General features: G+C 32.8%; 1 protein-coding gene and 1 long non-coding RNA gene across 3 annotated transcripts; one reads left to right on the forward strand and one right to left on the reverse strand.

Moving 5' to 3' along the window:
• Positions 1-30,973: 30,973 nt before the first annotated feature.
• Positions 30,974-39,451, reverse strand: LOC127732351 (uncharacterized). The gene is made up of 4 exons (XR_007996207.1): positions 39,323-39,451; positions 37,999-38,165; positions 31,757-31,870; positions 30,974-31,092 (listed from the first exon to the last, which is right to left on the reverse strand). It is a non-coding gene; the product is annotated as an uncharacterized LOC127732351 (long non-coding RNA).
• A 2,620-nt stretch (positions 39,452-42,071) lies between these two features.
• Positions 42,072-47,143, forward strand: LOC127732348 (uncharacterized). 2 transcript variants are annotated; one of them, XM_052241390.1, is made up of 3 exons: positions 42,072-42,961; positions 45,000-45,152; positions 46,973-47,143. In XM_052241390.1, the coding sequence occupies exons 1-3, from the start codon at positions 42,151-42,153 to the stop codon at positions 46,987-46,989; spliced, it is 981 nt and encodes a 326-aa protein (XP_052097350.1). In that variant the 5' UTR covers positions 42,072-42,150; the 3' UTR covers positions 46,990-47,143. The 2 variants fall into 2 exon arrangements, 1 of the variants encoding a protein (XP_052097350.1); XR_007996205.1 differs by lacking the exon at positions 42,072-42,961 and having other exon boundaries at positions 43,021-45,152.
• The last annotated feature ends 24,946 nt before the right edge of the window (positions 47,144-72,089 follow it).

The following is a 72,089-nucleotide window of genomic DNA, read 5'->3' on the forward strand; positions in this document are numbered from 1 at the left end:
CGATTTTCGTTGGCAGGTTTAATAACAGATCAATTAATTGTATTATGTAAAGCAACATAGTAAATTAATAAATCAAGATAGAATATATTATTTCCCTTTCCCTTTCAATATTATTTTATTTAATTCAAGAGTTAAATTTTGTCACAGTTTAAAATTTACTATATTTGTAAAACAAATGTTTTTAATCTATTTTTCAATGGGTTAATTTGAAGAAAAAAAATACATTCGGTTAAATGCGAGATATTAAGTATCACACTTTTGATAAATTTACTTTATAGATAGGTTGAATTGAAAAGTTATGGTTTGTTAATTTTTTTTTTTTTTGTTTGTTAACAATGGCAATAAATCTATTATTAAGATGGGTTTAATTGAACAGTTATATTTGTTTACATTATAGATTTATAAGTGTATTAAACATACAATAAATCTACCTTTATGAAAGATTTAATTTAAAAAATAATATTGTATAAATTGTATAAATTGTTTATTTATTTTTGTATTGAATAGGCAATAAATTTACTTTTACGATTGGTTTAATTAAACATATATATTTGGTTAAATTTTAGATTTATTTAGTTATTAAACATGTAATAAATCTAGTTTTACCAGTGGTTTAATCATACATTTATATTTGTTTAAATTTTTAATTTATTTTGTATTATACATATGATAAATCTACTTATATGAGTGGTTTAATTGAACAATTATATTTTCTTAAATTTTAGATTTATTTTTTTATTAAACATATCATAAATCTACTTTTACGAGAAGTTTAATTAAACAATTATACTTTCTTAAATTTTAGATTTATTTTGTATTAAACATATACTAAATCTACTTTTACGAAACGTTTAACTGAAAACCTAAAATTGATTAAATCATTCATAAAATATCGATTAAATTTAACTTAAATTTAAGACTGTAAGTTTAATCAAATTTAATCAATTATTAGACTTGGTTAAATGCATCATTTCATGCAGTGCAACATCCTTAAACTGGCCATCGCTGACAAAACTTTTACATTTACAGTATACTTGAAATCCTACTTACGTATTACATCCTAATTGTATGATATAAGCAATATATCATGCATTTGAAAATAGACTATGCTCCATCGTTAAATTCGATTTCGTTTGATATAAATTCAGTATTAAGGCCGCACCAAATTAATTTCTAGTTCTTCGGACACTTTCCGTAAAAAAGGGTAGCGAGAGAGCGAATTTTTTTTATTTGGTTTTTTTTTCGAAGTTTCATTTTTGGCAGGCGAAAGTATTTTTTACTAGCGAGCGATATTATTTTTGAAATATTAAAAAAAATAAAATCTATGAAAAGCATTTTATGCAAGCGAGCGATCAGAAATTTACACAGTTTTGGTGCTTCATGTTTTCATATATCTCATATCATACTTCTTATATTACCATACTTTGCTTCTTAATATGTTCTCAGACACCCTGTTGAATTTTTAACAACATTTCTAGTACAAAAATGGTTAACTAGTAGCAAAGCGTAGACAACTTCGTGCAGACTGCTCAAATAAAGATTCAGCTGAACATGAAATAATACAACAGCTTGAACAGGTACACATCCAAGTTTGATGACACTTATAATTGATGCATTATAAAATAAGGTGGTGTTGTATGATTGCCAATGCAACTATCCACCAAGTTCAAATGAAACTGATATTTACAATTATAGGTCACCAAACAGCCTTCAACAATGAGAAAACCCATACCGTATAGTCGGCTATAATAGGCCCTGACATGAAAAATATGAAACAATTCATTTGAGAAAAATAACGGCCTTAATCATAACAAAACAATTTACGAAAAAACAAATTTGACATACATGAACCAACAAACAGTGAACTACAGGCTCCTGACTTGGGACAGGCACATGTAGAATTGTATGTTGTTTCAAATAAACGTATGTAAAGCATATTTGCATGTATAAAGCTTTTATATACAACTATACGTATTTGTGTATACAACAAGATGAACATTTATGAAGGACTGTCCCTCAAAAACTTCATCAATTTATACTACTACGTATTCAAATGCATCACACCAGATGCTAAATATACTAATTAAACAAAAGAAACATTTTTTGATTGTTGGTTGCTTGACTTCAAATGGAAAATATTTCATGCATGTTCAGGACAAGAACAAATTAACAATAAACACAATGGGTACGGGTCCTGCAACAGAGGCGGACTGGGACGAAGGTCAGTGAAATTTGGAAAGTGAGGGTACACTGTACATTGGACGGGGACAGAAATTCAGCAGGTCCCCTCAGAGAGTCGTAGCAAGGGTTTTTAATGCGCAAAGAGTGTGGCTCTCTCCTTACACGAGGCATCATATTTAACATCCCAATTCTTACCGGACGTGGCTGTGCACTTATACATCCCACACAGCCATGCGAATGACCCACTCTAGCGAGAGTTTTACTTCCAGTCGGAGGAAGACATATGGTGACCATATTTGTATTCCCCAGTCACTCTAGGGGGGGAGAAGAATTTAGTATCAATCAGATCTTTATGTATATAGGGATATTGTTCTGTTTTGAAGGCCATACTGTGAACTGTGAACTGGTTACAACCCTCAACAAATTTGGTCTCTGGTGGAAGTTTGTCTCATTGACAATCATACAAATTCTTATTTTTAGAAGATTAAATTACCACACTTGTCAAATTCCATGCTTTATAACTTTGTAATGATACAAACAAACATAAATAAAAATGTCAAGGGAAAAAACTTTTATTATAAAAGATAAAACAAAGTAAAAAATATAATGGTATCATCGCGGTGCCATTTCAATGCATGTACCTCCATCTTCGGGATTCTCTCTTCATGCATTTTATATTATCATCATTCAAATCTTCCAATTAGGAGGCATTGGTGCTTTGGCCTTTTTGCCAAATTGTCACGTCTTGCACGGAGCACTTTAAAAATATTGGTAAAAGAATTGTCCATAATCAAATAATTTTCATTGCTGTGTTTGGTAGTAAGGCGTGCGTTACCACCATAACTACACATATTCCACTCGTGTTTTACGTTTAGAATATATCATATTACATTTGTCCATAATACAAAAGAAAACGTTGTGAATGTTAGATCTAGATCGTTTTTGATGTCAATTTCTGTGTCTGTATGACGTTATTTTAAAACGCACAACTGATTAAAATTTTGGTTATATACATTTAGAGACGAACGTGCGCGGCTCCGTACTGGACGCGGGTTTTTAAAAAATGTACTTTTTTCCCGTAGACCCTTCACAACACGCGGGAAATCCAACGAACGAGGTATTAATTTGGCGTGGCCTAAGCCTCTTGTTAAAATTGTAACATACATTTTGGCATATTACACTATGCACTAAAAATTCCAATTGCTTTATTTTGTTTTGTTATTGTTTGCCATAATCCTTTTTATAGTGTTTTTTTTTTTTTTTTTGTTACAATATAGAGTTCAATTAAAATTGAAGATGTAGTTTAATGTTCATCATCGGTGATGTAAATTTTTGCAGGAAATGGCATATCGGAGGAAATACGTATCTTTTTTTCATATAGAAATGATAAACTAAATTTTACCAGTGAATTCAATGATGAAATATACGGTAATATACAAGAAGGAAACAATACAATATGAGTGGTTACAATATATTTTTAAAAACTATTTCGGTGGACGGACAATAACGGAATGTGAAAGTATAATTAGAAAATATCTTAAAAATAGACAGACAATGATTGACATGCAATCTTTGTAAAAATAAAAATAAAGTTTTTCGTAGAAAAGGATATATCATTCACCGATATTAGTGCTTTAAAAACTTTTCCTACTTGAATTTTTAGTGAATTTACAGAATACTTCACAGGGTTATAAATTAATGTTAAAAAATGATAAGTTCAAAATAGGTGCAAATCGATATTGGAATTCAAACAATATTATATTGATAGTTTAATTGAATGTCTGATAACGCTCACATAGTATAATTGTCTAAAAGGAAGTATTAGTACATGTATGATGTGCTTAATCAGAAGTTGGATTATTTGTGTGTTTTGTTTTGGACTCATGTTATATTCAGGTTTGTAGATATGTACAAGTTATTTGTGATAGGGTTAGGGTGTCTATATAAATAATTCAAATTATGTAAAGTTATATATAAAACAATGTAACAATGTTTCTGTTAAAGTTGGTTTATGCATGACGTATTCAATTCTGTAAGTAAAAAAAGGCTGAGTAGGTACAGTTTACTGCTTATTTATTTATCTAAAAAAATTGGTTTGTAACGTAAATCAGTCCCCAAAATAGGAGGATAGCGTTTTTGACAGACAGCACATAAGTAAGTCAGAATTTAAATAATTTAAATATTGTTTTTTACCGGCAACTATTGAACAAGTATTTCGTTGAATAATTACCTGTTTTGTGACTATCATTCGCCGACATCCTATTGACCAAGCATTTCATTAAGTAGTTATCTGTTTTGTGACTATTATTCGCCAACATCCTATTGACCAAGCATTTCATTAAGTAGTTACCTTTTTTTGTGACTATCATTCGCCAACAACCTATTGACCAAGCATTTCATTAAGTAGTTACCTGTTTTGTGACTATCATTCGCCGACATCCTATTGACCAAGCATTTCATTAAGTAGTTACTTGTTTTGGGACTATCATTCGCCAACAACCTATTGACCAAGCATTTCATTAAGTAGTTACCTGTTTTGTGACTATCATTCGCCAACAACCTATTGACCAAGCATTTCATTAAGTAGTTACCTGTTTTGTGACTATCATTCGCCATCAACCTATTGACCATGCGTTTCATTAAGTAGTTACCTGTTTTGTGACTATCATTCGCCAAAAACCTATTGACCAAGCATTTCATTAGATCATACTCACCCCTTCTCGTCCAATGAAAAGTCAGTTTTTTCCCTTCTAATTTTCATAGTACATGGCTTTCCATGCACTATAAAATGCTGTACATGAATGACTTTTCATTGTAGATTAATACACGAAAGTGAACTTTTAATAACTTCACTAACGAAGTGTACAATCCCCTGAGGCATTTTCTTTGGGAAAATAGCCTACTGATTAAAGATGAAAGAGAAAAGAATTATAAAAAACATTTTGAACATTGTAAATCTTCATATTAATATTACATATATATAACAAACAAAACATAAAATGGGGGCAAAGATGTAAGCAAAATGATCTTTTATACATTTTTTTATTTTTTATACCAGACATTCAATTCGATTATTTTTTTTTTCAAGAAAACAATGTCAGACTGCTGATATATAAAGCAAAGGATTTTTTTGAGAAAAAAAAAACACAATACATGTACATTCATCATTAAAAAGTAAGCATCTGTGTTGATAGTCGTAATTCAAATATTTATAGAGTAAGTTTTATAATTATCAAAAAATATTCAAATTTCAGAAAGCGGATTGATATAAAATTGTGTGCTAATTAAAATAAAAAATTTTAAGGTATATAAGTATTAAATTTTTACCTGAAGAAGAAGAAAAACTCAAATGTTTGAATAATTTATCCTTTTTGTCCTCACAAATTATGTCAATGCTAATTCATTCCATCCATTATAATGGTCATTGCTTATGTTATATACTCACTTCATTATAAAAAGTGAATTCATATTTAGTTTTGAATATTACATTTTGTAAGGTCACTCGAAAGTGTGAATATGTTCTAAATTGGTCAGACAATACTTGGTCATGCTTTCTAAAACATGACCAAGTATTGTCTAACCTATAATTAAATAATTACCTGTTTTGTGACAAACATTCGCTGACAACCTCTTGACGAAGCATTTCATTAAGAAATTACCTGTTTTGTGACTATCATTTGCCGACAACCTATTGTCCAAGCATTTCATTAAGTAATTACCTGTTTTTATACTAACATTCACCGACAACCTATTGACCAAGCATTCCATTTAGTAATTACCTGTTTTGTGACTAACATTCGCTGACAACCTATTGACAAAGCATTCCATTTAGTAATTACCTGTTTTGTGACTAACATTCGCTGACAACCTATTGACAAAGCATTTCATTTAGTATTTACCTGTTTTGTGACTAACATTCGCTGACAACCTATTGACAAAGCATTTCATTAAGTAATTACCTGTTTTGTGACTAACATTCGCTGACAACCTATTGACAAAGCATTCCATTAAGTAATTACCTGTTTTGTGACTAACATTCGCTGACAACCTATTGACAAAAGCAATTCATTAAGTAATTACCTGTTTTATGACTAACATTCGCTGACAACCTATTGACAAAGCATTCCATTAAGTAGTTACCTGTTTTGTGACTATCATTCGCAGACATCCTATTGACCAAGCATTTCATTAAGTAGTTACTTGTTTTGGGACTATCATTCGCCAACAACCTATTGACCAAGCGTTTTATTAAGTAGTTACCTGTTTTGTGACTATCATTCGCCAACAACCTATTTACCAAGCATTTCATTAAGTAGTTACCTGTTTTGTGACTATCATTCGCCATCAACCTATTGACCATGCGTTTCATTAAGTAGTTACCTGTTTTGTGACTATCATTCGCCAACAACCTATTGACCAAGCATTTCATTAGATCATACTCACCCCTTCTCGTCCAATGAAAAGTCAGTTTTTTCCCTTCTAATTTTCATAGTACATGGCTTTCCATGCACTATAAAATGCTGTACATGAATGACTTTTCATTGTAGATTAATACACGAAAGTGAACTTTTAATAACTTTACTAACGAAGTGTACAATCCCCTGAGGCATTTTCTATGGGAAAATAGCCTACTGATTAAAGATGAAAGAGAAAAGAATTATAAAAAAACATTTTGAACATTGTAAATCTTCATATTAATGTTACATATATATAACAAACAAAACATAAAATGGGGGCAAAGATGTAAGCAAAATTATCTTTTATACATTTTTTTTATTTTTTATACCAGACAAGCAATTGAATTATTTTCTTTTTCAAGAAAACAATGTCAGACTGCTGATATATAAAGCAAAGGATTTTTTTGAGAAAAAAAACCACAATACATGTACATTCATCATTAATAAGTAAGCATCTGTGTTGATAGTCGTAATTCAAATATTTATAGAGTAAGTTTTATAATTATCAACAAATATTCAAATTTCAGAAAGCGGATTGACATAAAATTGTGTGCTAATTAAAATAAAAAAAATTAAGGTATATAAGTATTAAATTTTTACCTGAAGAAGAAGAAAAACTCAAATGTTTGAATAATTTATCCTTTTTGTCCTCACAAACTATGTCAATGCTATTTCATTCCATCCATTATAATGGTCATTACTTATGTTATATACTCACTTCATTATAAAAAGTGAATTCTTATTTAGTTTTGAATATTACATTTTGTAAGGTCACTCGAAAGTGTGAATATGTTCTAAATTGGTCAGACAATACTTGGTCATGCTTTATAAAACATGACCAAGTATTGTCTAACCTATAATTAAGTAATTACCTGTTTTGTGACAAACATTCGCTGACAACCTCTTGACGAAGCATTTCATTAAGAAATTACCTGTTTTGTGACTATCATTTGCCGACAACCTATTGTCCAAGCATTTCATTAAGTAATTACCTGTTTTTATACTAACATTCACCGACAAACTATTGACCAAGCATTCCAGTAAGAAATTACCTGTTTTGTGACTATCATTTGCCGACAACCTATTGTCCAAGCATTTCATTAAGAAATTACCTATTTTTATACTAACATTCACCGACAACCTATTGACCAAGCATTCCATTTAGTATAAAGCATTTCATTTAGTAATTACCTGTTTTGTGACTAACATTCGCTGACAACCTATTGACAAAGCATTTCATTAAGTAATTACCTGTTTTGTGACTAACATTCGCTGACAATCTATTGACAAAGCATTCCATTAAGTAATTACCTGTTTTGTGACTAACATTCGCTGACAACCTATTGACAAAAGCAATTCATTAAGTAATTACCTGTTTTATGACTAACATTCGCTGACAACCTATTGACAAAGCATTCCATTAAGTAATTACCTGTTTTGTGACTAACATTCGCTGACAACCTATTGACAAAGCATTCAATTAGGTAATTACCTGTTTTGTGACTAACAATCGCTGACAACCTATTGACAAAGCATTTCATTAAGTAATTGCTACTAGCGTTAAGCAAACATCAATCAATCAAAATCAATTACGTCATTTACTTTACTCATTTGTAAACAAACTATGATTCGCTACAAACAATCATCTCGCTCAACAAACAAATAGCATTGTAAACAAACACAATTCATTGTAAAAAATCTCAATTCCCAGCTTTCCAAGAAAAATACCTTCAAAACTTGAACAACAAAATAAATCGCTCCTTACAAACAAAAATCATTGTACTCAAAATAAAATCGTCTTAACAATTACAAAACACATTTGACAACAACTGATGAAAATCAACAACAATTATTGTTTACGAACGTTCTAAAATTTGTGGTATCCATTCAAGCGAAAATCCCTATAAACAAAACAGAAAATGCCTGTAATTAAAATGTGTTGTTGTTAAAAAAAACTTATTTTCAACCCTGAAATTCAAACATAGTACATAAATTGATCTTGGAAACATAATGAAATTGAGAAACTTAAATCATTTGTAAATATAGACAAAACAAGTGCCATTTTGAATCACGTTCATGGAAAAAATTAAGCAGCGATAGCCAATAAATAGTTCAGCCTCATCATAGTCTGTGTAGTTGTTAAATTAAGATATCTTATTGAAAATATATGTTAAATACGGTATTAGTTTCGCATTAAAACAGGAAGTTTGAAACATTAACTCAAAATAAGATAGTCAGAATTCAAAAAGACGTAAATACTGACACTGACATCGGTAAGCATCAGAAGGATATCATTTGATTAGTGAATTATACTTTTTGATTTTCAAAATTTCATACCTTCTCCTTTATTTAAACCCCTCCTGTTATCCATTTTACCGGAATTGTATATTTGACAAAAAAATTTGAAAATAATGACGGTTGTTATCACTATTTTGCGTAATATTCTATTCCTTTGATCTTTTTTGAGATCTTTTTTTTTCTTCAAATCATACTACTCGCTTCAGATTTATAGATTATCGATGGTTTTTTTTCAAACGAGAGGGTGTTTCTCAGATACAATCTCAACGAAAGGTTCATCAACATTTTTTTGTGTTACTTTTCGGAGTAACAAACACAAATTGCTAGCTGTAAAGAATTCACTAGTCAAAGATGATACCAAGCGAGTAACATGATATGAAAAATTAGCACAAAAAAAAGACCAAAAGAAAGATACACAATATAGCAATTAAGAAAATTGTCGTAACAAACTAAAAGCGCACGTGCTGATGTCTAATTAACATCCTCAAAATAGTGATCAATAGATTATCAATGGTCTTTCAAACTCGAAGATGTCTGTCGCCTTTCAATGAGATTGTAGCTAAGAAACTCATTTCGTTGGAAAAACCCATCAAATATCGAGCTAATAATATCTCAGTAAGTTGGTTCAACTCAGTCAGATATTTATTTTCCTGTTCCAGGTATGACACATCGTTAATGGTCGTTTTTTTTTTTTTTACACATGAGGCCAAGTGGTATACATTGATCACTAGCCTGGTAACACTTATAAGCTGTTAGTTTAATCCCCGTTCGTGACAGGTGCTTTTGACTCAGGTCACAAATGACCAGGACTGCAAGTTTTATTGCCGAAGGTCAGTGGTTCTCTTCGTGTACTCCCGCTTCTCCCACCAATAAAAAATGTCCGCCATGATAAATATAAAATAGGAAGATGTAGTATGATTTTCAGGGATACAACTATTTACCGAAGTTCAATTGAAGTGGCTGTTATCAACTATAGGCAACCGTACGGACTTCAACAATGAGAAAAAAATACCGTTTAGTCGGATTGAAAGGGCTTCGACATAAAAAAATAGGCACAATTTTAACAAGAAAATAACCTGCCTAGTTTATAACAAAGCAAAGCTAAGTGTGCTGAATGTTAAAATTAAAAGTAAAATTTAAATAATTCTTTGTATATGCAGATGCGTTATGGTGTTACTAATGCGGTGATAGTTCGATCGGAGGACCGTGTGTAACAGACACAGCCGGCATGGAAGCCGAGTATTACAGACGGAATGCTTCTCTAAAAAAGCCGGATCTGGATAAAGACAAAGTACCACATAAATATTTAAAGAATTGTTCAAACACCAGTGAAATCTGTATTATAGAAAGAATTGTTCAAACACCAGTGAAATCTGTATTATAGAAAGAATTGTTTAAACACCAGTGAAATCTATATTATAGAAAGAATTGTTCAAACACCAGTGAAATCTGTATCACAGAAAGAATTGTTCAAACACCAGTGAAATCTGTATCATAGAAAGAATTGTTTAAACACCAGTGAAATCTGTATCATAGAAAGAATTGTTCAAACACCAGTGAAATCTGTATCACAGAAAGAATTGTTCAAACACCAGTGAAATCTGTATCATAGAAAGAATTGTTTAAACACCAGTGAAATCTGTATCATAGAAAGAATTGTTCAAACACCAGTGAAATCTGTATCACAGAAAGAATTGTTCAAACACCAGTGAAATCTGTATCATAGAAAGAATTGTTTAAACACTAGTGAAATCTGTATCATAGAAAGAATTGTTCAAACACCAGTGAAATCTGTATTATAGAAAGAATTGTTTAAACACCAGTGAAATCTGTATCATAGAAAGAATTGAAGAACAGGGTTAGATATATCATGGTAGACTGTCTAACGTTAGAAAAAAGTATAACAAAAATTCCGAACTCCAAGGTAAATTCAAAAAGGGGAAGTCCAGAAAATCAGACCAACGAAACGAATAGAAGTCAACTGTCACATTCCAGACTTAGTACGAGCATTTGTAGAAGACAAAAGTGGGTTAAACTTGGTTTTATAATAAGCTATACTTCCCACTTGTATGACAGTTGTTTATTATTTCTGTTATTTTGACAACAATGATGAGCAACCTAAGCAGACATAAAAGGTTCGTGGGACAATAATTGGGATCCAGCGGCCAAAACTGTGTAAACATACATCACTGACTAAAATATCTCAAACAAACATATATACAAATAAATCTAACAAAACCATAAGAAGATAGATAGGTGGAGTTTTAATACCGGCGTGTGTCCAAAATGGATATGCACGATGATAATTTAAAAAGATTACAGAAGATAGTAAATAATACTGGACAGTACTACAGACTTCACCAACTCTTTCGTAACAAAAACCAGACATACAAAACAATGACATAACAACAACACATAGTGTTAATAACTCGACTTGTTAATGCACAAAATCAGTTTTTCGTACGGAAAAACCTTTCCCTTTACCTAGACTGTATGTCGTAATCTTAAATACGCATAATACAGAACAGTTCAGCTGCCAACATGGTGACCACTTTATTAATCAATGAAATAAGAAAGAACACCAATTTGGAAAGCATTGCTTCTACATGAAATTGACTTGGGTATATACGGGAGTTTGTTGCATATTGCCCCTCAAGAAAAATACTCCTAACATGTTTAATGTAGTCTCATCATACGATATAATTGAATTCGATAAGACTTGTTAGGGGTCAGAAAGTATTTAAAATCATCAAAAAATTCTACACAATTAATGAGTGTATCATGCCTGTACATGTTTGAAGTCACTGAACAGGTTTGAATATCTTCCCCAAATGCACGTCTTGGTTTTTTAACGAGTTTGATTCTCCTCCGCCCCCCGATTTAACGTTAAATTGAAATAATTTGAGAATTAGGTATTTGAAACATGGTTTCTTATCTAAATGACAGTTCGATCTCAGACGTCTTAAAATATGTAGTGTGGTTCATACTGGCCAGTCTTTAGTCTTTTATGTTTTATTTATAGACTTTTCGTCGTTCCAGTGTTTTGGACTTTTTGTCTCTGAATATCTTTGCATATCCCTTCGTAATCTTCTGCCTCTCAAGTAATTGTTTCTTCCTCTTCGACCAAATAATACGTTATAATTATGTGGTATATTTTCATTATTATAATATTACAGGACAAACGCATGCATATCTACGAGACTGTCACAATACCGATAGGAGCTACTCGATTCAAGATCGGAGATTTGATGACCTTGAACCTAGTCTCAATCACACCACGTGCATCTATGAAAAGGGATCTAGTAAGAGATTGGTGTGTGTAACAATCTGTGATACAGAATTATGTAATGGATCTCAGATTGATGGAGTATCAACATTACAGATAAAAACATGGTTGAACGTGTTATGTGCTGTCGTAGTGATTTTCAGACAAATATCGTGAATTTTTTTCCGCTTTTTTTCAAATTGAAATCTCAATGTCTTTAAATCAGAGAACGCAACATTTGATGTCGAAGCTCAATTATTTTCATGCATTGTCTACCTATAACCATTTGCCTTCTTTATTGTGTTGTTTCTCCCTCCCCAAACATAAGCACTACTACAAAATGTAAAATAGTTCAACAGGAAAAAAAACCAACGGTTTGATTTAAAAATTAAAAATTAAAAATAAAAAACAAATTTATTTTTCATATTTGAATTCTTAAACAGTTTGTTGTGTTGGGCCTTTTATCTTACAGAGGGAGGACTTTCAGTGGGCACTGACACTCCGATGTGTCTTATATGACAAGAAAACTAACGAAGATAGAAAATCCATTCCAACCCGGTCTTCCTGTTGAATTTTGTAAAGGACTAGAACATACGTCAGGTCTCATCTAGAATTTGATTATTAAAAAAAGACTCTTGAACTTACATTGAAATAAGAGTTTCTGTTCTATGTTTCGGCTTTTTTGAAATATCAGCAATAAAAGCAATGTTCATTTACTTTTGGTTTAAAGTTTGTGCAATGAATTCATATGTTATAAAATTGTTTTTATATTCTTTGTCATACGCATTGCATATGTTACAACAATTTTACACTTGTCCATAAAATAAAAATGTTATCGGACCTTAACATTGTTGATACAGACAGTTTAATACATTGTTATACAGTTTTATTTATACTTGTACTACAATCATACTAGTACTTTATCTTTATTTTATTATTTTTAATTATATCCCGGTATAACCATTACTAAAATTTAAACATTTGTTCTCAAAATACAATAATGTCTTACTTTTCTATAAAGGAATTGTACATTTGTAGTTTATGTTCTTTTCAATTTAGTAGCATCATTCATTGTTAGTTTAACCCCAATGTTAACTGGGGAATGAAGATATGGTCACATAGGTCTTCTTCCCACAGGCGGTAAAACCCTTGCCGAAATGGATCATCTTTTTGGCTGTTCGGGATGTACAAGTACGCCTCCAAGTCAGTCAAAATAGGGACGTTAAATCGGATGCCTCGATTACGGAGAGTGCCATGCTCTTTGCACGTTAAGAACCCTTGCAACAATGTGTTTAGGAGTTCGTCGGTAGCCTGTTGCAAGGCAAAATTTCTGTCTCTATCATCATTTTCCATTTTCAGTCCAAATTTCCCTGACCTCCCCTATTACAGGATTGTATTTATAGATAACTTGTTTTCGTCATAAATACGCATGAAATATTCGCCACTGAACATTTAACAAACATCATTCAACCAATGATAGTTTTATATGGCGTGAGTGTATTTTACGTTTACCTTTCAAGTCGCAGATTTGGCGTGTATGGAGATTACTTGTGTCTTTTATGTAGCTGATTTGGTCTTTCCTATTATGTATAACTGTTTATGGCTTAACCTTACAATGAACTGTTTACAAAGATGATGTCTTGAGACTGTAAGAATCAACAACTGTAAATTATTTAGAATGGGGTTTGACATTAATTTCAAATACTTCTAAAGTTTATCATATCATCAATATCTTCATGAAAGATAGTTATACTTCACATGTTTATCTTAGCGAAATCAAAGGGAAATGAGGGCCTGAATGAGGATCTTCATTTCTATAAAATTATTTTAAGGGCCTTTTTTCGCCTTTCTTTATATGTTTCCCAATTACTCTCTATTCTTTATTTTTGTTTTGCTTAGTTTTCTCTTTTTTTATTATATTATTTTCTATTCTGTAAAAAGTAAAATCACAAAAAAAGTAAAACCCATCTAAACCTCGAATAAATCTAGACATTTATGAAAGTTTGTGAAATGCCGTATGCATATCTATTTATACTTTCTAAAATGTATTGCAATGTCGGGTAGCTGTCTAATTGACGTATACTATCTACCTTTTGTAGTCTTCGTCAGTCAAATAACATTAACATTATAACAAGTAAGAAGATGTAGTATATGTACGAACACCAATGGGATACACTCTCCACCAGAGACTAAATGATGTAGACGTAAGCAACTATATATCGTCGAACGGCCTTCAACAATCACCGTACGGCCTTCATCAATGAGCAATACCCATACCGCATAACAAGCTATAAGTACCAAATATAATGCATTAGATATGAATTTTGAGAATTGGCTATTTTACGAATGCTCGAATATCCAAACCTAATAAAAAGTTGAAAAACTGATCAAACCAAAAGAGGACCAATATGAAGAAAAAAATTAATTAACCAAAATGTGTATGTTTTCCTGTTAATGTTTTAGTTTTGAAAATGGTTAGTAATTGATCAACCGATTTCACACGTAAAATAAAGGTCTGGATGGGAGTCCCTACTTTTTTTATTTTTTTTTATTTTTCAGATAATGTTTCTCTATGCATTATTTACTTTGCCCATTATTCTCTATTTTGTATATTTAAGCACCAATTTATTTTCTTTTTCATTTTGTCTTGCCTATTATTTTTTTCTATTCTTTTTTTGGTAACCAATAATTTACTATGTTTTGCCCATTATTCTCAATTCTGTTATCCCCATCCAGACCCTCTAAAATAGTGTTTGATGACAAGATGTATTTGACAAACACGATCAAAAGAATCTGATAACAACGGACGGGAAATAAGAGATTTGAAGATTCAGGTCTTGATGCAGAGAGCGTACATGTATGCCCCCTTTTTTATTTGAAAAAAAGAAATAGTTTGTTTATATTAAATCGTCAAAAATATTAGCTTCTTTACCACAGCTAAAAAATTAAGCCACTCAAATGACAAACAATGAAGACTGAGAAATTTTATTATTTATGTTATTGATGGATCAACATCTTTTATTACAATATAACTCTATGTGAAACATCACAAATATGATTGTTTACGGAAACTGAAAAAATATGACCAGAAATTAGTATTTTGAGGTTAAAACTAAGATTATTATCTTAAAATCTCAGAAAATAGGAAACCGGACCAAATGTAACACTGATTTAAAGATAACAAACATGATTGTTTACGGAAACTGACAAAATTTCAAGACCAACAATTACTATTTTGGGTCAAAAACTATAAATTGTATCAATAAAATCTCCAAAAAAAGAAAACATCCACTTCATTTGAACTTCTTATTGTTTTATATTGATATTGATATAAATGATGTTAAAGGCCTTTATATAACTGTTCGAACGCGTCTCTTTAAAATAATTTTTAAAAAAATAAGGAGAAATCATACAAAGAAATTAAAACCCTCTTAACAAACTTAAAATGTACATATTTGGGGAAATTGTAAATAATGTATAAACAAATAAATCATTTACATGTACACACATCTTAATAGATAACATGATAATATTATACATGTACATGTACTGCTAGGTACTTCAAATCACAAGTTCGTCATAATGTCTTATAAAGAATGACGATGAATGAGAAGAGACACATTTATCTTATCAAACATTTATTAAAAGATTTAACCACTCGAAAATTCAATATATACATCTTATAAACTTGCAAGTGCAATAAAAGGTAAACAGTCGATATCTTTTTTTAAATAATCATATCTCTGTGATTTATTATTGTTTGAATCGATCTATCATACCTTAATCAAGAAGGAAGGAAAACAATGGTGTGTAGGTTGTGGATTTTTTCTCTTATGTTCATAGGATTCGTATATCATTCAGGTTTGTTTTACAGAAACATATAGTCTGCTTTTTTGAGAGTGAGTAACGATTTAGTTTACTCACGACAGTTACATTTTAGAGTCTTGACGTCTGACCTTCGAAAAGCAGGTTAAAACTTAAAATATTCAAATTGATGTGGGGGAAATCAGAAGAAAACAGATGGATACTCTGTTCAGTATTGTTTTATGTAAAACTCTATGAAGAATAAGGCCAACACAATGGCGCTGTTGTCAAAGAAGCTACATACATGTATAACCTGATATCATTTAATTGATAGAAATACCGGGCGTCCGTCAGTCCGATCTGGTTAGCGCTCTCAAATGTGCAATTTTTATCATAGGCTTATATCAGCAATGTCTTGATCGAGTTGAAAATCAGTGCGAATGAACTATTTTTTAAAGAGTTATGCCTCTTGCAAACATTAATGATATGGAAAGTTGCATCATTAGCGCTCTCATGTGTACAATTCTTGCCAGATTTTTATGAAAATTATATCATAGGGATTAAGATGATAACAAATGTTGACTGCTGTGCCCAATCTTTGACATTTTTACCTATTATGTCTGTTTGTTTTGTTCACACATCGTTGTCAATATAATGGAATTTTATGCGACTGTCATACAAGTGAGAGATTTAGCTAGCTTTAAAACCAGGGTTAATCCACAATTTTCTACATAAGAAAATGCCTGTACCAAGTCAGGAATATGACAGTTGTTGTCTATTCGTTTGATGTGTTTGAGATTTTGATTTTGCTATTTGATTAGGGACTTTCCGTTTTTGAATTTTCCTCGGAGTTCAATATTTTTGTGATTTTACTTTTTATATCAGCAATGTCTAATATGAGTTCGAAAATCCGTGCGGATGAACTATTATTAAAACATGGTTGACCTTTCATTTTGTTGAATTGTTGGCTTGCAGTGTCATAATGAATATCCATATCCATCTCCCTTTATTAGTTTAGAATTTTATATCTGGGAAGTTCACTGAAAGAATTTGAGTAACAAAACGTGGTAAAGGATGCTATAGGTAACAACAATCAACTAATAAATCTGTTACAGTAGTATAACTTAGTGTTAGGCAAATTAACACTATTAACATTATTATGATGAAATATTATTTTAAAAAACTGCTTTTGTTATGTCTTTCCACTTTTCGATGGAAAGACCTATTGTATTTGTTATGATTATTATTAGGTCTTTCCACTTAAGACCTTTTGTTTTTCTTTTGATTATTTTTTTTTCTTCTGCCTTCTGAGATGCTTTTTTGTTTTACAACATATCAAAAGGATTTTTTGGCCAATGATGTTGTACAGTAATGGGGATTTTAAATCTCACCATACAAGTGGTTTATTCAAAAGAAACCGTAAAGGTTAATGATATGATGTGTTTGCCATGTAATTGTTTACGATAGGGCGCAACTTTAACCCGTTTAAGTCGAAGTGTTTTGGTCAACCCTTATTGGAGTTTTCTGCCCTTATGTATTTGAAATCAGCATAACACCTAAACCATACAAGTGAATGACCTGGGATCTTTCGATTTGAGAACACTGACTTATGATTTTTTTTCAATTTACCCTGTGTAACCAAAACAATATTCAATTCTACGAGATCAAGACTTTTTTATTTTTATTTTTCAATCTGAAGTTACATGCAGTACAAACGCCATTGTTTATACTGTGTATTTGATTATTAAAAGTCAAACTTCGCCATCATCCTCACAAACAAGCCTTATAATATCAAAGGACAAACATGGATTCATCGTATCATAAAAACATAAATTTATGACTTGGATGGACTCATCACATTGACACACATACCACATCTTATATCTATGTGTATGGTACTATCAACTTAAACTACCGGTTAATCGGTCAAACGATTATCTGAGTAACCGGTTAGGCAAAAGTGTACGATTTGACAACACTAATTATAAGTCATAGAAGCCTAAAGTCTTTTGACTCAAGGTCAAAGGTTAAGGTTATGTTCTAAATTTTGAGTTTTGCTTGTTATCTTTATTCAAAAGAAACAATTCAAATTAATGATATGACGTTTTTGACAAATAATTATTTACAACATTGCGTACTTTAACCCATTGAAGTTGAAGTGTTTCCATCCCCCTTTTATTGGAGTTTTTCTCCCCTTATGTATTTGAAATCAGTATTCCGCCTCAACCATACAAGTGATTCAATGACCTGCGATCTTTCGATTTGCGATCACTGACTTATGACCTTGAAATTGAGATGAAAGTCACCCTGTGTAACTGAACACTTATTCTTATAGGAGTTATCTCCCCACGTCCTGTTTTTCTTGTTATCTTTATAGCTCTAAAACTGGAAAAGATTTTAACAAACTGTTTTCACCAAATTGTTCGTCTGCTCTTAAGAATGGTTTGGTTCACTTTAACTGATGTGATTGGAAGACATCTTATGGGAGTTATTTCCCTTTGAAAATTTTACATAGGTGATATGTTGGATAAATTCATACATTATAAGTCACAGAAGCCTAAACTCTTTTGATATGAAGTCCTTTGTCCATTTGGAGGAAATTAAGGTCAAGGTCAAAGGTCAAGGTCATGTTATAAATTTTAAAATTTGCTTGTTATCTTTATTCAAAAGAAACCGTAAAGGTTAATGATATGATGTGTTTGCCATGTAATTGTTTACGATAGGGCGCAACTTTAACCCGTTTAAGTCGAAGTGTTTTGGTCAACCCTTATTGGAGTTTTCTGCCCTTATGTATTTGAAATCAGCATAACACCTAAACCATACAAGTGAATGACCTGGGATCTTTCGATTTGAGAACACTGACTTATGACCTTGTAATTGAGATCAAGGTCAAAGGTCAAGGTCGTGTTCTAAATTTTGATTTTGGCTTGTTATCACTTATTTTCAGAAATCTTGTAAATATCGACAAAATTTTTTTAAAGAATTGTTAGTTGCGACATGTCGTAACACATAAATTTTAGTTGAAAGGGTACGTAGATATTTAATGGGAATTTACGCCCCTTTTATTTCTAATATTAGTAGTATGGTAATATAACTCATTAACAATATATAGTAGAGGCCTAGAGTCTTGATTTGAGACCCTTGTTTCATGACCTTGAAATTAGGGTCAAGGTCAAAGTTTGATTTGACGTTCTAGATTTTGACCTTCGCTTTAACTTTTGATATATACATAATAAACTTATGGGACTTTGTGCATTAAAAGCTGCAAGTCATATGACCTTGAAGAAATCAACTGGAAATGACCTTTTGTAAACCGGAAATAGCAATTTTTTGTACTCATTTAATGTGAAAGTACATAGAACCATATATTTTTGGAATCAGTGTCAAGTAAACTATCAGATGAGACCGAGTTTGACATTTTTCAAACCGGAAGTAACAACTTATCTCCCTTATTTCAAACAAAAATGTGTAGAAACCATGTATTTATAAATTCAACGTACAATAAGGTATCATTTGGCACTGAAAATTACATTTCTAACCGAGTTTTATTATTTTTAATATCAAAATATATTGTATCGGGTGGAAAGACCTTCAATTGTTCTCTGAACAATTGGTTTTTAATTAATAAGGTCTTATTAGACTTACTGTATTTGTTCTGATTATTAGGTTTTTCCACTTTTCGTGGAAAGACCTTTTGTTTTTCTTCTGATTTTTTTTTTTTTCTGCCGTCTGAGATGCTTTTTTGTTTTACAACATATCGAATAGATTTTTGGCCAATGATGTTGTACAGTAATGGGGGTTGCAAAACTCACCCTGTGTGACCGAACACTTATTCGTATAGGAGTTATCTCCCCGCGTCCCCTTTTTCTTGTTATTGCTATATCTCTATAACTGTCAAAGATTTTAACAAACTGTTTTCACCAAATTGTTAGTCTACTCTTAATAATGATTTGGTTAATTTTGACTTGAGTGATCGGAAGACATCTTATGGGAGTTATTTCCCTTTAAAAATTTAAGATAGGCGATATGTTGGATAAATTCATATATTATAAGTCGTAGAGGCCTACAGTCTTTTGATATGAAGTCCTCGGTCCATTTGAAGGAAATTGAGGTCAAGGTCAAAGGTCAAGGTTATGTTATAAATTTTGAATTTTGCTTGTTATCGTTATTCAAAAGAAACTGTTACAGTTAATGATATGATGTGTTTGCCAAATAACTGTTTACAATAAGGCGCAACTTCAACCTATTTAAATCGAAGTGTTTTGGTTAACCCTTATAGGAGTTTTCTCCCCTTATGTATTTGAAATCAGTATTTCTCCACAACCATACAAGTTATTGACCTCAGGTCTTCCGATTTGGGTTCACTGACCTATGACCTTGAAATTGAGGTCAAGGTCAAAGGTCAAGGTCATATTCTAAATTTTGAATTTTGCTTGTAATCTATATTCCAAAGATACTGTAACAGTTAATGATATGATGTGTTTGCCAAATTACTGTTTACGATAGGGCGCAACTTCAACCTATTTAAGTCGAAGTGTTTTGGTCAACCCTTATAGCAGTTTTTTCCCCTTATGCATTTGAAATCATTATTACTCCACAACCATACAAGTGATTGATCTCCGGTCTTTTGATTTGAGATCAGTGACCTATGACCTTGAAATTGAGGTCAAGGTCAAAGGTCAAGGTCATGCTTCAAATTTTGAATTTTGTTTGTTATCTTTATTCAAAAGAAACAGTAAAAGTTAATGATATGATTTGTTTACCATATAAAGGTTTACAATATGGCGAAACTTCAACCCATTTAAGTAGAAGCGTTTCCGTCACCCTATATTTGAGTTTTCTCTCCTCATGTATTTGAAATAAGTATTGCTCCTCAACCATGCAAGTGAATGACCTGGGATCTTTCGATTTGAGATCACAAACTTATGACCTTGAAATTGAGGTCAAGGTCAAAGGTCAATTTGGAGTACTATACTTTCACCTATACTAAAATTTATACTGCTTCATTACAAAATCAAATGTCTTTTGCATATTGTCGGAAGACATTTGACCCTTTAAAATGTTAACTGCAAGTGACATTAATAACCTGAAGTAGAGGTGACATCTTCAAACACCGTCTTTAAAATTTTATTCTTTATTATCGAAGTTTAGGTGGAACAACCTGCAATTGTTTTCTGAAAACAGTTTTTTCTTCTGTCGCCTAAAATGGTTTTTTTTTCATTTAAGGGCAAATCGAAAGGATTTTTGGCCAATGATGTTGTACAATAATGATTTTTTTCCATTTACCCTGTGTAACCAAAACAATATTCAATTCTACGAGATCAAGACTTTTTTATTTTTATTTTTCAATCTGAAGTTACATGCAGTACAAACGCCATTGTTTATACTGTGTATTTGATTATTAAAAGTCAAACTTCGCCATCATCCTCACAAACTAGCCTTATAATATCAAAGGACAAACATGGATTCATCGTATCATAAAAACATAAATTTATGACTTGGATGGACTCATCACATTGACACACATACCACATCTTATATCTATGTGTATGGTACTATCAACTTAAACTACCGGTTAATCGGTCAAACGATTATCTGAGTAACCGGTTAGGCAAAAGTGTACGATTTGACAACACTAATTATAAGTCATAGAAGCCTAAAGTCTTTTGACTCAAGGTCAAAGGTTAAGGTTATGTTCTAAATTTTGAGTTTTGCTTGTTATCTTTATTCAAAAGAAACAATTCAAATTAATGATATGACGTTTTTGACAAATAATTATTTACAACATTGCGTACTTTAACCCATTGAAGTTGAAGTGTTTCCATCCCCCTTTTATTGGAGTTTTTCTCCCCTTATGTATTTGAAATCAGTATTCCGCCTCAACCATACAAGTGATTCAATGACCTGCGATCTTTCGATTTGCGATCACTGACTTATGACCTTGAAATTGAGATAAAGTCAAAGGTCAATAATCTAATGTTCTAGATTTGACCTTTCCTAATAATTTGTACTGGTTCAATATAAATTGATAAGTTATTTTGCATTTGGTTGGTAGACATTTGAGCTTTTAAAAGGTAAACCAAAGATGACATTATTAATTTTAATACTAATTGAATGATATCATACATCTATAACTGTTTCACAATTGACACTATGTAACCAAAGACTTATTGCTATTGTTCTCCCTTCCTTGTTTTTTTCTTTGTAACCTGTAAAAGATATTGACAAAAGTTTTGTTCCAAATTGTTCATTTAATCTTTAGGATGCATTGGTCATTTTTACCAAACGGAATATAATCACCAAACTTTAACATGCAAATTATGTAAAACATTCAAAGTCAAAACAATCTATGGGAGTAGGTCATAAAAGTCTCAAAGGACATGAGATGTAACAGTTTTAATCAAGCTACCTCTAAAAGTCCATCTTACACTGACCTTTGAAACAAACACTAATGTCATATCTGTGATGTCTTTATTTTTTGCTGATTAATTATTATCAACTGTTTCACCTCATGGCATTTGCTACTTTATATATAAAACAATGCACAAGAGCTAAAACAATTGAGTTTCAAATCTGTCTTCTCATTTAGGATATTTTCTTGGAAATGTTGATTTTCGTTCTGAAAACAAAAATGACTTGAAATACCTTATTCAATATAAAATTCATTGGCAAGTGTCCGTCTGAAAATGGAATGCTGATGTTTCTAGTAAACAAATTTTTGAATTGTGAAAATTCATCAGAACTTGTAAACGTAAATATAATATATAGCATAATAACATTAGCATTAATATAAGAAATAAACTAAACGAATATATTTTATTTGTGTCAGTTTTAAACACGTTGATTGTTGTTTTCTTAACATCCATTGGCATATTCAGAAAGATCAAACAACTTAATCACTAGTACAGTGATCATTTATAGTGCTTGTTGCCAGGGCCCTGTTTGTTATCAGCACTTAATCATGTTATAGTGCTGATATCCGCCTCCTACGACAGGGACGAAGGGTTGGACTTTAGGAGGCATAATTTTTCAATTTTGTTAGGTTTAAAATCAAAATAGGCATTTCTATTTGTTTAATACTTTCATAATTATAGCTTTGATAGTTTTACAATTTGCTTTCATAACTCGTTTTCTCACGAGGAATTACTATTTGCAGTGCCTCATGATAGCTATAGTATGTGGGAATAATTGCAACATCTGTATCAGGACATCCTTTTGCATACACATGATCAATAAGTGTACCACCCTCAGAAGTAGGACCACTGACAAGTTGTCTGAAACCTTTTGATGACAGAAAATTGAATACTGTACAACTTCCTTTTAAAATATCTTCATTAAAATCACCAATTACAACAATTTTTTCAGATAATTCTTCCAACTTACAGATTAATGTCTTCAAATTCTCCATAAATTTTCCTATATTATACTTTTGAGTTCTGTAAACAGTAGCAACTAAAACGTTTTTACTTGTTATATTGAACACTATACATTCTAAGTTGGAGGTCAAGTTGCATATTTCAGTTTCTGAAGAAAGTTTGTAAAAAACACATACACCACCATGTTGCATTTCATTTAAAGAGGAATAATATGAATTGTCATTTTCAAAAGCTAGAGATCTTGGCAAATGAAAACCTTCATATCCAATCAACTGAAAGCAGTTGAATTACTTGTTAGTCCAGGTTTCAGTAAGACAAATGTAATCAGCATCCCTGAAATCTGGATTTTGTTTAATGTCTTCTGCATGAGTTTGTAAACCTTGAATATTGTGATACATTATCTTGAAAGTGTTAGTTTGTTCCTCTCTTTCATTTTCAACTTCAAGCAAAAATCTTGTCATTTTTGTAACACCCTTTACAATATCAGGATCACAGAAAATTTTCTTGTCAATTTTTTGTCTCTATGTATTTAAGACAGACCAGATTTTGAGGTAACTCGACTTAGGGCAACGTACACTGGCAAAAATGCCACACATGTGTACATGTGTGACACATGCGTTTCACATGTGTGTCACACGCATGTGAAAGAGACGTTTCATGCCACGCATGTGACACATGTGTGAAAAACACATGTGATACGCATGATAAACACATGTGAATTACATGCGTAAGGAAATACACCTGTGATACATGCGTGATTACTGCATGTAAAAGGCATGATGCCTGTATTAAATATTTTTCAAAATGTCCTATTTTTTCAATACCATGATTGTTGACATGTATCTTAGTTCTCATGTGAATGACATGTGTTTTTTAACACATGCGTTATACATGTGTTTTCTAAATATATACACAGGCAAATTTTGTTCACGTAAATTTCTTGTGAGATTCACCTCAAACAAGCTTATACATGAAACTCATGTGCAATTAATGTGAATTGAGCTTTAACGTGAAATGCATGTTAAATTTTTCATGTGAAACTAACGTGAATCAAGCTTTCATGTTAATTTTTCTAAAATGAAATTAAGGTGACTATTGAGCATCAATCACACAAATTCACAGTATTTGAGCATATTTTAGATAAGTTAATGCTAATCTAGTACACATTCTATTTTGATATATATAAATATTCTTCTTGGTCTTGACTATGTGTTCATACTTCCATTATATTTTACTTTCTTGATCCTAAACAATACAAAAAATATTTATCTATCAACTCCCAACTCACAATATCTCCAATGCAAGAGATAGGACGCAATAAAACAAAGAAGGCAAGCACATATCCAGGTCACCTTAGTTCACTCCTAGAATTTTTTCGGTTATGGTCAAGTCTCAATACTTTTTTTAAAAGTGATGTAAGGATTGGTGATTCATTTATAGAATATGTATGCACTGATGTGTATTTCATTTTTAATATGTTTGTACAAGTCATGTTGTGGTTATCAGTCATGAGACAATGCAATCACATTGTGGAAATTGTCTTACTTGCAAAAGATGCCAATTTTTCTTTTGAAAGTTTTGAGGAAAAAAGTAGTTCACCCTGCCACATATTCATGTGCCTGTTTCAAGCCAGGAACCTTTTCAGTGGTTGTCTAAAGTCTCATCCTAATAAAAATAAAAAAATTTAAAGAATTTGGTGTTGATGGAAGCTCTTTGATTGGTATAGACTCTGGTTAATTAAGTAGATCATGACATATACCATATTGAAAGTCTTGCTGTTATTTACAACCATTTCCTTCTTATTTCATATATGTATTTCAGTTTTTTTCATTTCAACACCAATCTTAATAAGGTTAAGGCAAAAAGAAAACAAATGTTGACAAACAACAGGCATATACCATTAGAAGATCTCAAAGTTTGGCTGCACAATAAACTAAAAATTCTTGTTATTTCAAATATTTATATAAAATTCAGTTTAAAACATGCATTTTCCATTTTTAGACTATAATTGTCATGTTGACACAATAATTTGAATTTGAATTGTATTATATTCTGAGAGTACTTGTGGTTGAAATAATATACACAATATTTAATTTCATGTGTTTAGATTTCTTAAATACACCACTCCCATATAATGACTACATGTCTGTTAGTAATGTTTAAGAGTACTGCATGTAGTTGCTGTAATTGCTATTTGTACCCAAGGCTTCCTTCATACATTTGCACTTATCCTTCTAAGATCTTGCTTGAATGATAAAATCCTGTAATACATTATCAGCCATCAGACTCTTGGAATACAGTTGCTGTAATAAAAAAAATAAACTGTAATCACAGAGATATGTCTCGCTTTTTAGTAATTTCGATAATGCAAATGTTGAAATTAAAATAGCAACACTTTAACATGTAAGATTTGCAAATATTCAAAGTCAATGAACCATGACTAAAGGTACATGGCTAAACAATCTCCATGGAAATTAGATGTTCCAATGCTAATACAACGCATACCAAATACCATTGACTTATCATAAGTAGTTCCCTTTAAAAAACCTAAACACAAACTAATACATATAAACTAAGAAAATTTTAAAGTCAATAAACGATAACTGTGGGGGCGGGGTCAAATAATCTCCATGGTAATGGGATGTGCCAATGCTAATACGACTGAATACCAAATATCATTGACTTACCACTAGTGGTTTCCCATAAGCCGACCTAATCACAAACTAATACATGAAAACTAAGCAAAAGTTTCAAAGTCAATAGACCATGACTGAGGAAGCAGGGCCAAATAATCTTTATGGAAATGAGATATGCCAATGCGTATTCAACTGCATACCAATTATCATGAACTTACCACTAGTGGTTCCCCATAAACTGACCTAGTCACAAACTAATACATGAAAACTAAGCAAAAATTCAAGTCAATAGACCATGACTGAGAGGGCGGGGCCAAATAATCTCCATGGAAATGAGATATGCCAATGCTTATACAATTGCATACCAATCATAATTAACTTACCACTAGTAGTTCTCCATAAACTGACCTAATCACAAACTAATACATGAAGACTAAGCAAGAATTTCAAATTCAGTCAATAAACCATAACTGAGGGGGCGGGGCCAAATAATCTCCATGGTAATGAGATGTGCCAATACAAATACAACTGCATACCAAATACCTTCGACTTACCACTTGTGGTTCACTATAAACTAGACCTAATCACAAACTAATACATTGTTGACGCCGCTGTCGTCACCAACGCCAGAAACAGCATACATATGCCTTGCTTTTTGACTCCGTCAAGCGAGACAAAAACAGCATATATTTTTTGTAAAACATACATCAAATATTGGCTTACCAATCAGGCAAAAAATGATAACATCAATTTAATCTCCAATGATTTACCAAACTTACATATATATATATATATATATATATCGTGTGAACAACTGGAGTGGAATATAATAGTTGTTGTTTATCATATTTATTTTTCGTTTAATGTCTTTTACGTAAATTGGAATTGTTTTACATCTGTCATTTCAGGACCTTTTATAGCTTGCTAGATGCAGTATCAGTTTTGCTCATTGTTGAAAGCTGTTCATACAGTGATCTATATTTGCTAACATTCAGTCATTTGGACTCTGGTGGATAGTTGTCTCATTGGCAATAATACTACATATTCTCATTTTTATCAACATAAATTACCGTAATAATGAAAACTAACTCTATTCATGCATGTGTACTACACATTACCTGTATATATAATATATACTAGAATACTCCCGGGACATCATGGGGTCGTGACTGAAGCAAAGTACCTTAGCCTTATTTTTAGCCTGGATTTTAAGATTTTTCGTTTTGTCATCTAATAATGTCATGCTGGTCATTAGGTGCACAGTTTTCTCTGCTTTCAAAATCTTTCTTTTTGAACCCTTCGACCCAGAACTTGTTAATTACGACGCCGACGGAATGTAGGATCGCTATGTCTCGCTTTTTAGACAAAAGTCAAAGGCTCGACAATAAAACTAGAGGCTCTCAAGAGCCTGTGTCGCTCACCTGATTCTACTTTGGTTTTGGAAATCATGTAAAAATAGATTAAAATCATAACAGATACCCTCATAATGAGTGAGGCCAAATTTGGTTTGATATTGGTCCTGTAATTTAATAAAAAATCCTGGTGGCCATCTTGAACAGTAAATCGGCAACAAAGTAGCAACACTTAATCAGCACATCATAAGAAACATTTATGCCATGTTTTGGTTTCATTCCATTCAGTGCACCTCTAGAAGAAGCATTTGTATGTATTTCCAATAGGTTCTTATGTTAAAGGAAGTCCCCCCCATTGGCGGCCATCATGGATGAAGGATCAGCTTCAAAGTAACAAAACTTAATCAGCACCTCATAAGGAACATTCATGCCATGTTTGGTTTCAATCCATTCAGTATGTGGTTCTCTAAAAGAAGACATTTGTATGTATTGTCCATAGGATCCCATGTTAAACATTGTCCCCATCTGGCAGCCATCATGGATGAAGGATCAGCTTCAAAGTAACAACACTTGGTCAGCACCTCAAAAGGAACATGCATGCCATGTTTGGTTTCATTCCATTCAATGGTTCTCTAAAAGAAAACATTTGTACGTATTTCTCATAGGGTCCTATGTTAAACTAAGTCCTCCGCTGGCGGCCATCTTAGATTATGGATTAGCTTCATAGTAACAACACTTGGTCAGCACCCCATAAGGAACATTCATGCCATGTTTGGTTTCATTGCATTCAGTGGTTCTCTAAAAGAAGACATTTGTATGTATTTCCCATCGGGTCCTATGTTAAACTAAGTCCCCCGCTGGCTGCCATCTTGGATGATGGATCAGCTTCAAAGTATCAACACTTGGTCAGCACCTCATAAGGAACATTCTTACCATGTTTGGTTTCATTCCATTCAGTGGTTCTCTAAAAGAAGATATTTGTATGCATTTCCCATAGGGTCCTATGTTAAACTAAGTCCCCTGCTGGCAGCCATCTTGGATTATGGATCAGCTTCATAGTAACAACACTTGGTCAGCACCTCATAAGGAACATTCATGCCATGTTTGCTTTTATTCCATTCAGTGGTTCTCTAAAAGAAGACATTTGTATGTATTTCCCATAGGGTCCCATGTTAAACTAAGTCCCCCGCTGGCGGCAATCTTGGATTACGGATCGGCTTCAAAGTAACAACACTCGGTCGGCACCTCATAAGGAACATTCATACCATGTTTGGTTTCATTCCATTCAGTGGTTCTCTAAAAGAAAATATTTGTATGTATTTCCCATAGGGTCCTATGTTAAACTAAGTCCCCCGCTGGCAGCCATCTTGGATTATGGATCGGCTTCAAAGTAACAACAATCGGTCAGCACCTCATAAGAAACATTCATGCCATGTTTGGTTTCATTCCTTTCAGAGGTTCTCTAAAAGAAGACATTTGTATGCATTTCCCATAGGGTGCTATGTTAAACTAAGTCCCCCGCTGGCGGCCATCTTGGATGATGGATCCGCTACAAAGTAACAACACTCGGTCAGCACCTCATAAGAAACATTCATGCCATGTTTGGTTTCATTCCATTCAGTGGTTCTCTAAAAGAAGACGTTTGTATGTATTTCCCATAGGGTCCCATGTTAAACTAAGTCCCCCGCTGGCGGCAATCTTGGATTATGGATCGGCTTCAAAGTAACAACACTCGGTCAGCACCTCATAAGGAACATTCATACCATGTTTGGTTTCATTCCATTCAGTGGTTCTCTAAAAGAAGACATTTGTATGCATTTTTCATAGGGTCCTATGTTAAACTAAGTCCCCCGCTGGCGGCCATCTTGGATGATGGATCCGCTACAAAGTAACAACACTTGGTCAGCACCTCATAAGAAACATTCATGCCATGTTTGGTGTCATTCCATTCAGAGGTTCTCTAAAAGAAAACATTTGTATGCATTTCCCATAGGGTCCTATGTTAAACTAAGTCCCCCGCTGGCGGCCATCTTGGATGATGGATCCGCTACAAAGTAACAACACTTGGTCAGCACCTCATAAGGAACATTCATGCCATGTTTGGTTTCATTCCATTCAGTGGTTCTCTAGGAGAAGTTCAAAATGTAAAAAGTTAACGCCGACGACGGACGACGCTGGACGACGACGGACGACGACGGACGACGGACGCCAAGTGATGAGAAAAGCTCACTTGGCCCTTCGGGCCAGGTGAGCTAAAAAGCACTTTTTTGATGTTAAAATCCAGCAGCTACAACCATTGACTTCCCTTTCTTGCTTAAACTATCCTGGATTTCTACCTAACTTGGACAGAAGCTTGTTTATGATCATAAGAAAGTATCTAGAAGTAAATTTTGTAAAAAAAAAAATCCTGTTTTTCCGTGTTTTACTTATAAATGGACTTAGTTTTTATGCCAGGAAACATTACATTCACTCTGTGGTTAAAGTTTTTAAAATTTTAATAACTTTCTTAAACTATCCTGGATGTTTACCAAACTTGGACAAAAGCTTATTTATGATCAAAAGCTAGTATCTAGAAGGAAATTTTGTTAAAATTGTGTACCTGTTCATCCGTACTTTACTTATAAATGGACTTAGTCTTTCTTCCAGTTAACATTACATACAGTCTGCAGTTAAAGATTTAAAACATTTATTTGATTCATAAACCATCCTGGATTTTTACCAAACTTGGACAGAAGCTTCTTACAATCAAAAGATAGTATCGAAAGGAATATTTTTATTAAATTTTTTTCTCATTTTTGTTGAGCCTGCAATTAACAGCAAAAGTAGGCGAGACACTGGGTTCTGTGGAACCCTTAGGATTTTTCTGAAATTGCCTTGGAATTCAGTATTTTTAGCTCACCTGGCCCAAAGGGCCAAGTGAGCTTTTCTCATCACTTGGCGTCCGTCGTCGTCGTTAACTTTTTACATTTTGAACTTCTTCTAGAGAATCACTGAATGGAATGAAACCAAACATGGCATGAATTTTCCTTATGAGGTGCTGACCAAGTGTTGTTACTTTGAAGCCGATCCATCATCCAAGATGGCCGCCAGAGGGGGACTTAGTTTAACATTGGACCCTATGGGAAATACATACAAATGTCTTCTTTTAGAGAACCACTGAATGGAATGAAACCAAACATGGCATGTATGTTCCTTATGAGGTGCTGACCAAGTGTTGTTACTTTGAAGCCGATCCATAATCCAAGATGGCCACCAGCGGGGGACTTAGTTTAACATAGGACCCTATGGAAAATATTTAAAAATGTCTTCTTTTAGAAAACCACTGAATGGAATGAAATCAAACATGGCATGAATGTTCCTTATGAGGTGCTGACTAAGTGTTGTTACTTTGAAGTCGATCCATAATCCAAGATGGCCGCCAGCGGAGGACTTAGTTTAACATAGGACCCTATGGGAAATACATACAAATATCTTCTTTTAGAGAACCACTGAATGGAATGAAACCAAACATGGCATGCATGTTCCTTTTGAGGTTCTGACCAAGTGTTGTTACTTTGAAGCCGATCCATCATCCAAGAAATTAAATACTGTAACAAATACATACCAGTTACATTCATATATACTGTAGCTATAGGATCTCCTCAATATCTAATCCTGTTGTTAATTTCATTTAAACATATAATGTATATAGCTTCCCTTCCACTTACATCTGAGGAGCTAATTCTGAAAATTAAAATTCCTGTGATTATCATATAAAATCTGAACCTGATGTAGTCTGCTTTCCAATAAGAATAAATTGGGGAATACAGTTATCCCTTGGTAAAGAGAGAGAAAACAAGTGATATTTTTATATTATAACCAATACTGCACATGGTAATTGGAACATCACTAGTTTTCTGGATTGGATTGTTGCTCACTTTGTCAGGATCTTTTACAGCTGACTATATAGTATGGTTTTGTTCATTGTTGAAGGTCATACAGTGACCTAAAGTTTTTTACATCCTCTTTGACTAATGGAAAGTTTTCTCATTGACAATCCTACCATACATTGTAAGACCTTATTTATAAAATCCATATACATTTACAAGGTACTCAATAAATCAATGAGACTGACGCAGAAAATGTAGGTAAAAAAAAATATACTTTTGTTGGATCCTGCATCATAATTATTACAAGTTAAATGAAGGCAAGTCATAATCATTGAGTACATGTGCATTATATTTGAACTTAAAGTAAAGGATAATCTGATTAGTCTCTAATCAGTAATGAAGCCACACAACACTGTGTGACAACAGTGACATATAAGTCTCCAATAGATGCACATACTATTATTTTAGGTCTTTTGTATATATAGTTTAAGGTTACTTAGAATTGGCTGTTGACATACATGTACACATGGACTGTCAGGCATGGAGTCATTGGACCCTAGGTTACTCCAGTCCATTATCAGTCACTATCAATAGTCAACTCCTCTGTCCATTTGTTGTAATACAATGTACTGCTGAAAGGGAGAAAACAGTACTTTATTAATCATGTTAATAGCATGTGGATGCAAGACTATAATAAGTATTCAAAGAGTTTTGCAAACAATTAGCTTATACAATTAGGAGAATTCTGTATTTACCTAGTGATGTGACAGTAAACAGTGGCGGATCCAGAACTTTTTATAACTAAGGGGGTGGGGCCCACTCCAGTCATGCTTCAGTGATTCCCTATATAATCAACCAAATTTTTCCCACAAAAGGGGGGCCCCAAAGTACATTTTATTAATACCTTTCGTAAGCTTCAGAATAGTTTCAACGTTGACAAAAAGAATGGAGGACCTTTCACTGGACTGAAAATTTCAAATAGTCCAGGACCTTTCATTTTTTAATGCAAATTTTAACCCCTGCATGTAGGCCAATTTGAAAACCTGGCCCAAAATTAATAGACAGCTGCACCATGAGCACATGATACACCAATCGCTTATTCAAAGAATAAAGTTCAATAAATTTTCAATGTCATAATCAGACATTCATGAAAAACCAAAGGGAGGTTATCTTAATAGATATAAACCAGTCACCAAAGTTTCATGATAACTGCTCAAAGCATTATCTGAAATATGAAAATCCACCCTTTTTTATGAATAAAATCATATATTAAACTCTGAAACATAAAATCTAAAATCAATAAAAATAAAAAGGGAGCTTACGACAATAAATATAAACAATTCACCAAAGTTTCATGAAAACTGCTGTAAGCATTTTTGAGTTATTGTCTGAAAACTGGAAAATCTCCCTTTTTTAAATGAATAAAACCCCACAACTTGGAAACATAAAATCTTAAATTTATAAAAATCGAAAGGGAGCTCATGTCAATAGATACAAACAAGTCACATAAGTTTCTTGCCATTTGGTGAACACATTTTGAGTTATTGTCCAAAAACTGGAAAATCCCCCTTTTTTAATGTTTTTTGGATATCAATAACCTTGTCAAACATACATGGAATTTTGACATGGAATTAGTTATATCTGCACACAAGAACACACATTTGTATGTGTTTTTTCTGCATAAACATGTAATTCATAATTTATTAAAACTCCCGACATAGTCCCATTGTGCATTTCTTTTATGCCCTTGTCGTAACGGAGGGGGAATTAAGTTTTACACTTGTCTGTCTGTACATCCTTGCATACTTGCATTGCGAAATAGGTTTTATACCATTTTGATATATTGAATATTTTGACATTACACAGTCATACTTTTCTTAAGACTGCATGAAATGACAAACTGTGAAACATTGTTACACTAAATCTGTTGAATGTAAACTGATAAATATTTTAGTTTGGGAAAACATGTTTTTTGCACCTTTTTTATTATAAGACCTATTGATTAATCCAGTCCTTTTTGGCTAATTTTGAAAGTTGGTTCTTATGTTGTTTGCTGTCTGCCATTACTGTATGTAGTTTATATTTTTTCATCCTTGTAGGTTACTTTATGGTATTGATTTTGATCATTGTTTAAGGCTGTACATTGACAAGTAAATGTTTACATCTTTGTTCTTTGGTCTATTAATTGATAGTTGTCACATTGAGGATCATACCTCATCTTTTTATATTTATATGCTAGGTCATTGAAAAAGCTCCAAGGATACAACATAATTTAATTGTTATATATTTGCAAATTCATTCTGATAATGCACAAAAAATAAATTGATTGACTTTTTTTGCTTATTTTCATGTCCAGTGGCAAATATTTTATGTATTCTAAACGAGAACAACTTATCATGATCAATTCATAATATAGGCCAGTCTGACAATGCTTGTTTTAGACCCTTTTTGGTCTCTAATTCCTGAACGGTTTGGGCAAATACCCCCAAAATGAAACTTAACCATCTACTTGTGGTACAATTTCATAGCAATTAAAATACTTATAAACAAGTTATTGTCCTGAATTTAGAAAAATGCTTGATTTAGGCCTTTTTTTGGCCCCTAATTCCTACACTGGTTGAACCATGACCCCCAAAAATAATCCCAACCTTCCTTTTGTGGTATTGAACCTTTAAATCTAATTTCATAGACATTCATACACTTAAACTGAAGTTATGGTCCAGAAACCAAGTGTCTTCGAACGAGAAAATAGTAATATACAACCTAAAAACGTTTTTGCTGTAGTATACAATATGGTTGTTCTTTTAAACATTTTCATAAATAATCTACAATTGATTGATTGATTGTTGGTTGCTTAACGTCCAGTGGCAAATATTTCATGCATATTCAGGACGAGAACAAATTAACAATAAATACAATAGGTAGGTTCTGTAAGAGGGGCGTCCGGGATTGAGGTCGAAGAAATTTAGACTGCCACGGGAAATGAGGGTATATTGGATAGGGACAGAAATTTAGCCTTGCAACAGGTCACCTACGGACCCCTCAAAGAGTTGTTGCAAGGGTTCTTAACGTGCAAAGAGCGTGGCACTCTCTTTACACGAGGCATCGGATTTAACGTCCCCATTCTGACCGGACGTGGCTGCAAATTTGTACATCCCGCACAGCCAAACGGACGCCCCACTTTAGCAAGGGTTTTACTGCCGGTCGGAGGAAGACCAATGGTGACCATACTTCTATTCCCCAGTCACCCTTGGGGGGTAAATAATCTACAAGAAATTTAGACCTGTTTGGGATTGCTTGCAATGCAATTTTCATTACATTAAACAATGTATATTTCCAAGGAATAACTTCTGTAAACCTAAATTTTAATAGCACTTACTTTCTAACTCATACATTTCAAAGTGACATTATTCCTGTATAAATTATTTATCCAAGACATTACTGATATAAACCTTTGGTATACATTTCAGGCATAAACTTAAGACATACATTGTAGAAGTATGTCTTGCCTGTATGTAATCCTGTTAGTTAATTTCAAATGTTGAGATTTAAATGACAAGGCTTAAACATGTTAGCTATGTAAACATCCAAAGACAATGAAGCATGACTTGCAAAAGTGTCAAAATCATTAGACTATAACTGAGGGGCTGGGCAAAACAATAACTATGGCTCTGACATACAACTACATACCAAATATCAATGACTTATCATTACTGGTTCGCTCAAACTGACCTAATCAGAAACTTTCAACATTTAAGTTAAGTAAAAGTATAAAATATAAATAAATTGCTTCGTCGAGCGCAGCTGGATACGACCGTAGAGGTCCAACCCTGAACAGTTGGGGCAAAAATAGACACAATATTCGCGCTTGATACAGGTCTGAATTTGGATTAAAATTAAATGTTTGACACAGAATAACTGTAGTCAAAGAACTTAAATGATTTGAATTTATATTCAATTTTTTGCTTTTGTGCAATACACTATGCTGTTGCGAATTGCCCCCGCTACAATTTTTTTTCAAAAGCCAATTCTAGCCATCCTGTTGTGGTTATTTCACTCTCTGACGTCCTACAACAATAGGCGTTGTCACGACGTCGATAACTTCGGATCAAAACAAATTGTGAATGCGTAGAAAAAAGATATAGTTCCTTACATTTTCTACATTAATTTCATTAAAAAAAGCCATTTGCCAATGTAATAAAAAGAATAACTAATCAAAGAATTCAAATATCGAAAAATATTCAACTGGTGAGCGAACATCACTGATAATTAACTCATGCGCTATGCGCATTCGTGAATTAATGTGTTGTTCGGTCACTCGTTGAATATTTTTCTCTATTTGAATTCTTCGATTAGTTATTCTATAATTGTTGTACAATTTCAGAGAGATCCATACACCGTTCCACCAGTTATTGTCTAAAAACTAGAAAAATGCTTATTTTGGCCCCTAATTCCTACACTGTTAGGACCATAACCCCCAAAATCAATCCTAACCTTCCTTTTGTGGTTATAAACCTTGTGTTTAAATTTCATAGATTTCTATTAACTAATACATGTACTAAAGTTCTTGTCAGGAAACCAAGTGTCTTCGGACGACGACGATGACTTGATACCAATATACGACAATCGTAAAAAAAGAAGATGTGGTATGATTGCCAATGCGACAACTCTCCACAAGAGACCAAATTGACACAGAAATTAACAACTATAGGTCACTGTACAGCCTTCAACTATGAGCAAAGCCCATACCGCATAGTCAGCTATTAAAGGCCCCGAAATGACAATGTAAAACAATTCAAACGAGAAAACTAACGGCTTAATTTATGTACAAAAAATGAACAAAAAACAAATATGTAACACATAAACAAATGACAACCACAGAATTACAGGCTCCTGACTTGGGACAGGCACATACATACAGAATGTGGCGGGGGTAAACATGTTAGCGGGATCCCAACCCTCCCCCTAACCTGGGACAATGGTGTAACAGTACATCATAAGAACGAGCTATACAAATCAGTTGAAAAAGGCTTAACTCATCAGATGGATAAAAATACAAATACTACAAATACAAGTGGTTGTGGCCGGGAACTTATACATCCCAACAACAAATAGACACTAAATACAGATCTGAGAGTACTTGCAGTTACTGACAGCTATTTCAAAGCCCCTAACAACTAATAACAAAAATCATGCATCTAAGACTAAATTATCAATCAGTACATCCAATGGATTTAGTGTAAAGACGTCAAAAACAGTCAGAGAAAAACATGACCTTGTGCAATACCAAGATACAGGTATCAAAAGATTGTAGATCCATGAATGTGTATATGTATATAACAATAATATTTAGTTTGCTTTTAATTTTCTGATAACAAAATCAATATAAAATCCCAATAAAAACAATATTCAGTGAATGACTGAGGGATTGGGACCAAATAATCTCTATGGAAATGAGAAGTGCATATCCTACTATAACTGCACACCAAATATTATTGACTATATATATATAACTACCATAAGTAAGTCTAAATTGAAAACAACGTGCAAACCTATGATTGCGTTGGATAACAAACCGCAATTTTTATACGTGTGCATGCAAAACAAATTTCTTGTTAGAGGGGTCTAAATACAGCACAAACAACATTTTCCAAAAGACCAAAAAAGTGAAAAAGTATATTTTAACAAAACGCATTTGACTAACAAGTCGAACAACAAATGTTCTTAAACCCTGCTGACTGCCATTGGCGATTGCCAAATAAACGGATCACCGATGTAATAAATGAATCTTAATTATAAATTTAATACTAAACAGAAAACAATGAACTTGCGGAAAAGATGGTATACCGCAAACAAAAGGTGCAAAGGTTTTTGTACACCATATCCAGATTTCGACAATTAATGTCTCTTCAGTGATGTTAGGAATCGAAACAGTATTTGGAAAGCCATAAAATTTACCTCAATTTAGGATAGACTCTTGAATTTTGAGGAGTCAAAATAGGATGAACGGATCATATAAACCAGAAGGCAAATATAATACAAGCCCAAACGAAAAAATATAAACAAGTCTAAATTGAAAACAACGTTCAAACCTATGATTGCCTTGGATAACAAACCGCAATTTTTATACGTGTGCATGCAAAACAAATTTCTTGTTAGAGGGGTCTAAATACAGCACAAACAACATTTTCCAAAAGACCAAAAAAGTGAAAAAGTATATTTTAACAAAATGCATTTGACTAACAAGTCGAATAACAAATGTTCTTAAACCCTGCTGACTGCCATTGGCGATTGCCAAATAAAAGGATCACCGATGTAATAAATGAATCTTAATTATAAATTTAATACTAAACAGAAAACAATGAACTTGCGGAAAAGATGGTATACCGCAAACAAAAGGGGTAAAGGTTTTATTTCTTGGTTTCCTTAAACTGACTTCATGAATATCAACAAATTTTTTACGACTATGCCTCTATTGAAAACAGCATGCCTAAGCCACAGCTTCATAACTGTTGTGGCTAGACAAAAAAGAACAAGCAATTAAGAAAGCTTTGAATGCAATTTTCTATAAAAATGACCTTTTAAAAAAATTAAATTTGTCACTTCTAACATGGATAATTTTCGAACTTGCCCACAACATTACAAGAATCAAACTTTAAACTCTATGACCTCAAACTTTCAAAAAAATCTTCGAAACTGCATGTACAGAGTCTGACAAGAAAAAAATTATTCAAACATAGTTATCATTTTCATTACATACCTCTCATCACAAAATTATTCATTGACTACTGCTCCTCATATGCACGTAAATCAATAGGACGATCTATGACTCCACTATATAATCTAGAAAGCAATGCCTCAAATGAATTCTGTCCTGTTGCTTAGCTTCTCCTACTTCTCAAAGTAATTGTACTTTCGTTGAAAAAGCTAAAATAAATAAGGTTTAATAAAATGAAGTTATAATACAAAGTATCTGCCAAAATTGCCTTTAATATTTTAATCTGGCATAATTGGCTTGGTTTGATCATTTAAAACTAGACCAACAAATTTTCCCTGAAAAAAAAATGACTACAAAAAAGTATTTAATCATTTTATTAATGTTCTAATCCATCATATAAATTCCATATGACCCTTGAATGAAGGGATGAACAAAAGTGATAACATGTATATATTACAGGATCTCTGAATCTGTCATGATTTATAATGCCAATCTTTGGGGATTAAGTTATTAATAATCATGATACTTTGAAATTGTAAAGTTATTCAAAGTTGTTTAAATTACACCAAAAGTTGGACTATTTTATATAAGGTAGTATCTGAGAAATGGACTAAACCAGGCAAGGTTTGGTGGTAAATACATTGTACATGTATGTTATGTACAATGTACTTTGTTTTTGGCTTTGAACTAGGTGTTAGTAACTGGATGTACTCTCAGATCTGAACTTGGAGTCTTTTTTGTTGTGGGGATGTATAAATACCCACCACGTCTTGTGTGTGGTTTTGTTAGATGTCTATCTACTTTGTATAGATCTGACGAGTTAAGCCCTTTTCACATCAATATACCAGGTTAGGTGGGTTCGGCACCACATACTACTAGTCTAGCCCCCCCCCCCCCCCCCCCCCCCCATCATGTACATACTTGTATGTATGTGCCTGTCCCATGTCAGGAGCCTGTAATTCAGTGGTTCAGTTTGTCGTTTGTTGCTGTGTATCATATTTTTGTTTTGTTCTTTGTTTTGTATATAAATTAGTCTGTTAGTTTTCTTGTTTGAATTATTTTACAAATTTGTCATTTTCATTTGGGGTCTTTTATAGCTGACTATATGGTATGGGGTTTGCTCATTGTTGAAGGATGTACAGTGACCTATAGTTGTTAACTTTGATGTCATTTGATCTCTGATGGAGAGTTGTTTTTTCTCATTAGTGTAAACATTTTGAAAATAATTAGGTTATTTAAACATTACAATATGACAGTTTTATTAGGATTGGAAAACAAGTGAATTTTCACTGACTTTTACCAATTCCTCTCTTTTCTCATTGGCAATCATACCACATTTTCTTATTTTTATATTTACATTACGTACATGTAAAGTAGACCTTTCATCTTCTCGAGGTGTCCGATTCCTAAGTTCATGTACAACAGGGGGCCCTAATTAACAGCATGATTTTGAGTCGGCTAAAAAACAATCAGATAGATTATGATACAATTAACAGGTTTCATTGCAATTATTTTGCAAATAACTAAGCTAATGCAAGAAATTGAAGAATAAAGTTATTTTCCAATAAATACATAAATTAAATAATAGTAAATAATGAATCTACAATTATATTTTAAGAAGTGAAACATCATTTAAATTCAATAAATATCATATATTAAATTTCAATTTTTTTTTTAATTCTGGGTAGATAAGTTTTCATTTTTTTAAAGTACATGTAAGGCGAGTTGGTAGACCTTTATCTGTTTATAATATATTCATTTGGATTTTACCCAAGTTACTTAGTTAGGCAAGTTGCCACTGTTGGCAGGAGTACATTGTATATTTAACAGGATTTAATCCTTTTCATAAGTGGGGCAATTTTTTTTTAATGTGGGGCAAGCAAGTTGGTATGAAGTTGCTACTACTTGATTTGGGGGGGAGGGGGGCTAGGATGAAAATATTATCCTCCATTTTTTTTAGTTGTAATATCTGTCCTGACAGTTTATTATTCACTCATTTGGGTCCTGGCTTTTATTTTTTTACTCAAAACTCCTGTCCCGCATTTTTTCAAATTCCGTCAAAGCCCCCTCTCCCATAAAAATCAAATGGTAGCTCCCTAAACAAGAGTGGAGCGATTTTAAAATAATGGGGCGTTTTGCCAATGGCAAATTATGGGGCGAGTTGACTTGCTTCCGTTTTGGCCAATCTTTGACTGATTTTCGGGTTTACATGCATGACATGGATAAAGTCAAATGGTTTTTCGTGAAAAGTATAGCACTGGCATCTTCCTAAAAATGTGCATGATTATATTTACATTTCATTGCGCGTTCCAAGTACAATAAGTTGGTACGGAATCCATCAAAACGAAACACTTTCGTTGCGTTGACTTTCTAATGGTTCCCCGGATTCAGTTAAGGTTCATGTGGACCCTTTGGCGAAAATGGCTGCGTTTTCACCTCAAAATTTACTCTGAGTACAGACAAACCTGTGCATCTGGAAAAGTTTTAAGGCATAGCATGCCCTTGATTAATAAAATTCAAATGCATTGTATGTTTTAGAAAATTTAAGACTTAAATTGATTTTGCAGTGCACTTTTTTTCGTCCCTGCAGAAGATGATAAAATTAACAAACAGTTGAGTTTCACTTGATATGGTCCACTCAGGTACACAGTTTAAATCACCAGTTATTGTCAGGTATCTATTGTCCATCTATTGTCCATGTCAATCAATACAGTTCACTTCAATTATTACCTATGGGGAAGTTCTCAAACCTCTTTCTCAACTTAGATGAGTAACTAGTAAGACTTAGTTTATTTTTTCACCTTCTGGAGGAATGAAAAAAAGTGCACTGTAAAATCCTGTTAAGTTTTTAATTTTTTAAAACCTAAAATATATTTGAATTTTATTTATCTAGGGCATGCTATGCCTTAAAACTTTTCAAGATACACAGGTTTGTCTGTACTCAGAGTAAATTTTGAGGTGAAAATGCAGCCATTTTAGCCAAAGGGTCCACATGAACCTTAATCGACAATGTAAGTTACTAACCCATTTCAATATATCTGTTTATAATAACTTTGATCCATCAGTTTGATAAATCTAAGGTCTTTGTATCAACTATCTGACTATCTTTGTCCATTCTTTTTAAACAGTAAAACATGAATTCAGCAGCAGACGAGCGTCGGAGTTTGACGGGGGGAGTTTGGAAAATTGACAAACCATAATCACTCTAATCAGAGAAGAATTAAATGTTAGGCAGTTAGAGTGCAATAAATAAAATATAAACATATATTTTTCAAAATGATGTCACAGAAAACACAGATTTTTTTTATTACTAATAAGATTCTGCACTTTGAGTATCTATGTCCAACAGATGTCAGTGAATTAGAAATTTTACTAATCTGATAGACGTTTAGTTAAGAATCTGTGACAAGTTCTTTTGTAATATTATTAGGAAATTGCCTACCGCCTCCTTGATTTAGAATTGCATACTCTTCAAGATTAAGCTAGCCTACACAAATAACAGCCAGTTTTGGACTTGATCTTTTTGTCCAAGGTTAAACAATATATATGTATTTATAAAGGTTACTCGGGAACACGTGTATTTGTTTACTTTTAACACGTGTGTTTAAATCAAAACATGTTTATGTTTAATTTGATTGGACCATCAGTAAGTTATTACCGGTTTAAGTTATATCAATCATGATAACTTCATGCTAGAATTTTAGCGCTAAAATTATAATAAGATATCTAGAATTGTCATTCGAGGTTCGCCAATCCGACAGAAAGGTTCGTTTTTTCTTAAATCGCCACTTGGTAAAATGTCCGAATCTTCTCCACGTCTGGAATTGAATGAAGACATACTACTCGAAGGAGATAATAGTTTACCGCCACCTAATATTCATAAAGCAGCTGATAAGTCGTCTGATTTGGTAGATACTGTAGAGCTTTTTAAGACAATTTTAGACAGCAAGTTAGGTGAGTTGAAATCTGAACTCATACAAGAACAAGATTGCCTTAAGAGAAAAATTAAGGAGGACGTCACTCTAAAATTTAAGGGGGAAGGAAACAGAATTCAGTACACCTTTAACGAGGAATTATTAGACACTGTTAATAAACTTTCAAAATTCATCCCTAACTCCAATACTCAAGCCTATAGATTAGTTCTTGACATAACTGATAAGATCAAAAGCCGTAATAAGAAAATACGCATAGCTGATGCTTCCCCTGCTGGTTGGGGAACCGTTAGGGAATACGAATCCAATGCCGTGGCTTCAGATTCTGAAGATGAGAGAAAGATACGACAAGCTGAGACCAGAGCTATCCGTACCTCCAAGGAGAAGTCAAAATCTCGCCAGCAACCTTACCCAAAAAATCCGCCTCGTCAACAACCTGCGGAATCTTATGGTAACCCTGCTTACGCTCAGCATTATCAACGTAATCAGCAACAGCCCTTTCGTGGGAGCTTCGCAAGGCGTGAGCCTTGCTCAATCGACACGTGCCACTACTGCAAGCAACAAGGCCACTGGAGAAAAAACTGTCCTCTTCTCGCCAGTCTCAGGTCATCTAACAGCAACTCCACAACCTACCAGAAGTAGTAAAGTAGGGCCTGAACGTCACTCTCCAGTCATTGTGAATGATAAGTATTTAGACACTATTAATGACCAATTTTCTACATGTTTTGTTGATAACGATTATATAGAATCTTTTTTAGATCAAGTTCAATATTTTGAAAATTGTCAGTCATATGATAAATTTAAAGGGGTGAAAGGTAGATTAGCTTGTCATGTAAAGTATTGGGAAAATATAGGTGCTTGTCCTTTTGTGCTTGATACAATAAAAAATGGTTATGTTATTCCATTTATAGATACACCTTTTAAAATGTACCACAGAAATAATAGATCAGCACGGCAGAATACTGAATTTGTCACAAAGTCAATTGAAGATTTAGTTCAAATAGGTTGCGTAATTAAAGTGCCTTTTCAACCATATGTGGTAAATCCATTGAGTGTTGCTACTCAAAAGTCCGGTAAGAAACGACTTATTTTAGATATGAGTCAATTGAATAAACACATAAAGCGCGAAAAATAAAATTTGAGGATTGGAAGTTAGCTATACAATATTTTGACAAAGATATGTATCTGTTTAAGTTTGATTTAAAATCTGGTTATTTTCACTTAGACATATGCTCACAGCAACAGACTTTCTTAGGTTTTCAGTGGGAAGGTCAATTTTATTGCTATACTGTTTTAGCTTTCGGAATTACTACCGGTCCGTACATTTTTACTAAATGTTTGAGGCCACTAGTAAAATTTTGGCGTGGAAACGGTATAAAAGTTGTTTTGTATTTAGATGATGGATTTGGCATGAGTCCAGATGAAAATACATGTAATGAGCAATCGTCCTTCGTAAAAAGGTCTTTGATTGATGCTGGTTTCCTTATTAACGAGGAGAAGTCTGTTTTTTAAACCTGTTACCGAGTTAGAATGGTTGGGAATAGTTTGGAACTCGAAAGAATACAAATTATCTATTACTCAACGTCGAGTTGACGATTTGATTTTCTCATTGAATGTAATTTTGGCTAAATTTCCCTATGTTACAGCTAGATCTTTAGCTCAGGTTGTAGGTAGAATTATTTCTATGACTCCCGTAATCGGAAATGTGGCTAGAATTATGTCAAAGTTCTGTTACATGGAAATTGAAAGTAGAATTGGGTGGGATATTCCCATTACAGGGTACAAACCCGTCGAGGTTTTATCAGAGTTAAAGTTCTGGTTAGAAAATGTCACCATGATTAACTATCGTAATTTATGTCATTACAGTAAATCTTCTGTTGTCATATACTCAGATGCTAGTAATATTGCCGCTGGTGCATACACCGTTGAATTAGAAAATAAGATTTTCCATAAGATGTGGACATGTAGTGAAACGGTACAAAGCTCCACATGGAGAGAGCTGAAAGCTATAGAGTTGGCCCTTTTTTCTTTTAAGAATAGTTTCACAGGAAAAACTATAAAGTGGTTTACTGACAATCAAAATTGTGTCAAAATTGTTAATTCGGGAAGTATGAAAGAAAATCTTCATGTTATAGCAAAATCTATTTTTTCATTTTGCATTCAAAAAGGAATATCAATTGACATTCAATGGGTTCCCAGAAAAGAAAATGAAAAGGCTGATTATATCAGCAAAATGGTTGATTTCGAGGACTGGGGAGTCACACATATATTTTTCAATTTTTTAAATGATATGTGGGGTCCTTATTCGATTGACAGGTTTGCAAGTGTCGAAAATAGAAAAGTTATGAGATTTAACTCCTTATTTTGGCAACCTGATTCTGAAGCAGTTGATGCATTTTCTCAAGTTTGGACCAATGAAAATAATTGGCTAGTTCCACCAATTAATCTTGTGATACGATCGATTAAACACATTATAGCTTGTAAAGCTCGAGGCACGTTAGTTGTGCCTAAGTGGATTTCTGCTGCATTCTGGCCTTTGATATTCGATAAACATCTGATTTATCAAGATTACGTAAAAGATGTTATTGTGTTTAAAAATACTGATGGTATTTATAAGCAAGGTTCGAATAAGAATACGATATTCGGAATTGAACCGTTTGGTTCGCCAGTTTTGGCTGTTTTGCTAGATGCATCTTAGACATGGCCCTAATATATATAGATATATTTTAGCAGGCATGGTCTGTTTGTGACATGGCCCTAATATATATATAGATATATTGTAGCAGTCATGGTCTGTTTGTGACATGGCCCTAGTATATGTATATTGTAGCAGGCATGGGTGTTTATGTTGACATGGCCCTAGTATCGGTAATGATATTGTAGCAGGCTTGGTTTTTTATTTGACATGGCCCTAGTATCTATAATGATATTTTAGCAGGCATGGTAATTTGTTTTACAGTTTATGGCCCTAGTATCTATAAAGATATTGTAGCTGGCGTTGAAATATTTGAATATATATTATATTTTACTGTGTATAGAAATCTGAAATATGCTAATAATTCGTCCTCTGTATATGTATATAAAATGTTATTGCAATTTTACGTTTTTCAGATATTTTTTCAGTAGGACATTGGTCAGACTTTAATTCACAAGTTGCCTCTAATAATGATCTCAGCAGTTTGTTCAAACAGTTACCAGAATTCCTTCTTTCGTCCAAGGCTGCGAGTACTCAGAAGAAATATAGATATGCCTTCAATTCATGGTGTAAGTGGACTAGTCAATATTCTTTTTCACCATTGCCAGCATCTCATTTACATATTTCTTTATATTTAATTCATTTGTCTGAAACTGCAAAATCGGTTTCAAAATTAAATGATGCTTTTTACGCCATAAAATGGGCACATAAATTAGCTGGCGTTGCTGATCCCAGTGAAAATAATCTAGTTGCATCTGTTCTTGAAGGGGCTCATAGAAAAATAGGTCATTCAGTTGTCAAAAAAGAACCTATCACACCGCATATTTTGAAAAATATTGTATGTAAATATGCTAATAATACTTGTAATTTAAAAGATGTAAGAATAGCATGTATGTGTTTATTAGCCTATGCTGGCTTTTTAAGATTCTCCGAGTTAGCTAACTTGAGAAGGTCTGATATACAGTTTTCCCCTACTTACCTTACACTTCATTTAGTCAAGAGTAAAACTGATGTATATAGGGAAGGGAAAGATTGATTGATTGTTGATTGTTGGTTGCTTAACGTCCAGTGGCAAATATTTCATGCATATTCAGGACGAGAACAAGTTCACAATAAATACAATAGGTAGGATCTGTAATAGATTAAGGGATTAAGGTCGGAGAAATTTAGACTGCCACGGGAAATGAGGGTATATTGGATAGGAACAGAAATTTAGCCTTGCAACAGGTCACCTACGGACCCCTCAAAGAGTTGTTGCAAGGGTTCTTAACGTGCAAAGAGCGTGGCACTCTCTTTACACGAGGCATCGGATTTAACGTCCCCATTCTGACCGGACGTGGCTGCAAATTTGTACATCCCGCACAGCCAAAACGGACGCCCCACTTTAGCACGGGTTTTACTGCCGGTCGGAGGAAGACCAATGGTGACCATACTTCTATACCCCAGTCACCCTTGGGGTGGGAAGGGAAAGATGTTGTCATTTCAAAAACAGGGAATATTACATGCCCGGTAGATGTACTTCAGCGTTATCTAAAGTTAGCTAACATTCCTGAAGAATCGAATGATTTTATTTTTAGATCTATTTGTTATTGTAAATCTTTGAATATATACAAACTTAGAAAGAGTAGTCATATTTCTTACACCAGAGCCAGAGAGTTATTGTTATCTGCACTTGACAGTTTAGGTCTTGATAAAAAACAGTTTGGCTTACATAGTTTGAGGTCAGGAGGAGCTACTGCCGCGGCAGAAGCTGGAATAGATGACCGGTTGTTTAAGAAACACGGGAGATGGAAAAGTGATAAAGCCAAAGATGGTTATGTTAAAGAGAGTATACTCAACAGATTGTCAGTATCTAAGAATTTAGGATTGTAATTTATATTGTTTGTCCCCCCTTTTTCTTTATGTCCCTTTCTTTATCAATCGAAGCTTTCTGTGCTGTCGGGGCGAGCTGATAACCAAAAACTGTGTTGAGTTTTTACTTTGTAAATGCTTTATGTTCGTTTGAAGTATTGAATAAGAACATAAATGTATTTATAAAGGTTACTCGGGAACACGTGTATTTGTTTACTTTTAACACGTGTGTTTAAATCAAAACATGTTTATGTTTAATTTGATTGGACCATCAGTAAGTTATTACCGGTTTAAGTTATATCAATCATGATAACTTCATGCTAGAATTTTAGCGCTAAAATTATAATAAGATATCTAGAATTGTCATTCGAGGTTCGCCTATCCGACAGAAAGGTTCGTTTTCCCACCCACCCACCCCTTTTATTAAGACTTCATAGGAATGTGAATCAGTATGTTATGTAGAAAATAGTTGATAAAATACATGTATGTAAATCGAAATGATTTTTTCTTCAACTTATAGAACATTTTTCTATTGTAGATTGTGTTTATATGTGATGGCAGCGGTCGATGACAGCAAATTGGACATTTGTTTATTGTTTATAATAAAAATAAGCTTTCTGTGCTGTCGGGGCGAGCTGATAACCAAAAACTGTGTTGAGTTTTTACTTTGTAAATGCTTTATGTTCGTTTGAAGTATTGAATAAGAACATAACTTGTTTTATAATTTTCAACTCATGAACTATGCAAATATTTTTAACACTATCTCCGCATGATATTCGACGAAAAGCTCACCAGATCTTATCTTCACATGTTTGCCAATATGGCGAATCAAATCAAAGTTTTACTTACTTAATTTGGCAATTACATGTATACTCAAACCTAGGTTGCCACATGTTAAGCAGGAAGTTCCTAACTTATCATTCACAATACTTTAGTTCACCCATGAGCTTTGGAGGTTCGTGTTGCACATAAAGGCGGATTTAGAGCACCCTGCCCCTCCCCTTTTTTGGGAAAAACTTGATCTATTATATCGGGAATCACTGATGCATAACTAGGGAGGCCCCCTCTTTAGCAGTCAGTGGGCCCCCTTATGAAAATTTCTGGATCCGTCAATGGCACAATTTTTAGTTTTTGTGTAATGTTAAGCCAAACGGTTACTGGAGATTTCTGTCCAGTATTTCATACCAAGGTTGTTTGGGTATCACAGTTTTAAAATGTTATCACCGTTGATCCAATAAACAAATCCTTGGTTGATCTATTCTTAAACAACTTCTTTCCAGTAGTACCCTCACAATGGTATTAATGACATGAATGCCTCCAACCTGGGACTATTATCGAGACTATTATACAATAGTCCCAGCTCCAACACTGATTGATATTGATGTTCCCCTTATAAATAGAATAGAGAAATTGAGGACATTTGTTCCACATTTTATGAACTTTGAAAGAACACAAGCACATGTAACTTTTGACACCACCTGCGGGCAAGTGCCTGTAGGACACTGATGTGGTGGCACGTGGGTGGTGGTAAGTTTATAACCGCCGTTACAGTAAACCCCTCTCAACCCACCAAATGCTTGCTTGAAACACAAGTAAAATATAAGCAGGTAATTATGTCCTTTACTTTTATTCCACACCAAAGATGAAGAAATGTATGATAAAGTTATAATGGTATATTATTCTGTACATTGTATAAGCCTAAAAATTAAAGGGACGAAGTATGTAGTGACTATTGTTTGTCGTGTTTTAAACACGATAATAGTGTTGCTTTCCCCTTTATCTTATGAGCCGTATTGAACAGGACAGACTACCCTAAACACTCTGAAACTTTTCAAGTACTTTCTATATGCTCATGTGTATTATCTTGTTAGCATAGTTTTGTACTTGGACAGATAATCAGAATGGTCAACAATCAAGTATTGACAATGTTAATTGGTCACGTTTGTTTGAACTACCAAAAGGTAATTTTTAAATTTACACTTGTACAGTCCAATGTCAATGTTACATACAATCAGTCATTTTTGTAACACAAGGGTTACAAATAAGAAAATACTAAATAAAATATGCAAATGTATAATTTAGTTCCATAACTGTATGAAGCACCTAAGACTTAAATATATCTACTGGGTGTATCTGTCTGTCTTTTGTCCAAGATAGTTGGCAGATAAATAGTAATAAAAAGAGATGTAAGGTTATTGTAACACACCTTTGAGAAAGTTATTCAAACAATAATAACAAAAACACAACACAACACATCTAGATATTCCAAGTTCTAAATCATTTTTTTCAAAGTGGTGAAGATCAAAATATCTGCCATTAACACCAAATTCTCCCAATATAAACACATACTTCATTTACCTGTGTATATGTCATGTATGTATTAAAAGAAATACCAATGAAAATCTTAATTAAGAATAACGTTTAAAGATTAAACTTTTAATTGTTCAAATAAGAAGAAGATTTTATGGGAGAAGGGGGATGATTCACAGAATCCCCTGGCCTACTCCATTTAGGAATTATATATATAGAGAGAGACTTCTTTACAAATCTAGTCTCACTTTTTTTTCAGGATCCTGGACCCATATCTGACAATTATTGAAACTTTATTTACTTTGCCTTTTTTTCCTGCGATTATTTTCCTAAGCTGATTGGATAAAATACCATTTATTATGGTGACAATTAAGGATAATCAGGGGCTGATCCAGCCATTTTTAAAAGGGGGAGGGTCCCAACACAGGATAAACGGGGGGTTCCAATTATATTTCCCCATTAAAATGCATTGATCATTCAAAAAAAGGGGGGTTTCATGTGAAAATAAATTTTTTAAAAGTAAAATAAGATTTTCAATGGAATATATGTCTTACAAGGTATTAGATGTTAATAAACAAGTTTTAATTTTGATGTAAATTTTTTTCAACTTGGACACAATTAACTTTTTTTTCATGTGAATTTCACATGAAAAATTTAACGTAAAATTCACGTGAAAAATTTAACTTGAATTTAAATCAACAAAATTTGCCTGTGTAACACATGCGTTTGACTATACATGTGTTACACATGCAAATATCGCATGTGTCACATGCGTTTTCCAACACATTTCCAACACATGCGTGACACAGGTGTTTTTCTGACACATGCGATTCACATGCGTGTGTTACGCATGTGAACGCATGTGTACCACGCATGATTCACATGTGTGGCAAGAAACATGTGTAATACGCATGTGACACACCTGTGACACATGTGTAAAACATTTATTCAGATCAACAACACATTCTTCAACTGTTAATCCTTGAACTTTGTGAATAGTGCAAGCCCAGGCTAACTTTAATGGAAACTGTTTTTTAACAGTTGCTCAAAGGAATGTCTTCGCTAGAAGGCTTTAAAGCAACACAGCGTTTACCACTGATATATTTTTGTAACTTTGCATTTTATCCAACTCTTTCATTGTCAAAGTGAACATATATGGTACTAGGGAGGGAATTAGGTGAGTAGTCTTTGATAGATATAACTGTTCCCATTACACCATTTACCAAACCATCTGATGTGTCCTCATTCTTAATAAGCATTACTCTTGCTCCCTCAGCTAAAAGAATAGATATTGGAAGACAAACATCTGACTTTGTACAATGGACTTTTTTCAGAGTCAATTTCCCTGAAGTTTTGTTTTTTTCATAGTCTTCTGCTTCAATTAGTTTTGGTTCTGTACATAGCTTCATTTTCATCCTCTTGTTAAAGGAGTCAACCTCTGCATTTGTAGAAAATATGTGTAAGGCTTTATCCGGTCCATCACCAAAGTAGTCTTTTAAAGCTTCTTTATCAGATAATGACAAATTTTGGTTTTTCTGCTTAACACGTAATCTATTTAATAGTTCTGCAAAAAAGCCATCCTCACGTTGACGCATTATTTCATCCAACTCAGCAATTTCAAACAAACCATTCCATAGTTGATTTGAGGGATTGATTGATTGATTGTTGGTTGCTTAACGTCCAGTGGCAAATATTTCATGCATATTCAGGACGAGAACAAAATAACAATAAATACAATAGGTAGGTTCTGTAAAAGGAGCGTCCGGGATTAAGGTCGGAGAAATTTAGACTGCCACGGGAAATGAGGGTATATTGGATAGGGACAGAAATTTAGCCTTACAACAGGTCACCTATGGACCCCTCATAGAGTTGTTGCAAGGGTTCTTAACGTGCAAAGAGCGTGGCACTCTCTTTACACGAGGCATCGGATTTAACGTCCCCATTCTGACCGGACGTGGCTGCAAATTTGTACATCCCGCACAGACAAACGGACGCCCCACTTTGGCAAGGGTTTTACTGCCGGTCGGAGGAAGACCAATGGTGACCATACTTCTATTCCCCAGTCACCCTTGGGGGGAGGGGGGAGGGGGGATTAGAGGGATCATCTACATACAATTTGTCTACTCTTTTTGTTCTAACAGGTGGTAACTGATAGAAATCACCAACTGCAACTATAGAAACACCCCCAAATAGACAATTGTATGGTCTTTTTTTTACTTGTCTAAGTCGTTCATGAACGAAAAACAGCAATTTCTTGTTGACCATTGAAATTTCATCAATAATCAGGATTTGCAAATTTTCTAACTTTGTTCTGAGTGAATTAATTTTGTCTTCACTTAGAGTGGGATGGTCGGGTGAAAGTGATTTGAAAATTCCAAGAGCACTATGAATTGTCAATCCATGTATATTAAAAGCAGCTGTTCCAGTTGGAGCTGTTAACAGAACTGTGAGATCATCCGGATTATCAGAAGTTTGTGCCAATATTCGAGTTGCTTCATATTGTATACATTTGATCAAGTGACTTTTACCTGTTCCTGTTCCTCCTGTAATGAATAAATGTAGAGGCTCTGGTGTTTTTCCATTTGCTTTCTGAATGCACCAATCTCTTACTTCATAAAGAATTCTTCTCTGTTTTACATTCAAACTTCTGAGTCTTGGAATAATTTCATTTTTAGTGAGGGAAACTGACAGCAAATTAGTTCCTACAGATGATGAGCACTTTTCATTATTCAAATCTGGTATTGCTGCTTCAGACAAATCTTCTTCAATTACACTTGTTACTTTTCTTTCATCTATACATTCTCTCCTGTTCACCTCTGCTTCTGGACATAACTAACACCATGCATCTTCTTTTGGATCTTTTTCATGCAACTGTTTTTCTGCTTCCTCTAAATCTTTACCATTTTTTACAAAATCTGACATGTTTTTGTTTTACAGAGCTCAAAGTATCATCCCCTGGATACTTAACTCTACCACAAGCAAAGAAATTCTCATATGTATGAAATAGAGGTGGTTTTAACTGTTCATCATATCTATATGGTAAAAAGAGTTGCAAAATGCTTTGAAAGTATTTCTCTGGGGAAGTTTCCTGTGAGAAACGTGGATATTTGATAACTGCAGGTGAGGTTCTTGTACGCTTTTTAATATATCCAAGGTCACCATCAAGTTTGAAGGTTGTTTCTTCATTAATTTTCTGTGGTAACTGTGACTTTCATAACACATTGTATTCAGAACCAAATCTGGCCAGACACATTTTGGTAAAAATAACAATATGTGGTCTATCTTTATATCTATCAACTATATTGTTCATCCAAATTTTACTCTCATCTTCATCTTCACTGTCACTATTACTCTTTTTGCTTTTTGATGTCTTGTAACTTTGTTGCTTCTCCAGGTCTTTCAAAGGAATGCTCATTCTACATGGATTTTCACCAACTGGTATAAATTCTACTTTCCTAGAACATTCTCTTAATCTTAATCCAGTTACTCTTAATACTGCTTCCTGTGCACTTATTTCTCTATGGTGTAAATATGAAGTTCCAACTTTTTTCATAGTCTGTTGTGCATTTAAATTTCCTTCTTCAGCTTCTATTTTGGTCTGCTGGAGAAGTATTCCTGGCTCTCGCTCAGCTTTACTTATGTAACTTATAATGTATACAACACAGGAAAATGCATTCAAAATATATTGTATGTCCATGCTAGCATTCCAAGCTCTTAAAAGATGTGGATTATACTGATTGGTGTATATTTCATTTGTCTGACGTTTAAGAACGACTGCGTTTCGATTGGTGATGAAACAAAAATATTTTTCAAAGCTTTCTTGGGTTAGACCTGCCTTTATGAAAATTTCAGATACATCCAAACTTTTATCTTCATGCTCTTTTATAACTTTCCATAAGTTGGACAATATTTTTTTTGCTACTTCTTCATCTTCTTTTGAATCTTTATCTGGATTACTTGGTTTTGAAATGAATGTTCTAGTTGAAGGTGGTCTTGGGAAATTAAAACGACATACTGTTCCTTTTTTCTTACAAGTTTTTGAATGATTTTTACTGTGCTGGTGTACTGCCATAACAATGTCATGCAATTCTTTGTCTTCCTTTTCATCTGGTATCTTACATGTTATGTATTTGCCAATAAAACTCATAACTTCTTCATTTTCATCTTCATCAAATTTAGAGCATTTTCTACCCAAAATAAACAATGGGTGTGAGTAGACCCTCTTTGTTGAAATTCAACTCTGTAAAAATAGTCAGTTACTTTCCCTATTGGTTCAGCGTCTGACATGATAACATCCTTCAAAAAAGTATGATATCTATGATCAAACATTTTAGCTGCTGTAACAGGATTGCTGGAAAGAACCTTGCATTTTTCGTCCCATGTCATATTTTCACTATTTCTCATGTCACCCTGCTGTTTTAATATTGTGTCTACAATTTCTGACCATCTGAAGTCTGCAGAAGAAAAAGAACAGAAGAATGTGGGGAGTCCTAACTGTCTTATCATTGCAAATATATCTTTTTGTGAACTTTGCCAATATGGAGGAGTTCCTCGAATAGGTTTTAAATATTTAATAGCTTCATCTTTTTTAAACAACTCTTTCAAGGTTTCTTTATTGCACAGCATTTCTCCAGTAACTTTCTTTCCTTCTTTCGAAAATGGGCATTCTTTTGTGAGAGATATTTGTACATTTGAAATCACACTATTGAGTTCTGTTAAATATTGACTGAAAAATATGTAGGATGTATCTCTTGCAAATCTATTTTCAACACTCATCAATCGAAGATTAGAGTACCGTCCAATAGTTAGTTTATCATCACGGTCTTCATCAAAAGTATTTTTACCAGATGGAAAGTGTACAGGAAAGGTTTTAGCCTCCATTCCTTGTTCTTGCAGAACACTCAAAGGACTGTTATTTTCTGCAGGTGCTACATTAAATACTTGGTCAAAGCATAAATCTAAAGCCTCTTGTCCAATATCAGCAGGTTGTAAACAAGTATCTAACTGAACACCACGTAACCTATCATCAATGTAGCTGTCTGGTTCGCTTTAAACTTCTCTTTCATTGCTGGTTGTGGAAGACTTAATTATTTTTTCAATAACATCTTTCTCTTTTTTGCTATTCCCAACCAGCTCAGTATCATCAGAATCAGATTTTTCATTCATATCTTGAACATCATTTGATCCAGGAATTGGATTAATCCATTCATTGTTGATAGCAACATCTTTATACCACATGTTTTTATCTTTTAAATATAGAAGTGCTTCCTCTAAATGGTTTGGTCTTACAAACTGATATTTGTCATATCCTTTGTATTTGAGCTTTCTTTTTAGTTTTACCTTCAGTAAGAGACTTTCATCCTCAGATCTAGGCAATATAGAAGTTACCTTTTTCAAATCAGAAGGCACACAAACTACAGGTCCATGAACCCCTTTTTGTCCTCCCTTTGGAAAGGCCATAATTTTCATGAATGGTATATTCTGGGATATAAGTTGCTGTTCTATTGAATTTAGCTGTTTTAAGTCAACTGGACCATCTTCTAGCAATAAACCATTTGAAAACGAATCTGCAGGTATTTTACCTTTCAAAATTTTTCGATGACAAGTATAACAAATCCAAAGACTTGTTCTGCATGTTCCTTCAAAACCACAAGGTTTTTCACAATCATCTGTACACTTGTGTTGATATCTGTCTGTAATACATAATTTGTTTAAAGAATTATCATAGGAATCCATTTTACAGTTCAGAACTTGCTTTTCAAAGAAAAGCCTTAAGCAACAAGCACATACACATTCTGGTCCTTTCCTAACTTCTTCTTTAAATTTCCTTGTAACCTCATTTATCTGTTTGTTTTCTTCTTTGAAATTCTCACGACGTGTAGCTGTTTGTTTTATAATTTTGAGTTTGTGTGTATTATCATTTTCATACCTGTGCTTACTTTCCTGTTTCAATTTTCCTCTGTACTTCTCATCTTTTTTATATTTACTAACACCTGTTTGTATCAATTTTTCTCTGTAGTCATCATTATTTTGATACTTCAGAACACCTGTTTGTATCAATTTTTCTCTGTAGTCATCATTATTTTGATACTTCAGAACACCTGTTTGTATCAATTTTTCTCTCTAGTCATCATTAATTTGATACTTCAGAACACCTGTTTGTATCAATTTTTCTCTGTAGTCATCATTATTTTGATAATTCAGAACACCTGTTTGTATCAATTTTTCTCTGTAGTCATCATTATTTTGATAATTCAGAACACCTGTTTGTATCAACTTTTCTCTGTAGTCATCATTATTTTGATACTTTAGAACACCTGTTTGTATCAATTTTTCTCTGTAGTCATCATTATTTTGATACTTCAGAACACCTGTTTGTATCAATTTTTCTCTGTAGTCATCATTATTTTGATACTTTTGGATACCTGCTTGTATCAATTTTTCTCTGTAGTCATCATTATTTTGATACTTCTGGATACCGGCTTGTATCAATTTTTCTCTGTAGTCATCATTCCCTCTATATTTTTTTACACCTGCATCTATAAAATGTTCTCTATAAACCTGATCATTTTTATATTTTTCCTTGCCTGACTGTATCTTCTTCAACCGAGTTTCCTCATTTTCCCAATATGCATTTTGTACTTGTGTCTTTTTGTTTTCCTTATATGAAGTGTCCGAATGATATTTTCTCTTTTGTATTCCAGCTTTTGATTTTATGTAGCTATCATCACATTGATTATCAATATCAGTAATCTGACTTTTCTCAACATTTATTTTCTTTGTTCTTACCACAGGTGTCTTGTCAAGCATATTCCTTTTCCTATGAACTTTACTAGATTCTGATTGTAATCTGTTAAGAGATAAATCAGACATGTGAGTAACAGCAGTAACACCTTCATAATGATTGATATTGCTGTCATGTTTAAGATAAATTGCCTGAACATTTACATTGTTTTTGCTACATATTTGAGTTGAAGAATATTTAATCCAGGAACCATGGTAAAACGTGAAAATGTCTGTTTTTAGGAAATCTGCACAAGCTATTATCTCTAATTCTGTTCCCCATACACAATTTTGATCCATTTTCAGAGTTTGTAAATGCTCCTGTACAGTTTTAAATCTAGGCTGCAAAAATGATTTAAACATATCTTCATTCCTCATTAAATGAACAACTATTGCCTTTTTTATTGTTTGAAAAAAACTCTTTGTCTATTTGATATTGCATATGAAATAGCTTGGAAAAGGCAATTACCGTCACCTGTGATAGTCTTTGTAGCAGATGGAGGTCCCATTTGAAAAATGTTTGTAGAGAATGGTTTAAATATGTGCTTGGTTGTAATTTTCATAATTGTACAAAGCTTTCTTTTTAAAACCAAACTGAGGGGTTTGAAATCATAGATTATATCACTTGCAGATAAAATTTGTACATCAGATTCATTATCAGTAATAACAACATCAGACTTTGTGTCATCAATTTTAATTGTAACATTATTAGAATCTTCCATAAAAACTTCCGAATTAAGTACATGTAGTTCAGATGATATTTTGTGCATGCCACTTTGATTTGTTGGTACTTCATTTGTGGCATTGATGTTTCTAATTTCTTGAATTTCAGGCAGTTTATTGTCATATTCTTTTATCAAGTGATGATCACCTCTTGGAACATGTGGAAGTTCTACAAAACTCTGTTGTCTAGGATCCTCCCCAAAAAAATCAATGTTGACTCCAGTTGTCTCAAACCACTGGTTTTGACTTGCTCCAGCTTTCATGTTGCAACAGTATTGATACAGATGATCAAGATTGCTTAATTTTAATAGTAAACTTTACATCATTGTGTTGTAAACCAAATTCATCGCGTGCATGTGAATCAAACAAAAATAAAAATTGATCATGTTTTATGACTACAACAGTAGTATCATATGCACATATAAAGCAAGCATCACAATCTATGAGAGATTCTTGTAAAGCTTGATCTAGTGGTAAAGAATTTCCAAATTCACTATAATCAATAGTTCTAGAAGAATCTATAACAGCTGTTACTGATTCTTTTCTTAATATTTTTAATACTTTTCCGGATATTTCTACAATTTCTGGTAAGTCTGATATAAATAAATGATCATTATTACCATTAATGTGACTATATAGTCGATTTCCAGCAATAAGAACAGTATCTAAATACATTTGATTCCAATAATTTAAGTCTTTTGATTTGCTATGGGCAAGAGCTGATAACCACAGTTTGCTACACACTGTTTCCCACTATTTATTCCAAATCTCCTATCCCCTTGGTGAAAACTACCTTGTACTACCTTGTTTCAAACAGCTGATCTACTAACACCTATACTATCAATGAAATGTGATGTGATTCTATTGTCTTTACAATTATTTTTGTTCAGGCTAGTTATCTTATCTTGACCAATATATAAATTTGAATCAAACTGTTTATTGCAATTTGAAGTAAACTGTAAATCTGACATTCTGTTTGCATTTTCACATGTAGTTTAGATGATATATTGTGCATGCAGCTTTGTTTTTTTGGTACTTCATTTGTGGCATTGATGTTTCTAATTTCTTGAATTTCAGGCAGTTTATTGTCATATTTTTTCATCAAGTGATGATCATCTCTTGGAACATGTGGAAGTTCTACAAAACTCTGTTGTCTAGGATCCTCCCCAAAAAAATCAATGTTGACTCCAGTTGTCTCAAACCACTGGTTTTGACTTGCTCCAGCTTTCATGTTGCAACAGTATTGATACAGATGATCAAGATTGCTTAATTTTAATAGTACACTTTACTGTCATTGTGTTGTAAACCAAATTCATCGCGTGCATGTGAATCAAACAAAAATAAATCTTGATCATGTTTTATGACTACAACAGTAGTATCATATTCACATATAAAGCAAGCATCACAATCTATGAAAGAATCTTGTAAAGCTTGGTCTAGTGGTAAAGAATTTCCAAATTCACTAAAATCAATAGTTCTAGAGGAATCTATAACAGCTGTTATTGATTTTTTTCTTAATATTTTTAATACTTTTCCGGATAATTCTACCATTTCTGGTAAGTCTGATATAAATAAATGATCATTATCACCATGAATGTGACTATATAGTCGATTTCCAGCAATAAGAACAGTATCTAAATACATTTGATTCCAATAATTTAAGTCTTTTGATTTGCTATGGGCAAGAGCTGATAAACAGTTTGCGAGACACTGTTTCCCATTATTTATTCCAAATCTCCTATCCCCTTGGTGAAAACTACTTTGTACTACCTTATTGCCAACAGCTGATCTACTAACACCTATACTATCAATGAAATGTGATGTGATTCTATTGTCTTTACAAGTATTTTTGTTCAGACTAGTTATCTTATCTTGACCAATATATAAATTTGAATCAAACTGTTTATTGCAATTTGAATTAAACTGTAAATCTGACATTCTGTTTGCCTCTTTCTTATCAAAATTTAAATCTGAATGTTTATCCAAGTTTAAATCCAAATGTTTATCCAAGTTTAACTCCAAATGTGTATCCAAGTTTAACTCCAAATGTTTATCCAAGTTTAACTCCAAATGTTTATCCAAGTTTAAATCCAACTGGTTATCCAAGTTAATATCTGACTGTTCATCCAAGTCAAAAGCTGACTGTTTATCTGAATTTAAATCTGACTTTGTATCAAAGTTTAACTCTAAATTCAAATCAAGCTTTTCATCCATCTTTAAATCAAACTGCTCATCCAAACTCAAATCCAGTTGTTCATCCAAATTTAAATCCAATTGTTCATTCAAACTCAAATCAAATTGTTCATCCAAATTTAAATCAACTGTTTTGTTCAACTTTGAATCAGATTTTTTATTCTTATTTGTAACTTCAAGATTTTTCTCCATCTCAGTGCTTACGTTTTTAATAGTGGTTTTCTTATGATAATTCATCTTACTTATTTCAATACTAGTTTCCATTTCTAAGTTTTTAACTAAAGGGCTTGAGCCTAATGTTTCTGTAACATCATTAAAGTTATTTTTTATGAATTCTTTTCTCAATACACTCACTTTTTCATCTTGCATATCCTGGTTAAGGTCTTTAATATTTTCCAATTTCTCATTTTTTATAGCTTCTCTTCTGATTCTGATTCTTTCTCTTTGTTCGTTTGCTTTTACAGATTTGCTTTTCATTGATTTACGTGCCATTACCTGAAAAAGAAAAAAAAAAGTAATAAAAAAAAGGAAAACTTTCTTGATCAAAATATATGTAATATCAAACATCACATACAATATAATTTAATATACATGATATATAAACAGAGAAAAAATAAAATTATAATTTTTATAAAATTAAATATATTATAGCAGTTAAAATAAAAGAACAGAGTTCCAAAAACCCGCTTTGTCCATTTTTTATTTCTTCAAGGTAAAAGGACCATAACCGAAAAAAACTCTTGTTTGCTGTTCTGTAAGCATGGTAAGACTTTTTATTAATATCTTACACTAATGAAGGCGTTAGAGCAAATGGAATGTGATTTCCATCATAATTAATCTTTCTATTGGGCACAACACATTAAACATATTTGATCAGAACTTATTTCAGAAATTGTATAAGACATTGCTGATATAAACATATGTAAAGTTTCATAAAATTCTGGCATGAATTAAACTTATGCATTTTATGAGAGTGGTAACAATGCCATTATTTTTTATAATCAATATTTTCAGGGAGCATAACTCTTAAAATTTATTTGATCAGCTGATTTCCAAACTGGTAAAATATATTTTAATACAACCTCAATGATAAAATAAATTTCAAAAAAAATTCACAAGAATTGTACATATTAGAATTTTGGTAAATCAATTTTTGATATTATTTACTCTTAAACTGTTTGGAAGTAATGATTTTCAAACTTGGTCAATCACATTACTGATAAAAACCTATGATCGAAGTTTCAGAAAATTCTGAAAAAAATTGTACACATGAAAAGGCTTATTGCATTTTCCATATACATTAAGTAATATTTCCAAAGGGGCATAACTCCTATAAAGATAAATGGTCGTGACTGATTTTAAAACTCATCAAAGAAATCGCTACTATAAACCTATTATATAAGTTCAATAAAAATCTGGCCAGATATTTGTATGTATGAGTGCTATCAAGATCTAACAAACAAACATATATATGCAAAGCTGGACAGTGGACAATCTGTGTCGGGGACATGGAAAAAATCTTATCTTAAATGCATGCCAATATATAATAACATGAGTTGTTCGTTGTCCATTCTAATTCCATTTGAATTTCATGGTTCTTCAGATTATTTTTAAGAGTAGATTGCAAAGGTAATAAATGAAAGTGGTAAATGTAAATAAAATAATAAGCATAAGCAAGACAGATTTTTCACAGAATGACTTTGTACAAAGCTTTATACTAATTGTTTAATCCAAATTAGCACCCCTTTGCCTCACATTCTTTGACTTTCATGACAAATAGTACAATGAAAATCCATCATCAGTTATTCTCAACCTAAATTTTAATGTTTAAGTAACTCTTGATACTTACAAATTTGTTTATATATTTTTCTTCAATCTATCAATGCTAGATTCACTAGTCTGTTGAAGCAAACAAGTGCTAGTATGATGTACAATCCTTGTCCTAAAAAAGAAACTTTCAACAATTAAGTAAATCCTAAAAGTCAGCAAATCAATCCATCAGATATCTTAAATATCATGAACAGCAAGAGTGTACACCCTGAGATGTCTCTTCTTCTTTACTGACCATTCATTATTTGATAAAAGTCTTAAGAGATAAAGGTTGTACTATGAGTATATGAATATCAAATAAACTTAACAATCCTTTAAAGATCTTTGACCAACTGATAACAATCAGGTCAAGTCAAATAAATCCTGTCAAACAAACATATATATACATGTACCTAACATATATGCCTAACAATTATTCCATGTACACCAAATATACTGTAAATTCAGAAATTATTGCATGCATTTATTATTATTGAGAATTTATCAAATTAGAGTAAACTGGGATTTTAATTTTTGCGAAATTGTGAAAAATCCTGTTCTATTCATTTAATAATTTCAAAAATACATGTTTAAAATATTTAAACTATAACCCAGTTGCATCATGTGCATTATTTGCAATAATAAAAACATCGCAATAATCTAAAAAGTTACATTAGTCATGATGGCTGACCTCTTGTATTAAAATATTTGAAAAACTGACCAAAACACAAATTAACCAATTGCAACGAACCAAGAAAATGAGATCAACATCAGATATTACATGCCACACAGACATGTACATCTGACAATTATAATCTCATACACCAATTCTAGCTAACATGTATTGCCATAACTATTTAAATACAAAAAAATGCCCTGCTTGGGGCAGCTTGATACGACCGCAATGGTCGAACCTTTAACAGTTGGGGCAAGTATGGACACAACATCCAAGTTTAATACAGCTGTGAATTTAGATTGTGATTAAATAGTTGACACAACATAGGTTTCTTACACAGAATGGTCTACAACTACTATAAATTTCTAAATTGGACATTTACCTTTAACATGTTTAATGGTCCAATATACAAAATCTAAATACCTGGTTAGATTCAGCATATCAAAGAACCCCAAGAATTCAATTTCTGAGGAAATCAAATAAAGTTCAATTTAAGACCCTCTAGACCTAAATGTGGAACAATTTGATAATGGGGCCCAAATATCAAAAATCTTATAAATACATGGTTAGATTCAGCATATCAAAGAACCCCATGTATTCAATTTTTGTTGAAATCAAACAAAAGTTAGTTTTGGACCCTGATTTGGACCAACTTGAAACTGGGCCCATAATTAAAAATCTAAGTACATGTTCAGATTCAGGATATCAAAGAACCCCAAGAATTCAATTTTTGTTTAGTTCAAGCTAAGTTTAATTTTGGACCCTTTGGACCTTAATGCTGACCGCTTTGAAAACAGGACCAAAAATTAGGAATCTAAATACACGGTTAGATTAGGCGTAACAAGAACCCCAATAAATCAATTTTTGATGAAATCAAACAAAGTTTAATTTTGGACCCTTTTGGCACTTTATTCCTAAACTGTTGGGACCAAAACTTCCAAAATCAATCCCAACCTTCCTTTTGTGGTCATCAACATTGTGTTTAAATTTCAGAGACTTCTATTTACTTATACTAAGTTATTGTTCGAAAACCAATTAAAATGCTTATTTGGGCCATTTTTTGGCCCTTAATTCCTAAACTGTTGGGACCAAAACTTCAACAATCAATCCAAACCTTCCTTTTGAGGGGTAATAAATCTTGTGTTTAAATTTCATAGCTTTCTATTTCATTGTTGTATTTACTTATACTAAAGTTATTGTGCGAAAACCAAATGTCTTCAGAAGGCGACGTCGATTCATTCTGATTGGTGCAGTAGTAATGTCATCAGTGCATTGAAACCAACTGTGGTATAGCAAATATCAAATCCCCTCACAAAATGTTATCATCACACAATATCAGAAAGTTTTTAAAAGTACACGTGACTCTAGATGTACATTTCATTGAATGAATGAATACATATTTACTACACGCATTCCATAGTAAATGTGTATTGAATGGTACGAGTTTACCTGTTTCTTTTATCTGTTTCAAATTCTGTATGTTTTCTAAATAGACAAATCAGTTTCGTTGAAGTTGATTGAAAAATAATACTCTATTTACACCAACACACATTTTTTGGTTAAAAAGGTAGTCTGAGGCAAAATAAAGGTCACTATTTTGTTCGATGTTTTGTCTTTTTTAACTACAATATATATCAAAGATACTTAAGAATGTTCGCTCCACGGTTTCAAAGTAACAAATTTTCTTAAGACTGTTATATATAAATGTATAGTATATAAATGAGGGAACTAAAATAAGCAGGAACAAATGAAAGGTCCGTGTGCTTGTTTTCAATAAATAAGCCACTGAACATTTCACTCGAAATAATACTCTCTTGACTTTTCATACATTTAACATTGGCACCTTTTTTCTTTAACAAAATATGAAAATTTAAAAATAATAAGGATTTTATAGGATTTTCAAATATGGCTCTTCAAACTATATGTAATGAAATTAAGAAAAGAAAAGTAGACATGAGCGAAGACATTTTTTTTAAATAGCACTTCATGGATAAAACCAGAGGATTCTGAATACTTGTAAATTAGAAAAACAGGAATAAGAACTGGTCAAGCTTCTTTAGACCAGTAGAACTGGTCAAGCTTGTTCTGACCACTGAAGAAAATATACTTGATAGCCTAAATAAAGCGCCTATTGAAAACCTGGTTCACACACGCGTATATATAATAGATATTCAAATATACATGAATATAGTATATTGTAGTTTTTTTTTAATTCTTAGTATATTCAAAATACATTCCAATTCCCGCTTCTAGGTCTGCAGTGATTTCATGTTTTCTATGCTTATCTGGCTTATCCATTTGCCTATATATATAGATATAAACGCATATTTCTTTATTCCTCAAAATGTCACAAAAAAGGAAAGACGGTGCTCAACAAGCAAGTGGACCAGAAAAATAATTACTAAAATGGTATGTACAACTTTTATAAGTTAACTTCCAAAAGAGTGTTTTTTTTCGCTCAAAAAGTTATATTTATGTCTTTCATTCCAAAACTGTCTTCATTGAGTCTAGTTTCTCGTTTAATTAACTATTAACATAACGTTCAATGATTGAGATAGTGGTCTTTGGAAATATTTCGCATATCATTTCATTTAAAAGTATCCAAACGTAGGATATCGGATAGTCGTATCAAATTATCTTAACTGATATAAATCCCGATAGAAATTTAGCATAAGTTAACCTTAGATAAAAATTTCAACATAAAGAGAGCAGATAATTTTTTTTTGAAACAGCTTATTTTTTGGTCGGCGCAAGTTAAGGACGACTCTGGAAGTCGAATAAAAAGCCGTTTCTTCAAAAAAATATATCTGTAAAGGTATTTTTAAGTAAAAAAAATATATGTCATTATAAATAAGACTCCCGTATGAAGGGTATATTTTGTAGCTGAGCTGGATTTATAAACACGAAGCCACTTGTAGTAAGGTAAGAAATAAAAAAAATCAGAACCAATCCAACGCTACCTACGGTTTTTTTTTTTTATCTATTGACAGTTATTTCATGACATGGCTTTACAAAATTGATTCACTCCCTATTGATACCATAGTTTTCCATCGTAATTTGATGAGCCTTTCTTTTATATCGAAATATAACCTGTGTTATTTACATGAGGTCATTTTGAATATGCTTCAGATATTTGCCACTGAAAATTGACAAAAAAACCTTTGAACATATTCTACGGTACTACAATCTATGTCAATTTGTAAGGCTTATATGATTTATCAAATAATAATCTGTAATACAAAAAGACAAAAACTTTTATCCTGAGAAGTTTATTTGTCAACTTTTTGATTAGATTGATTGATTGATTGTTGGTTGCTTAACGTCCAGTGGCAAATATTTCATGCATGTTCAGGACGAGAACAAGTTAACAATAAATACAATAGGTAGGTCCTGTAATAGAGGCCGTCCGGGATGAAGGTCGGGGAAATTTTGACTGCCACGGGAAAATGAGGGTATATTGGATAAGGACAGAAATTTAGCCTTGCAACAGGCCACCTACGGACCCCTCAAATAGTTGTTGCAAGGGTTCTTAACGTGCAAAGAGCGTGGCACTCTCTTTACACGAGGCATTTGATTTAACGTCCCCATTCTGACCGGACGTGACTGCGAACTTGTATATCCCGCACAGCCAAACGGACGCCCCACTTTAGCGAGGGTTTTACCGCCGGTCGGAGGAAGACCAATGGTGACCATATTTCTATTCCCCAGTCACCCTTGGGGGGGACTTTTTGATTAGAAAATACCGCTTAACGAATTGCGTTTCTATCATTATTTTTTTTCTTGTAGGTTATTGTTTTTTGGATAGGAATATCCCGGCATTTTTATTAATTGTAGAAAATTATGCATTAGTTCTGTTAATTGGACATTTACAAATTACAAATTCTGATTTTTTTAGTGTATTTTTACTTTTATTTTTTAACATTTACGGTACCACGAAGAGTTTTTATTCCTATTTATCGAATTTGACTTTTTTTACGCGGACCGCGAAGAGAACCCATATTTGAAAACGCCGTTTACACGACATGTGTGCGTGTATATATAGAACCCATATTTGACAACGCCGTTTACACTATATATACATGTGTGCGTGTATATATACACGCACACATGTAGTGTAAACGGCGTTCTCAAATATGGGTTCTCTTCGCGGTCCGCGTTCAAAAGTCAAATTCGATAAATTAGGAATAAAAACTACTGGCCCATTATAAATTTAACACTGAAAACAACTTTTAGAACGTTGTAATAACTTTCTTATTTTAAATATTTCCTTCTCATGTTTTTATTCTCGTATTGAAGAGAACGTCTCGTGTTATCTAGTGAAAAACGTTAAAGATAAACTGTTTCTTGTAGAAATCATAAGAAGGTTAAAGTGCAGTTTTAAATTATATTAAGTCTTTAAGGATGGTTCAAATGACAAATTTTCCTTCAACCCTCTAAGAATAATTTGTCTTAGTAGTTGTAAGCTTAAATTCTTGCACATGTTACAACATTGGCGGATCCAGAACTTTTCATAAGGGTAGGGGGGCACTGACTGGCCTAAGGAGGGCCCACTCCAGTCATGCTTCAGTGATTCCCTATATAATCAACCAAATTTTTCCCACGAAAGGAGCCCGGCCCCCCAGGGCCCCCTGGATCCGCCTATGTACAATAATTTGAAACTGGTATGCAATTTATGGGCGTAAGTACATCTATCGAACCTTAGCGAGATTTTCTACAATTTCAAAGGGAAGGGATGACTTTGTTTTTTTTCACAAGGCTTGAATATTTTATCCTACGATCCAAGAGTTGCCACAAAAAAATCATAACAAAACTGTTTATGATACATATGGTGATAGCAAGTAATTAAATTACTTGATCAAAACCCCTCTTATTAAATTTGACCAGTTGTGATTTGTAATAAAATTCATACAGAAATCACTTTTTTTTTATAATTCTTTCTTTAGGACATCAGGGTAAAAAGAGTGACGTCCTTAAATACCCGCCCGACCGCATATGACCAGATTGGGAATACCTATGTCTACTTGAATAATAATCTGTACAAACTTACCATCAAAGAAAAGTATTTTCAAACCATGAGGAAGGCACAGTGTTTTAGACTGAAGGTCCACTATAAACCATCAAAATCGGTTTATAAATACAGATTATGCTACAGTAAGTAATATTACACTTAAAATATAATTGTAGACATCTATAACCTCTCATAAATTTCAGCTGTATATAGACTTATTTTCAAAACTTACTACGTACTTTATTTGGCCTTAATATTTATTTATTCGAGCTTCATTGGCGATCCTTGTGTATACGCACGAAACGCACATCTGGTGTACACAGTTGTAATCTAGGTACTAGTATCCTCTTAAGTTAATTACGCAAATATTGCAAAAAAGAATTTCAGTGACAATTTATAGAAATCTCTGGTTTTGAAACGGCTACCAGCACTGAAAAGAAACAAATTACCTATATTTACGTACATGATTTACTTTCGAATGGGACAATTGGTCGCCAAAAACTCGTATACACAGAATTGCCCATCCCTTTCAATCGTGATATATCGTTATGACAATAAATATAATTTGATTTTTTGAAACTTTACTAGTAAATTTTTGAATGCATAAATCAAATTTAACAAGAGAAATTCTATGAATTATTGATATCTATTTATTGTTTGCACAATTAAGTAATTATGACTATGTAAAGTTGATCTTGCGTTTATATCTTTTATTTTTAAATCAAATTCCAGATTATGGAAATCTCGCCCTTTGAAGTAGACGAGACCCACATTAAGGCGCTTATTGCGCCAACTCCAATAGATTTGGGGGATGGTGGCAAAGTTGGCTTGTTTGTTCAAGACCAACTAGTTACAATTTCAGGATCATTGGTTAAAGTAAGTATCGTAATAAATTTGATATATCTGTAGTTCATAAACCACCAATAAATGATTCGTTTTTTTAATGTTCAATGTGTACTAACTGATATTTTATCTTAACACATGATATTTTAATTAGTAGTTAATGACTTTGACTGGTTTAGTAACTGCGACTACTCCTTAGATCTGTACGTAGTGGATAAATACCCTACCATATTCGTTCATTTTTTTTTGGTTTAGTTTCCTTTGTATCGATCTGATGAATTAAACATTTTTCGATTGATTCTAATAGCACTTTTGTTGTCCTGTTTATCACTGTATCGGGCGTGGGAGAATTTGGGAGGTTGAGCGCCCGCAAACATGTTAAACCCCACCATATTCATTAATCAGTAGCATGTACTTCGATGGTTGTCGTTGGTTGATTGGTTTCTCATTGTTGAAGGTCATATGGTTACCTTTAATTGCTTGCATCCAACTCATTTCAACTTTAGATACTTATCATATCATATCACCTTATTCTTATATACGAACAAATATCTTTTTGAACAACGCTTGTTCTAAATTCTTTGTCAGCCCCGTCTCTTTATTTGAGGCAAATTCGTCAATTCATTTCATTTTCTGTCTTTTCTTACATGTATAACCAATCAATGGTACATATTTTCATTTATAACCAAATGTCTTATGTAAGTAACTACTTAATTTTTAAAATTTAATACAATCTAGTTTAGGGCCAACCTGGCCAGAATCGTACCTTCAAGTTATTTAACATAAAATAATCTGATGTCGGATCTTGATATACTTTCAGACTGCTCCGAGAACAACAGACAAAACCTCCCTCCAAATTGTAACCATGACTGACGACAAAAGGATTACTTGTGAAAGTGAAATTCTGGGCCGGTAACCAGGAAGATGTGGTCACCACCATGGAACGGTTTACCACATATTCCCTCAGTTCAATGGTGGTGGAACTGTACCAGGGGGTCGTCCAATTTAATGCCACTGTGGACACCTGCATAAAGGTACGCATTTAACATGAACTATAAATACTTTTGACAAAAGTTAGGGTCCAATGGATAAAATATATAGTCAACAGGCTGGTGTAATATTACATACGCGCTGATGTTAGTCGTATAATGTCCATGTACTTTCCAAATACTATATATTCGCATTCAAAATCATGACCTACTGGAAATGTATCGCCCTCTTTGCAACATTTGATTGTAAAATATTTAAAATATTCCAATTAAGATCTTTTTTTAAATACAAAAACAAAACAAATATTAAGTGTACGCATGCTCATTTTTGTGCTTTAATGTTTTTTTCCACTTAACGATTTTTTGTTGTTGTTAAATACCCCTTTTCATTCAAGTAATCTTATTCATGTTTATTAATTTTAGAAATTACAAGAAGACCTTGAACTAGATGGGGTAACAATAGAGGGACTAGATTTTGCAGAGTAAGTAACATGTAGTATATATAAGTTTCTCAAATTACTGACCAGTTCATCTACAAATTGTACTTCAGGTTGTATGGGAGTTTAAATAGAATGAATTTGATCATCGTACTTTACCAAAAACTTGGCATAATGTCCTCTTATATCCTTGAGGCATCGTCACCTGATATCAAAAATATCGAAAGAAAATATTGTGTCGCCATTAGTTTTTATCAGATAAAATACAAAAAAAAACTTGTGGAAATTCCTTCAGAAAATGTCCGCGTTCCCTCCCCTTAAAATGTCAATTCAAAAAATTAAAAATCAAGCACGCATAATGAATGATATTCTATGTTTGTAAAAATATCTATTATTTTCTTATATACAAATTTGATATTTCAGAAAACTGGTACTCACGCCAGAGGGTGAATACCCAATTAGTGATGATGTTCTGGATATTCTATATCCAGAACAAGTATTTCTACCAAGAAGGGTCAAACTGATTGTGAAAAATGGAAAGATTGTTAATGCTGTAAGTAATATATATGGAAAAATTGTAAACTTGACTACTTTGTTTTGTAACTACGATTAACCAGTGAGTTATTAATATACCAGTTTTTAATTATTTCTGTATAGCTAGTATATAATGGTGTCGAGAGTAAAATAATGCTTTCTAGTACAGTGAAAAAAATCTGGTTTTGTTTGTCTGGATTCTAATGAACAACAAGTTGTCTGAAATAGAGTATGATTTATAAGGGAGTTTTTCATTTCAATATGCATACATACATATAAAGGGGTCTGGAGTTATTTTGTATTTTGTCGACCTTATTTTATTTTGTTATCTATTCTTTGTGTTTTAGCACCCATTCATTATCTTATGTATTGATCATCACCACTTTTTTGTTTTCTTTATAGGTTTTGCTCTTTATTTTCATTATTCTATCTTCTTAACTTCATTCAGACTCTCGTAAAATGCATTTGTAACGCACTTATCAATTGATGCTGTTTTCTGGTGAACTTGCAGGTTTAAATACGATCCTTAACTTTGACTATAAAATTTTCGTTGGTAAAAGGAAATACTATAAGTATAAAATATGATATGATTGCCGATATATATAACTCGTAACCATAAACCAAATGACAATAAAGTTAGCAGGCAATTAAGGCAATTTCATCAAATTATACATTTGTAATAGACGATTGGCGATGGAATCCTTGTTCAGTTTTTTATTAAAAGTTTCTAGTAGACGAGAAATAATCCAAATTCCAAGCGTCCCTTCGTCGTATTTATTGATTTTGACTGTTTTATGATGCATGTATTACGAATATAAACGAACTGTTCAAACCTCTTGGTTGGTTACATGGTGATTCATATTTCCAAGAATTGTCATGATTTTGCAAATGTAGATTTTGTATAATTTTAGATTTTTCATTATCATTTAGAAGGTAATTTTTTATGAACGTTTCTACCGTCTTTTTTTTAAACCATGTCGTAGAGTTATTTATTAACATACACTACTGATCTTTTATTATAACAAATTGTTCATAATAAGCTTTAAAATATCAATATTTATGATTTTTTTATCTTTTGTAGACCATACTTGCGGAAAACTGAAAAAAAGAACACCAATGACGACGAAAGAACCAACTTGAAGGAAGAACAGATACAGATACATACATATTTATATAAATAAATATATAGACATAGATTCGATTATTAGTTTTTGTTGGTTCCTATTTGAAATTTTAACAGAGCTTGGTTTTTTTTTCTTTTGAATTGTTTCACTATGTCATTTTGAAACCTTTACGAATGGGTCAGATTGTTCAATCTTCAAGAACGTAAGGTAGAATGGTTTTAGTGGATATAGGAAGATGTGGTATGAGTGCCAATGAGACAACTCTCCATCCAAATAACAAGTTGTCGTTTTAGGTATACCACTTATGTTTATTTAAAACCTTCCAATAAGGAATACCAAGAAAGTTCTGTAATATAAAAATACCTAATTTAACACTCGTTACATATGGGGTGAATATCAACAATAAAACTAAACAATTAGAGCTAGATCAAACTTCCTGTACAGATTTACAAGAAACAAAATTAAACCAACATTATTAACAACTACCGATCACCGTATGACCTGCAGTTATAAACAAAGCCCATACATTTTTAAGGTTGATATTTGCATCATAAGCAAAAACGGTTTAAACATTTCCCCCTAGAAGCATTTAGTGAGTTCTGAGCGTTTTTATCTATCAAGGAAACGCTCAAACTCAACATTTTGATTGGCAAAAATCAATGTATATATACCTGATCAACGGAATGAGCTATATGACTTACTACTTTTTTATGTACTATATCAAACCGTTGAGAAAGGAATTTGACAAAATACGAATTGAAAGGAAATACATTTTCAGTTCATTATGGCGATATTTCGTCGCTATACTATTGCTATAAACACTTAAATACACATAATTTTGTCTTTATTTCTTATTAGTCTTCAACTAGCTTTCAATAACTGCCACAAATACTGTATCTTTTCATGGTCCAGTGACGTTTTTCTTTGTATGATTTTGTCGATTTGACCCCCTTTCAACTCGGTATTTCAATGCTTGTTTTTAATTGGTGCCGTTGTGCCTTTCAAATACGTTTAAACCCACTTTGATATTTATGATGTAACTGTCCTAAGTCGGGAGCCTGTAGTACAATAGTTGTAGTTGCTTCATATTACTTGATTTATTTCACTTTACTGGACGGAGTTGAAACGGTTCGCTAATCATTGACCAGTATATCTACTGATAGGTGTCTTGGGATAAACTCATTAATGAAGTGTCCAGTTATGGTCATTGTAATTTCGTTTGGTGACACTGATAGGTGATTAGAAATCCATGATGATTATAACGGCAATCATCCTTATCACACACATCTTCAGTTGGGGTTCGTGTTGTTTATTCTTTAGTTTTCTATGTTTTGCATGTGTACTATTGTTTGTCTGTTTGACCTTTTCATTTTTAGCCATGGTGTTGTCAGTTTATTTTTGATTTATGAGTTTGATTGTCCCTCTGGTATCTTTCGTCCCTCTTTTCAAATAGACTGTCCTTATGCAAATTAAAAGACAAGCTCCGCCCGGTCAGTTGAAATAACATAAGTAAAATATCTTCGGCACAGTTTAATCAACGAGTGATTTATTTCTATTAAAGGTCCCAGTGAAACTACACAGAACAAAAGCTATTGTATTTATTCAGTAGGACGGGTAAACTCACAAAAGTTTAAAACCGTGTCCAGAAAGAGTGGCACTTTGGAAAACTTTCATTGGGGTCGCAATGAACGTTCTTAAGTGATACATAATAAAAAGAAGATGTGGTATGATTGCCAAATGAGACAACTCTCTACAAGAGACCAAAAATAACACAGAAATAAACAATTATAGGTCATCGAACGGCCTTCAACAATGAGCAAAGCCCATACCGCATAGTCGGCTATAAAAGGCTCTGTTTTCTACCGATTAAAAGTATTTAGATATATGTGATATTTACATACGAGTTAAATGTACAATCTTCATATGTAAACAAATGAACAACATCAAAATATTTTATGTTATAAATTTTGAGCTTTTATTTTTAATGGATTTTAGAAACCGTACGATTATATTTATTTTGGAATCGCGGTCAAGTAAATTATTAATGTTTGGTTTGAAATAAGAAATTTCTAAATTTCGGTTTTAAAATATAGTTTTCGTTATCATTTATTATAACCATATATTTTTGAAATCGGCATACAATAACTCATCAACCTGGACATGATATTTCAAACCTTATTTTAATGCTTTCATATCATAATATATCGTTTCGGGTGGAAAGACCTT

The sequence above is a fragment of the Mytilus californianus genome, unplaced genomic scaffold, assembly GCF_021869535.1.
Source record: "Mytilus californianus isolate M0D057914Y unplaced genomic scaffold, xbMytCali1.0.p SCAF_23, whole genome shotgun sequence".
Classification (NCBI taxonomy): domain Eukaryota; kingdom Metazoa; phylum Mollusca; class Bivalvia; order Mytilida; family Mytilidae; genus Mytilus; species Mytilus californianus.

Coding starts and splice junctions, on each gene's coding strand:
- LOC127732348 (XM_052241390.1), top strand. CDS start 42,151: ATGCTTCCCCTGCTGGTTGGGGAACCGTTAGGGAATACGAATCCAATG. Junction 42,962..44,999: donor TGTTGCTACTCAAAAGTCCG/GTAAGAAACGAC, acceptor TACGTTTTTCAG/ATATTTTTTCAGTAGGACAT.